General features: G+C 36.6%; 2 protein-coding genes across 2 annotated transcripts in view; both read left to right on the plus strand.

Moving 5' to 3' along the window:
- The first annotated feature begins 1,479 nt into the window (after positions 1 to 1,479).
- Positions 1,480 to 38,054, plus strand: LOC129247029 (cytochrome b5-related protein). The gene is made up of 4 exons (XM_054885890.1): positions 1,480 to 2,345; positions 32,399 to 32,729; positions 32,796 to 33,178; positions 37,060 to 38,054. The coding sequence occupies exons 1-4, from the start codon at positions 2,239 to 2,241 to the stop codon at positions 37,580 to 37,582; spliced, it is 1,344 nt and encodes a 447-aa protein (XP_054741865.1). The 5' UTR covers positions 1,480 to 2,238; the 3' UTR covers positions 37,583 to 38,054.
- A 31,620-nt stretch (positions 38,055 to 69,674) lies between these two features.
- The window catches only part of LOC129249011 (UDP-glucosyltransferase 2-like), an 8,683-nt gene continuing 6,268 nt past the window's right edge, over positions 69,675 to 72,089 (plus strand). Inside the window, exons 1-2 of the mRNA XM_054888621.1 lie at positions 69,675 to 70,497; positions 71,314 to 71,485. Of these exons, the coding sequence (XP_054744596.1) occupies positions 69,785 to 70,497; positions 71,314 to 71,485 (885 nt within the window). The 5' untranslated portion in view covers positions 69,675 to 69,784. The remainder of the gene's footprint in view (positions 70,498 to 71,313; positions 71,486 to 72,089) is intronic.

Genomic DNA, 72,089 nt, shown 5'->3' on the forward strand with positions numbered 1-72,089 from the left:
TCAGGCCCACCGTCACTTGAAATTATAAAAACAGGTTTAACTTTGCCGTCTATATTCTTTATAAATTTGGAAAAAGAATCAATTGTTAAAAGAGTGTCCAAGTCTTGAGCGTGACTAGTTGCAGTTGACGAAGAGTGCTTGCCACTTCGTATTGCTATATAAGTTGGCCCACTATATGAAATTATATAAAAAAAAAAGTATTTTCTTAAAAAAATATATTTAACCTACCTTTTGAAGGAATGCTAAAGTAGACTGAACTTTTCTCTCAGTGGATTCCCAGAGAAGCCGATCAATCTCATGTTTAATGTGATGTATTAACTCTTCTTTCTTCGGGAATTTTTGCTTCGCAGTATTCCATAATTTTATCACATAGTCCTGGCAGGACTTCTTCGCCTTATAGACGTATCTTTTGACGTATGCGTTATAAAAATCGTGATAACTCATTTTAAATTAGTAAGGGCATGAACTGAGTCGAGTAAAACATTTAGAAAAATAAACAAAGAAGGTTGGAACCAGTCCGTGTGTCGCTGCCACTCAGCTCGTACGCTCTTGTTCCTCGAGTCGCGCGTTCGGCTGATAGTGGCGCGAAAACAAAGGACGGGCTACACTGTACCGTAAATTCAGATTAAATTGAGCTATTTGGTGTAAAACAAATATGGTGGTTTGACAGTAGTAATGTATAACGTCGAAGTATGAATGAAATTATTTTCTTTCGAATGAATTAGTGAATGATCTTAATCATACTACGATTACGCTTAAGATTAAATCTTAAGCATGTACAATCTGGATAATGGACCAAAATAGTATAATTTTGTTTTGTTTCAATCAGAAAAAAAATTGCGTGATATTTGCCGAAACCCCCCCTCTCTCCAACAAAAGATTAGATGAGATTTGAGTCCACCTCCTCCCCCCCTTAAACATCTCACGTAATTTATGGACGCCCCCTTACTTACCACACTTGACGCCTTCCGATTATCATTTGTTTGCATCGATGGGCCACGCACTTTTCGCGCAGCGCTTCAATTCTCACGAAGAAGCCAAAAAATGACTCGATGATTGGTTTGCGGCCAAAGACGGCCAATTTTTTTGGCGTGGCATCCACAAATTGCCTGAGAGATGGGAAAAATGTGTCGCTAGCGATGGCTATTATTTTGAACATTCAATTTGTAACCATTTTTTGTTAATAAACGCTTGAAATTGAAAAAAAGTCTCAAATCATTGGTATCTACGAACAGGTAAACAAACAATAAAAAATTGTACATTTAAATGTTTCTATTTTTATGCACGCCACTGTCAATTGCCGGTTCTAAAGGTTACCATTGAGCTCTTAATGTAGCAATTAAAGCAATTATATGCATATGATTTAATACTCTTTATGAATTTATTCAATATACATATGTGCGCACATATAATATAAAAATATACAAAGTATTTCAGAGAACACAACTCAGCCGGCTCAGTTAGTGATTTGCTGTGTATCAGTCAAGGCATAAGCGCATAGCTTAGTGGATTCTCGTACTCAATACTGGTAATCTCTTATGGGACACCCTCAACCTTTTACCCCTTGAATATATGCAATAATGTAAAAATGTAATAAACAAGAAAGCAATAAAGATCGATTTGGAGAGAGTAAAAAGTGTCATTAGTGACTTGCGTTGTTCGAGCCTGAATGTCTGTCTTAGATGGGCTGAAACAAATAAAAAGACGATTCAGGCGTGCGCTGGTGCTTACTCAATAAATAAGAACTCAGCGCGTCGCACAGAGCTGCGAACTTGAACAAAAGTATGCAAAAAGTATTTTGTATTTAACGCTTAATCGCTTTTATTTTGAACGAACAAAGCTACGCTCTGCTACAACTAATCGAATCACCGCAACTAGTTTGCTAACAGTACTGAATTATTATCGCTGCTGCCATCTATCCACTATCCACTATCTGTTTGCGGTCGACCATCGACCGTCGACCTTCGCTAATTTGCAATTCTAATATATTAATAATACTCGCATATGTATATCAGTTTATAGTGTATGTGTGTATGTATGTGTTGGTCTCCAGCGCATTTGTTGGTTGACTTCTTTTTGTTTGTTTTCATTAAGCAAAATTTAAAGTTGCATTCGAGTTTGTGTTTATTACTGTGCGGTTTGCTATAAACAGCAACTTGAGGTGTAGTGAATCGTAAGGATAAAATTACGCTTATTTATTATTGAATGTGAACAAAGTGACGAAAAAACGTTTCAACTATGGCAAAGTGTGATGTGACCGATATGAAGCAGGAAGACTGGAAGGTCTCGAATATATTGCGGAAATATCCAACTTATCGCGATTTACTAGTCAAAACATGTGAAGGGTGAGTTAAGTGATAAATTGAAAAACATAATATATCTACATACAAATTCGTATAGACACTCATATACACTACTTTACAAATTTCTCTAATAAAGGGTGGTTAAGTTTCAAGGGCCGGTGTTGATTTTGAATAAAATACCATTTTTTTAGGAAGTTATTGTCATTTCTCTTTATTATGATAATATCGACCAAATGGCCGCCGCGGCCTTCGCGGCACACCTCCATCCGATGGTCCAAATTTTCGATTACGCTGAGGCGTAATTGAGGTTCTATGCCGTCAATATGTCGAATTATCTCATTCTTTAGCTCTTGAATTGTTGCTGGCTTATCGACTTACACCTTTTCTTTTAAATAACCCCAAAGAAAGAAGTCCAACGGTGTCTTTGACGTTTAGGTGTGATTCACATTCAACATCGGCCCTTGAAATTTAACCACCCTTTATTATTAGATGTGTCACAAGCATAGTGAGTTCCGTATACGCTAAAGTTTTTACCCTATTTAATATTTACATTTTTGAATGAAAATAAAAGTAAAAAGAAAATTGTGTTCTCGTATCAGTTGACAAATCCTGCAGGTCTATTAGAAGGAATTAGACTACTCTGCGTATGAGTGATATTTAGTTCATTAGAACTATTGTATGCCACTTAAAGGGTTAGGTGGGTTTGAAAATTTCAAAAAATCGATTTTTTTTTTATCTTATTAAATAGTATATGTTTAAAATATTCTCCTAAAATTTCAAATTGATCCGAGTAAAATTCTACGAGATAGACCCTTCAGAAGTTCCGCCCATCAGGCCATGTCAGTGCAGCGTTTCGTTTTTAAGCGCGTTTATCTCAAAACTCGATTTTTTAAGTCGGTGGACACGATTTCTCGAAAAGTTATGAAGCGATTTTGTTCAAATTTTGCACACATCTTTGGAATAACATTATCTCGTGCTTGAACGAAGGAATTTTTTTTCTTTCTATTCCAAGTAATTTTTCAAGGGCATGATGGGTGCAAATTCTACTCAAAATAAGGGTTTTTTGTTTTCAACGCCGCCAAAAATGTAATTTTTGTTTTTTTTTTTCCTTCGTCCAAGGACGAGTTTGAAACATCTACTAACAGAAAATTTTTTGTTTTTGAATTTCAGATGAATCTGTCATGAGTTATCCTGACTACGCCGAGAGAACCTTTTTTTTGAGGGGTCATAGGAGACGACGTGTCCACGCCTTAATTTTCAAAATTTTTCAATGAAAATTTCACAAACTACTTATAAAATATGTATCTTTTATGTGTTAAATTGATGGAATGAAATATTCTGTTGATTAAATTAAAAAAAATTCATAAAAATGTACCTATTTTGAGCTTTTGAAACCCACCTAACCCCTTAAGTCACAGTCTCTTAGGCGGGCCACAAACAAATGCAAAGTATACACGCTCCAACCGTTGTATCAACTTGGCATGTTGGACAAACAGTTATATCATGTATAGCGGGGTTGTACACCCAATTTCCATTAAAATGTTTTAATTTTTTGGTGGGCGGAGTTAGCGGTTGTACAATGAGTTGGAACGTGTATATACAGATTGTACAACCAACTTTGTTAAGATTTTTCTTTTTAATTATTTACGCAGAAAACAAATAGAAGCACAAAATATATAAAAAATTTAAAAATAAAAAAAATTAGATTAATTAAGAAATTGAAAACAAAAAATTTTAAAAGAGATAAAACAAATTAAAAATAAAAAAACTAGAAAGAAATATATAAAAAAAACATACAGTGACACACAGCTTATTTGATGCAGCCAAAAAAAAAATTATTGAAATATCAAATATATTTTATGGTATTTCCATAACAGAAAAAAATCTTATATTTTTTATTGTTAAATAACAAAAATAACAAAAGGGAAGATGTGGCAAATTAAAATAATTCAGTTACAGTTTTGAGGTCACAACTGAAATGATGCACTAAATTAAAAGAATTCAAAAAACATAAACACATTAATATTTCGATTTCATGACTACGGGGGGTATCCCTTTTCATTCAGAGCAGCTTTTAATCGGATGCTTTCCATTTCAATTCAACCGGGCTATTCGGGTCATGTTCTTCGATTTCGATGTAACTGAAATATGTTGCTCTCTGGTCAAAATAATGAGAACGTATTTTTTTGTTCACCCGAAAAAAAATTTTTTCAAGAGTTATCGGCAAGTTTGTTTTTCGGCTCAAACTCGATTTTTTATAATTATATAAGAAAAATTTTTTTTAAATGCTCATAACTTAGTCAAAAATGAACCGATTTTAATAATTTTGGGTTCAAAATGATCGTTATTACTTACACGAGCGATTTCATGTAGAAACAGTTGCAAAAAAGTATTTGAAGGTTTTTTATTTTGCAAAAAACAAAAAGTGCGAAACAGGTTTTTTACTCAAAAATTCATTACTCAAAAACAACTCATTTTAGCTACTGGGCATTCAGCTTAATTGAAGTTTGAGGTGTCCTCTTGATTTGGAAAAAGTTATAAAAAAAAATACACTTTTTGAAATATTGAATTTCGAAAAAATCTCAATTTCAATTTTCTTTTTTGCTAAATAAAAAATTTTTAACTACCTTTTTGCAATTTTTTCTACCTGAAGTCGCTCCTGTAAGTAATGACGATCATTTTGAACCCAGAATTATTAAAATCGGTTCATTTTTGACTAAGTTATGGGCATTTAAAAAAAAATTTCCTTATATAATTAAAAAAAATCGAGTTTGAGCCGAAAAATAAAATTGCCGATAACTCTTGAAAAAAATTTTTTTCGGGTGAACAAAAAAATACGTGTCTCATTATTTTGACCAGAGAGCAACATATTTCAGTTACATCGAAATCGAAGAACATGACCCGAATAGTCCGGTTGAATTGAAATGGAAAGCATCATCGGGAATTCATAGATTCTACAAGTTTTGCTAAATAATCGGATCTAATTTTATCCCATTCTTCCTGTAGTGCCCGTTTCAGATCAGAAGCATTAGAAATATTGTGGTTTCTTATTTTATTTTCCAGCACTGACCACAAATTCTCAATAACGTTGAGATCTGGACTCTGTGCAGGTGTCTGTTCTACATGTGGGCAGTTCCAGATAAACCAAGTTCTTACAATACTAGACGTATGCTTGGGATCGTTGTCTTGGTAGAACCTAAACGAATCCCTAATGCCTATTTTATCCGCTTAAATTATCTTTAAGCAGATCCAGATGTATCTCTTTATTCATGTTATTCAATAAATGTTAAAATTTCTGACACCTGAATAGGACTTGCAATCCCCCCGCCGTGTTTAACTGTAGAGCGCAAATTACATGGTTGAAGCGCGGTGTTTGGTTTTCTCCAAACGCAGGACCTCTCATCAGACCTGACAAGGTCAAATTTACTTTTATCCGCAAAAACAAGGGACTTCCAGAACGAAATGTCTTTGTTCAAATGTTGTCTGCAAAATTCTATTACTTTTTTCTATTACGAGCATTAATCAACGGCTTATTTCGGCCTGTACTTCCATGAAAATTTTCTTCGCGTAGAACTTTATGAATAGTTTCAGGGTTACAGATCTTGCCTAAGTAAAGGGTGATTTTTTAAGAGCTATAGAAAAGTTTAAAAAAAAAACACACGTAAAATTCAGAAAACTGCATGAAATTTTTATTTAAATCCATAGTACAGTCCATATAATTTAATGTTTGATGGTTATTTCATGCAAATGTTGACCGCGACTGCGCCTTAAATGGTCCATCCGCTTAGTCAAATTTTGACGTACTCTTTCCAATGTTTCAGCCAGTATCTCACATATAAATGCTTTAATGTTGTCTTCCAATGCGTTAATTGAAGCAGGCTTGTCTGAATAGACATGAGCTTTAACATAGCCTCACAAAAAATAATCTAAAGTTATATCGCACGATCTGGGTGGCCAATTGACAGGTCCCGAACGTGAAATAAAATGTTCACCGAACTCGCCTCTCAACAAGTCCATTATTACTCGTGCTGTGTGGCATGTAGCACCGTCTTGCTGGAACCACATGTCATGTAAGACAAGCCCTTGCATTTTGGGTAAAATAAAGTTGGATATCATTTCACGGTAGCGCTCACCATTCACAGTTCCGTTACGATTCGCCGCATCTTTGAAGAAGTACGGTCCAATGATACCTCGAGCCCATAAACCGCACCAAACTGTGACCTTTTCTGGATACATTGGTAGCTCTTGCAATTCTTCTGGCTGATCTTCACTCCAAAATCGTCAATTCTGCTTATTTACGTACCCATTGATCCAAAAATGAGCTTCGTCGCTGAACACAATTTTTCGATAAAAAAGTGGATCTTAAACCTTCTTAACAGAACACGCATTTTTATAATAAAATTCAATGATTTGCAAGCGTTGTTCGTTTGAGAGACGGACCAAACTGAAGATGTTTGACAGTGAAACAAAACACGAAACGTGCGTCAGCTGTTTAAACCAAGTGTTTAAAAAGATAATAGCTAAAAAGTCACCCTTTATTTTTCGACTTCGTTCGTAAATCGGGTTTTTCAATAACTTTCCGAACAATCCATCCCTTATCTGCATCATTAAATATTTTATTTTGCGCAGATCTGCCCGTATCTTCTATCCTGTTTTCGTGGCGAAACCTTTCTATAATGTGCTGGACAGTTGAGGAACTAATAACAACAATTTCTGAAATCTTTCGTTGGCTTTTGCCCTCTTTATAATGACGAATAACGTCTTCCCTATTTTCAAGTGAGGACCGTTTTCCCATTTAAAAAAATTTAAATTTTTTCAACTTTTAACTCTTTACAAAATTTTTTTGAGTATGACTTATGACGCTAAGCTAAACAGAAAAAAATACATTTCGCCGTAATTGCATTCTCAGAGAAAATATAAAATACACTGCATCATTTAAGCTGTGAGCATATTTTGATGAGAAAATGATTTGTTTCTATATTTTTTCAGCAAGCTTTGTTTTTGTTATTGTTCTTTCTGCAATGGTAAACGGTACATACATCATTACAAGTCGTATACATTTTTTTATTAAATTTAATAAAGATCAAGTAATTTTCTTTTTTGTAAAAAAGTATTACCTGCATCAAAAAAGCTGTAAAACAAATATAACAATAAAAATAAAAAAATAACAAATAATAAGTAATACAATAAGTAACAATAAAATTTCAGCATTTATTACTATTGTACAAATTTCACTGGATTCCTGCATTTGGCAAAATGTTTAACAGCATGAAAATTAGAGAGATTTCGAAGTGTAAACACAAGAGCGGAAAAAGGGAAGGCAACATGGCATACATGACAATTATTTGTACTCTCCGCGTTCCATGTGTGTATGTATACTTGGCGGCAAACAACTTGCAATGAAAATCCTTCACCGATTTCCACCAATTACCATGGTTTGTGGCCTGCTTAAAGCACAGATATTTATGCGGTCAGATGCAAAAAATGAATGATTTAATTTGATGCGGTTTTCGAGTAATATATGCGGAATGATATATAGATTCATTTTTAGCAAGAATAAAAGCACCAACAAAAATTAAATACAATAAGAGTATCATTCAGCTTTCATTCAATAGAAGGTCATTTTTATATATTAGTTTGGGGAAAAAGAAATCTATTTTCTCGGAAGATAGCTTTAGTGATCGGTTTCTCGTAAAGTATCGATCAAATAATTTAAAATTTATACCCCTTGGTAAGGTGACATTTCACATTAAAAAAATTCTTCTGCGTTATTTTGTTTGTTCCATTAAGTTGTGAGTTACAGGGTGTAAACAATGGAAGTCAACAAAGAGAAAATTGGGTAAATTTTACAGTTTTTCTTTGATAAAGGCGAAAATGCAAGCCACACCGTTGAATTTGTGAATGATGCCGATGCAGTAACTGCAAATTAAAAAAAAAAATTTTTAATTATATCAGAAAATATCGATAAAATCAAAGAAATAGTCATAGTTGACCGGCTTGTTAGTAGTCGTAGCATCACCCAGCAAATAAAAATCGGCCATAAAACAGCGCAAAAATTGTGAACAAAAATAATGGATTTCTTTTTCCCCAAACAATTTTTTTTTAATTATTTGTTTTCGTTTCAAATTATTTCGTACGCTATACAGTCTGTAAAGTTGTTAAGCCATTGGCATAATAATTAAATAAAAATATAAATATATAAATATAATAAATAAATAAAAATAAAATTAAAAAAAAATTATTTAAATTTAAATTTAAAATTTAATAAATATTTTTTTAAATAATAATAAAATAAAAAAAATGTAAAAACAAAAAAAAATAAAAACACGTTTCTTGGATTTTTTTAATTTAAAATTTTTAAAATCTTTTATTAAATAAAATTAAAAAAAATTATAAAAAAATAAAAACACGTTACTTCGTTTATTTAAACCATTTTCATAATTCTCGCGATTCAGTCCCTATGAAGGCACCCTGTTCAAACATTTTTGAATATCTCACTTTACATACATACATACATATTTTAAGACGCATGATTTTTTGCAATAATTAAAAAAAAACAACGTCCGAAAAAAGGAAGCTGTTCAAAAGTTATAGACTAAAAAGCACTCAGAGTCACAAAAGAGTACCCTGTGCGTGCGTCGTTATAACAAAAAAAAAAAAAGAAATTACTTAACAGTATTCAAATATCATTGAGCATGCATTTAATATATATATAATAGAGTTCAATATATTATATGTAGTTTGCCCCATGTAAAATAAGCAGCAAAAAACTATGCCAGATGATAAATAGGCAATAAAAACAATAAGTCAGCGACCCACGTATTTTGCAACTTGCATTGATAAGACCAACAAAAAGCGATAAGAAAAAGGAAATATGATAACAACTCATAGCAGCTATTGGAAAAAAGCATAAACAAAAAGGCAGTCTCACTTTTATATTCACTATTTTGATACGTCTCAAACTTCTGTTACTAGACTAGAGAGTACTAGAGACTACTGGAACTAGAGAGTATCTTCAGAGATCAGAGATGGCGTTTTTTTCATGGTGCACAGAATTCAAAAGGTGCAGTCAACATCCGCCCGTTAACTGGTTCGCAGCAAGTCTCAAGGAATGAGTTGAATTGCTGACGTCACGTAGAATGTGACGGCGGTTTGTTTATGACCAAACTGAGATTGTGTGCGGACAGATTTCTACTGCCCAATCTCTGATGGCTTGGTAGCCGAGCTACTTACTTACTTACTCATATGGCCTGATCAAGGATCGCACCCTATTACCGGATTAAGGCCGACTGCAACAAGCCGACTCTCCAGGCGTCTCTGCGTTGCGCGCGCCATCTCCGATGTGTTACACCTAGCGATGATAGGGGTCCTTCGACTTGGTCTCCTTCCATCGGAGGGAGGGTGCTCTCCTACGTCATTGTCTTCTACCTCGTTATCTGAACATTCATACGCTCGACGTGGCTCAGCCAGCGCATAGATACGCTTAACTATGCCCACATCGTCGTAGAACTCATACTGTAGTAGTTATCGCCAACATGATGAGGGCCGACGATTTTGGGAAGTATCTTTCACTCGAATACCCCAAAAGCGGCTGCATCAGTCCGCGACACAATCCATGCTTCAGCGACATAGAGTAGCACGGGTAAGATGAGTGTCTTGTAGAGTGCTAGTTTTTGGGGGAGTTGGGCGAGAGAGGTCTGAGCTACACATTTGCTTATTGAGACCATAGTAACACCTATTAGCAAGCGTGATTCATCCAGGCTGACATCGTTTGTTATTGTGGCGGCAGTGCCCAGATATATAAATTCCTTGACAACTTCAAAAGTTTAGTTGTCCGCTGAAATGCTGGATCCAAAACGCAGTGTATCTTTTCTAGTGAACAGCATTTGCTCCACTGTACCCCTTCCATAAGGAAGTTGAAGAGGTTGCATGATAGTGGATCGCCTTGTCTGAAACCTGAATGTCATTTTGCAAAGCCGAATCAGTTTTGCTGGAATACCGAACTTAGACATCATGGCGTATACGCGATCTCTTATCGGGCTACCAAAAGCAATTTTATTATCGAATAGGAGGCGAAAGATAGGTAGGTAGGTGAAATGGTTGAATTACTACGCTGGCACTCCTCAAGTAGCACTGAAGCGCCATTTTGATGCCATTATGAGACCTCCAACAGGCAGATGTCTGCAGGCAGCCAGAGCTGTTGATACAATGGAGAAGATTGATGGGATTTAGGTTGCCGCACTTCCCCAAGCTGTCATCTAGCTGCCAACCCCAGACATTTACAGAGAAAGTGCTCAACAGTCTCCTTCTCTGAAGGGTCCTCACAGCTAATGTAATGGGGGTTAAATGGTAACCCTAGCTTTTCCACGTATGTGCCGATCGTTCATTAACCGGTAAACAAGTTTTGAAGTTGAATATCGAGGAGTCCCCAGGACTTCCTGAGTCCTTCTGGGGCCAATAGTTTTCGAAATAGTACATGAAGAGCATAATAGCGGTCGCCTCTCGGCAGGCAATGGCAAACCTCTGAGTGTATTTCTGCCATGAAAACTCTCCTCATAAAAATATATGACGTTCAGAGTCGGCTTGAAACTGTAGGTCCCTCCATTTGTGGAACAACATTAAGACGCACACCACAAATAGGAGGAGGAGCTCGGCTAAACACCCAAAAAGGGTGTAAGCGCCCATTATATATGTATATATACTATATATACATGCAGAAATGGAGCTCCATCTTTTCTGCGCTTTCCTGAGAAATAATTTGTACAATTCCCCTTTAACAACTGTCAGGCTGCTGATGACCGGGTAGGAGGTCTTTAAACGAAAGGTTATGTCATTATCTTTGTCATTGGTTTTTTCCAGGATTAGGCGTAGTGTGAAGATCTGGTCGATGGCGGACTTTCCCGGTCTAAGACCACACCGATGAGGTCCAATCAGTGAGCTGCCATATGGTTTTAGTATTTCACACATTGCGCTCGACAGAACCTTATATGAGTGGCCGAAGTTAGTCTCACAATTTTGCTTGAGATGACCAAGTCTTTTAATTTATCAACCTTGGATTTTTTGTCACAAACGTCCTTATTCCCAGTTTCTCTTCGTATTGGTATCAAAACGGATGAATGTGATATCCCGTCATATTGAGGGCTCTATTTAGCAACCGCAAAACCTAACCCACTTTTAGAGAGTATCTTAGTACTGTACCTTGAAAACTACTCCTTTAAGTAGACAATCGTTCGATAATTGGGAAAACTCTACGTATGTGAAGCAGAGATATACAATTCCTGCTAAACGAATGCGGCACCATAACGGGCCAAGTGCCTAAACTGACTGCTTTGATCAAATGAACAGACGCTTATTTCAGCAAAAGTATTATTTTGTCATTCTTATGACCATTCATGAAATTCTTAAGAGCAGGAAGACATTTTCCGATATTCTCATCAGATTTTCTAGACATATTCGCTTGTGCTACGCTCAGCATTTAAAATATTCTTGTGAAACTTTGTCTTGGCTATATCGGTGATTCGATGTTTGGAAGCTCGACGGAAAATTTTGGAGTCTATTCACTGTCACCAGGATAATTCTTATCGTCCATTACACAAATGAATTTGGGAATTTAAAGCAAAACAAATCCTGGGGTAGGGCGCACAGTCTATGTTTAACAAGTAAGGACTGCTTTTCAGAAACTGATGGTAAACTTCAGACTTCACATATCTGTAGTAGATTTTTAATAGTCTTGCTGTCGACAGTTTAGGTGTTTGCGAAACGGTTTTATATTTAATTTTGACGTGATAACGTCTTATAATCCGATTTAGCCGGCTGCACGCACGAAAAAATGTGTCGTTACCTTGCTCATTAGTGTTAACTTCCTCATTTGTCGTTACCTTGCTCATTGCCGTTACCTTGAATGAACTGCAAGCGAAAGCGCGGAACGAACAAAGCAAACGAACGGCAACGTTCGACATCCTACTTAAGTGAGCGTATATATGTATGTATATGCGCATTTGTATATAAATTCACATACTTGTATTTGCATATGCATTCTTCCTGTGTGCATGGTAATGAACCATTTCTCTGTTGAGAATAGGACGATGATAGAAAAAGGAGGAAATGAAAGGGAGTGTTTCGAGTGTAATGTGTCTTGAAAAGGCAAATCGATGATGGTGCCTCTTAGTGTTGTTGACTTATTAACGTCTGTTGCACAATCGAAATTGAACATATCTTTCATGAATTTGATAAGTGTTTCGTCATTTTTCACGTTTGTGTAAATGTAACTTGACCTATTCCATTGCAATTCCATTTACCTCCTTTTCTATACCCATACAAAATATCTATCAAACAAATAAAATTAAAATTTTGTTTTGAAAATTGCAACCACTCCATCAATATTTTCTTATGACGTTGTCACGTTAAACTATCGTCAGTAAACCGACTTTACAGACAACTTCTTTTTTAATTTAGTATGAACTTTGTTGCCTTGTAGAGGGCGTCTCCATCTAAACTACAGTTTTCTTTCACACGAATTTCCATGCTCGCAAGTCTAAGTTATTTTATGCATAAATCTTTTTTTAAAGTGCATCTGAGGAAAAATGGTAAACTGCCTCTTATCTCGCTGGGAATGAATTGTTTTTACAAAATATGGAAATAAATGTTTGACACTGTAGTTCGCTTGATGAAACGAATGCACTTAATATGCGTTTGGGAAAAAAGAAATCTATCATTTTAACGTACAATTTTTGCGCAAATGATTTAAAACCGTTTTATGGTCGATCTTTATGCTACGACTATTAACAAGCCGGTCAACTTCGATTACATACAGGGTGGCTGATGAAAGCCGCTACCAAAAAAAAAATTGAATAACTTTTTTTCTTTTTAAGTTATCTGTTCCATTTTTGTTTTAATTTGCAGATTGATCTTTAAAATTTATTAAAATGGATAACTGGGACACGCAAACAAGAATTTGGATAGTCCGCCGCTAAACGCACTGGAGTCCGTAGTTTTGGTACAGAGAGAGTACAGGCGGATGTTTGGCGGCGATCCCCCGAGCAGATGGACCATAATGAGACTGGTGAATAATTTTGCTGAGCAAGGACCAGTCGCAAGTTCCAGTTCCAGTTCGGACGGAGGAAACGATCGCTGCTGTAGCTGCAGCTATACAAAGCAATCCAAGGGTTTCAACAAGAAGCTTATCTGCTCAACTTGGTGTCAGCCGACAGTCTTTGCAAACAATAATGCACAAAGATTTAGACTTATTTCCCTACAAAATTCAAATGGTTAACAAACTGAATGCAGCAGACTTGCCGATTGGCTTGGAATTTTGCCAGAAGATCCTGCAAATGGTGGAAGAAGACCAAAACATGTTAAACTGCCTTTTCATGTCTGATGAGGCCCATTTCGATTTAAACGGCAATGTGAACAAACAAAATTGTCGAATATGGAGTACTTCTAACCCACAGATACTCCACGAGACGGAATTGCATCCTCTTCGCGTGACAGTGTGGTGTGCGGTTTCTTCACGCTGTATTGTCGGGCCTTATTTTTTTGAAGAAAATGGTCACACCGTTACGGTTACTGGAGACCGTTATTTGAAAATGCTGAAAGAATTTTTCTATCCAAAACTACGCCGAAAGAGAATTCCTTTCAACTCTGTGTGGTTTCAACAAGATGGGGCAACGTCCCACATAGCCCAGACTGTTATGACAGAGTTGCGACGAAAATTTCCCAATAAACTGATTTCAAGAAACTCCGAATTTCGTTGGCCCCCCAGGTCGCCTGACCTTACTGCACCTGACTTTTTCTTGTGGGGTTTATGTAAACAAGAAGTTTATAAAACAAAGCCAACAAATTTGGATGAACTAAAACAATCCATTCGGGCAACAATTGCGGCTATTCCTGTCGCAACTCTCAAAGCAGCAATGAACAACTTTTTACTAAGATGATAAATTCAATAATTTTTAAAACTAGTTAAGCTACATTTAATAAAATTTAATGACCTTCAACTTGAAAAAAAAATAAATGAATTCCATACACTAAAAAAAAAGTTATTTGAGTTTCTTAATGTAGCAAAATTCATCAGCCCCCCTGTATTTCTGTGATTTCATCGACATTATGGACATTTTCTTTAACATCAAAAATGCCTGCACGAAATCGGCGAAACCAAAATTGCACGTAATTTGCTGTTACAGTATCGGCATCATAAACACCATTCACAATTTCAGTGGCCTGTCTTGCATTTTCGCCTTTGTCAAAGAAAAACTGTAAAATGTACTGAATTTTCTCTTTGTTGACTTCCATTGCCCCGTAATTCACAACTGAATGGAACAAACAAAATACGGCAAAAGAAGTTGTTCAGTGTGAAATGTCACCTTGACGACGAGCATAAACTTTAAATTGTTTGATCGATACTTTACGAGATATCGAACACTACAGCCATCTACCGAGAAAATAATAGATTTCCTTTTACCCAAACTGATATTAAAAATATTTAAAATAAAAACTATTCAAGAGAGAAATAACTGCCTTTGGCAGAGAAAAATCAAGCGATACAGAATTATGGGCAGGGCATTAATTTCCATTTGTGTGGAACAAGACGCACACCACAAATAGGAGGAGGAACTCGGCCAAACACCCAACAGAAGTGTACGCTCCATTTATTTATTTTATTTATTTTTTAATTTTTTTTAATAAATTCTCCAATGGTACAATAAATGGGAGCATTACTGGCATATTTTGTTGTCGCCTTTCTACAATAAAATCGAAAAATTTACGAAGAAATCGCTTGGTGACATTAAATCTAATCCATTCTAACAAAGTAATAACTTTCAACAACACTGTTAATAACGTCTAATAACCGATCTACGGCTATCAAAAGACTTAAGATTTACGAGTATTAGCCGATAAGAATACGGCGATAATGGAACTAAAAAATTCAAAGAGCAAAGTGCGAGTTTGAGGAAAATTTTCTACCCAAATTATTACCACCTAAGACTGAATGCAATGCTAGTTTGCACTAACAGGTTCGAAATTACATTAATTGTATTGATATTTCGGAGCAGTTTAGAAATAGCAATTTAAGATTTTTTTTTTTGTTGATAAATAATTATTTCTTAGCAAATTAGCTATTCACTCATAAGCGGCTGCTACACTACAATTTTAATCAAAATCAACTGCGCCGGTAATCCCGTTTAACGCCGCCCTTCAGTCTAGGCTACAATTCAGCTTGCATATCTCAATTAGGTCTCTTCTTTTTGCCAAGCCTTAGCAAGTGGCGAATAGATGAAACAACTAAATAGTATAAATGAACATGAACGGAAAGAGAACTGCCTTAAACTATGTATTTGTGTTGGTAAGACTGTGCGGCCTAATGAGCTATAGCCATACCCGTTAGCGGCGAATCTTACTCGAGAGCTTTGTTGTTGCTTTCGCATGGAATTTTTTCGTCAAGTTAATGGAGCATAGAGATAGCAAGCGGGGAAGGGGCGAATAGATGAGGCCCATTATATTTTCCCGTACACTTTTTTGCACTACATTCATGCATCTCGTATGTGTCGAAGAAAACCAAAATTGCGTACGCAAAATTGTTCTCGTTTTTGAAAGGCCAATTGCAACACTTTCTGCATTTTTGCCATTGTTTTTTTTTATCAAATAATTCGCCTCTTCTGTTTCACTTTGAGCTTAATTCCCCAAATTTGATCAACAAATGCACTAATAGCGAGCGTTGCCGCAATGCTACCCTGCCAATTATTATTCTTTTCAATATTTATAAATTAAAGAAAATATAGGAGAAAAATTACCAAAGAATTTCAGTAAATATATTCAACAAACGCATAATCCCAATTTATACATATTTTTTTCCTCAAAAAAGTATTTTGAAACTTAAAACTAATTAAAAAAAATTAACTGGTTTAGAATATATGAGTGGAAAAAAAAGTAATGGTTAATGGTTAATGGTAGTAAAGGGTTAAGGTATGGGCCTTTAGCACTGAAACCATATTGATCTATTGTGCACCCTATGCTGTCTATTGACTGTTAAGTATGCTTATGAATTGTACCAGCTCCTTCTGGGGGAGTGATTGTAGGTCTTCATCTATAAGCATGAACTTGTTTAAACACTTTTTCCTTCTATACGTCAACCCCGGACATTCGATGATGAGATGTTCTACGAGGGGTGCCTTTTATATGTCGGGATTAGAGAACAAAAACAAATTTTAATCATTGAAAATCACTTTATTGTTTTTCAAAATATTCTCCATGAAGATCTATACACTTTTGCATGCGTTTGAACCAATTGTCGAAGTACTTTTGCCACTCTGAATGAGGTACCTCCAAAACATGCATTCTGAATGCCGCAACCGCTGCTTCAGGTGTCGAAAAACGTTGACCTCTCAGTTTGTTTTTTACGTACGGGAATAAAAAGAAGTAATTCGTTCCCAAATCAGGACTATACGGCGGATGACCCATTAATTCGATGTTTTGGGTGCTCAAAAATGCAGTTGTTTGAGCCGATGTGTGAGAGCTCGCATTGTCCTGGTGAAGAGTGATCCGTCTTTGGCGATTGGTTTTCCTCGTTTCTTGGAAGACAACTGGCAAACAAATGGCTGTGTACCACTCTGAATTTACTGTTCTGCGTTGTTCTAGTGGTACGGTTGCGACATGTCCAGTTTTTCCGAAAAAACAGGCGACCATTTGCTTGGAAGTGCTTCGTGCGCGAACAACTTTTGTTGGATTTGGCTCATCTTGAAACACCCATACAGTCGACTGCTGTTTACTTTCGGGCTCATACGCGTAAATCCATGATTCATCACCTGTCACGATGTCATAGACGTGTTTCGGAGCCACGCGATCGTATTTTTTGAGCATTTCCTTCGACAAATAGACACGAGCCTTTTTTGAGCGATTGACAAACTGTGTGGGATCCAATGCGAAGAAATTTTTTTGGCACTCAAATTTTTGTGCAATATTGAATGTATGCTGGTCCCACTAATGCCTAAGATTGTCTCAATCTTACGATAGGTCACATGACGATCTTGCAATATCAGTTCGCGCACAGCATCAATGGTTTTCGGAACAACAACTGATTTTGGACGACCTTCACGAAATTCGTCTTGGAGTGAACTACGACCACGATTGAATTCACCATACCATCGATAAACACTGGTCCTTGATGGAGCTTCCATCGCCAAAAAATGAATTAAGTTCATCCATGCAATGTTGCTGAGTTAATCCACTTCGAAAGTTGTAAAAAATAATCGCACGAAAATGTTCACGATTTAATTCCATTTTTGGACCGAGATGAATCTTTTAAGTTACTGTAAACCACACATATAGTGCTGGTATTTCAAAACGTTCTGATTACGTAAAAGCCAAAAAATGTCAAACTTTGTGATACAGCTGTCAGTTGCCAGATTGCAACACCAGGATTGCCAAATCCCGACATATAAAAGGCACCCCTCGTATAGACTCCTCATCTTCGCAGTAAAATCTGCGGGTGCTGGTGTTAGTTATGCCTAATTTATGTAAGTATTTGTTGCAGGTGAAGTGACCCGTGAGGGCGCCTGTGAGAGTCCGAATGCTCTTTTTGTTTAACGTGAGGGCCATGTTAGCTCTTTTAGCATTGAATATTTAGAACTTTTTGAAGTGTCTAATACCCTCTACGTTGTTCCAATGCTGATTTATTCGAGTTTTGGCCCAGTATAGTCCCAAACATGGGACTAGGTCCGATGGAATTTACATCTGCCCCTTCTTTGGCTTGAAAGTCTGCCTTTTCGTTGCCGTCATATCCCTCATGTCCTGGTACCCAAATTAATGAGACCCATAGTCACTTATGCATCCTTAGCATGGTGGCCCAAGGTTAAGCAAAGAAAGGCAGCAAACGAATTAAACAAACTGCATCGCCTGATATGTGTTGGTATTACAGTGGCCATGAAAACATGTCCCACGGATGCATTGGGTGTGCTCCTGAACATACCACCGCTTCCAATTCTAATTGAAAGGGAAGCTCGCTCGAGTGCCTTAAGACTAAAAGGTATATCTGAACTTAAAAGTGGGGATATGAAAGGACATTTAAAGATCTTAGAAGACTTCCTACATAGTCCCATTCTTCATAGGGATGATATACTATCACCCAAACCAATACTCTTCAGGAACTTCCAAGTTATAATCAATGAACGAACAGACTGGAGAACTAACTCTATCACTGTAACGAGACCTCTGACTCCTTAGCTAAGATGGGCTCTGAAGCCAACTTCTTTGGCCCAGAGCCCGCTTTGCCACTCCCCTCTGCGGCCATCACGGCCACGGTTAGCAGATGGGTAACTACTACCCACAAGTCATATTCCAGATAGTTGGAAACTAGTCAAGGTCGTCTTCATTCCAAAAATAGGCAGGAGGGGACATGAATCAGCGAAGGACTATAGGCCAATCAGTCTTTCGTCTTTCCTGTTAAAAACCTTTGAAAGACTTTTGGATATATATCTTAGAAGCTCTTTGGAGAGCTCTGGTATATCTACTGCACAACACGCTTACCTTAAAGGCAAATCGACGGAGACAGCGCTTCACGAGGTAATCGGAACAATAGAGGGCTCTCTAGAGAACAAACATTATACCATGGCGGCATTCTTGGACATAGAAGGCGCCTTTAACAATGTTAGTACAGATGCGATCCAACGGGCGTTGATAGACTTAGAGGTGGACAATTGTATCAGTAATTGGGTCATCTCTATGCTAAAAACCAGGATCATCAAAGCTAATATGGGTAATATCAGTATAACCAAGAAGGTCCACAGAGGCACCCCACAGGGGGGAGTACTGTCTCCACTTCTCTGGTTATGCGTTATTAGCAAAATCTTAATAAAACTTAATAGAGGTGGGGTAAAAGCGGTGGCGTACGCTGATGATGTGGTGTTAATGGCGTCAGGACTGTGTCCTAATACGATCAGTGGGATCATCCAGAGGGCATTAGGCGAGCTTAACTCTTGGGCCACAGGCTGTGGCCTAGGTTTAAACCCACGTAAAACAGAGCTTATGCTTTTCACCACCAGATATAAGGTACCACATTTTACCTTACCAAATATTAATGGACAAACTCTCTCACTATCACCCAGCGCAAAGTACTTAGGGGTAATTCTGGACTCCAAACTAAGCTGGAAATCAAATGTTGAAGAATGGGTAAGGAAGGCAGAAATTGCTTTATATGCCTGTAAACGTATGCTTGGAAGAAGATGGGGTCTTCAGCCTAAGCATACATTATGGCTGTATAAGACGGTTATACGACCTATTCTATCGTATGGTTCGGTAGTTTGGTGGAAGGCTCTAGGGAGAGAGTACAATACCAAACTACTCGGCAGAATACAAAGATCAGCATGTGCAATAACGGTCGGTGCAATCAGATCATGTCCTAGAGAGGCTCTCAATGTACTGACACACGTTATTCCAATAGACCTACATATTAAGAAGACGGCAACCATGAGTGCATTTAGGTTAAACGAAGCGGGTCGCTGGAGAGAAAAAACTTATGGTCATGCTAGTCTATTATTGCGACAAACTCAGTTAATCTCGGTGAGAACTGACTACATCGTCCCGACGGTAACTTTCAACAGGAATTTTGCCACTCTCTTTCCAACTAAGGAAGAATGGAATAAGGGATTCTCTCTAAACAACTTCGACACTACAGTCTATACGGATGGAAGTAAAATGAGCTGCGGTGTTGGAGCTGGTATATATTCTTACAGACTTAAAATTGAGAAATCTGTGCGGCTCCCTAATACCAGCAGTGTCTTCCAGGCGGAAGTACTGGCGATTGGGGAAGCTTGTAGGCTACTAATCGCAGATTTCTCTTTTAAGGGTAATATCGCTATTCTCTCGGATAGCCAAGCTGCAATCCAGGCACTGGGTTCGGCCACAACAACCTCCAAAGTGGTGGAACAAAGTAGGAATAGCCTCACCATCTTGAGTGAAAACCATAAAGTTACCTTAATCTGGGTCCCGGGACATCGGAACATTGAAGGTAACGAAAAAGCAGATGAACTGGCAAGAGGGGGATCTGCCATGAATAACGCTCTTGCAGAATTGGTACTCACACCATTAGGTGCAGTCAAGAGCACAATTTCCCAAAAATACCTCCGAATCGCTGACTGTAGGTGGAAAGTCCAGACGAAATGCAATATTAGCAGAACGTTATGGCCCACCTACAACCTCAAGCAATCGTCGGCATTAATAAGAATGAAACGACGGGATGCCTGGAGACTAACGGCGGTCATAACTGGCTTTTGGTCTATCGGAGAACAAGCAGCCAAAATGGGTATCCCTCACAATACATACTGTCACAGTTGCAAACAACCGGAGAAAAAGGAGACAATCTTCCATTTCCTCTGTGAATGCCCTGCCCTATGGAAGGACAGACTGTTAACCCTGGGCCAACCGCTGTTCGAGAATCTCGAGCAACTATCTGGCCTCGACGTTAACAACCTAATAAGGTTCCTTAACCGCACAGACTGGATATAGTTATGCTGTAAAAAAACCGTTAAACAAGTTGGCAACGAGGATGTGGCAACAAAATGGCGCGAAAGCGCTAGTTGGATTCTGGAAGAATCACCACTTTAACCAACCAACCAACCCACAAGCGAGCTTGGCAGGCTGAGAGAGGCTGCAGATGGACAAAACTGATGTTACCTGTCATGTCCGATCAACTGTCGCAAACCTTTCTGTCATTAAGCAGAGGGGAGTGCAGACGGCTGGTTGGACTAATGACGGGCCACTTTCTGTGGGCAAAGCACATGGAAAGGTTGGGCATCTCAGACAGTGTACTCTGCCCAGCTTGTGAAGAGGAGGATGAGACGGCGGACCACTTCCTGTGTGTCTGCCCCGCCTTCGCTCGAATCAGGTTTGAGGTCTTTGGCACTGATGTGTTAAGAAGCGACCATCTTGGCTCCTTGGCACCACAAGATCTACTCAGATTTCTTCGGAGATCGGGTAGATTTAAAGAAAATTAAAAGGGAATCCAAGTGTAGTACAATGGACTCAATTAATGTCTGAGTGCTGCACTTGCTAGTTGTCCCGACAAAAAAAAAAAAAAAAAAAAAAAAAAAAAAAAAAAAAAAAAAAAAAAAAAAAAAAAAAAAAAAAAAAAAAAAACTCTATCACTTTCAAACCTGGCTCCCAGCTATGGTTTACTGATGGGTCCCAATTGGAAGATGGTAGAACAGGGGCAGGAATCTATGGGCCTAAATTCAAAAAATCGATTCCGATGGGATTCTACCCAACAATATTCCAGGCAGAAATACATGCCATCGAAATATGTGTGAGAGAATGCCTTAGCAGGAAAATGAGAGGTACTCACATCTACTTACTTTCAGATAGCCAAGCGGCTCTAAAAGCCTTTCTATCAACAACTATTACCTCCAAATTAGTAAATGATTGCCTAAACCTTCTCAACACGTTAGGGAACCTCAACATAGTAACACTAGTCTGGATTCCGGCTGATGGCTGATGACCTTGCAAAACAAGGAGCAAATATGCAACTTACTGGTCCTGAGCCTTTCTATGGACTCACAACAGGCCACATTAATGAATTAGGAATGGGAAAACCTTGCCGCACACTGGCTAAACTGTGCCGGGCAGCGTCAAGCCAAACTATTCCTAAGTCCCAACAAAGGAATATCTGACAAACTTCTCTCACTAAACAGAGTAGATCTGCGTCTTTTAACATGATATCTTACAGGTCACTGCAGCCTGAGGTATCAACTAAATAATATTGGTCTATCTGAGACCAATGTCAGCCGCTTTTGCGAAATGGACATAGAAAGCTCAGAACATGTGCTTTGTGAATGTCCTGCGTTGGGCAGACAAAGACTTCATCACCTTGGTGGTATCGTAGTATCTCCATGCAATCTTTGGAACAACAAACCCAAAATTGTGCTCAAATTTTCAAAAAGCCTAAAACTCTAGGGGTAAAAAATAGGCCTTTCACAATAGATCAGCTCTGGTCGCAGTACGTAATGGCCTTCTAATAATAATAATAATAATTAGATATTGTTTTTGGATGCCAGCTTATTGAGTGCCTTGTGGCATTCTAAAAGAGTTTTTGAGTTGTAGGTATAGCTATCTAAAGCTTTTAGAACTGATTGGCTGTCCGAGAGTATTATAATCTTTACTCTCTTGTGGTTTCTACGTTGCTTGATGTTTACTGCTTCCATTATTGCATACAATTCCGCTTAGGAGATGGTGGTGTCCCTGGTGAGAGTGAATGATTTGTGGATTCTGGGCCCCACTACTCCATACACCATAAAATGTTTTTGTTCCATCAGTGTACCATTTTTGTGAATCATCATTCATCCATTTTGGGTTTGTTTTCCACTCGTTTCTCTCAGGAAAGGTAACTGTGTATCCTTTTGTGAACAAAAGAAAAGAAAACTCGCATGCGAACACAACAGAAAGCTAAAGTTAAGGTGGCCCCTACCAGCGCTTAGTATAGATAACTCATGAAAATTCGCACAGCAGACAGAGATTTCTGAGCTTCTGGCTGAGAGATTACATCGATTTAGCCATATGCAGTCTGTGTCAAAAGAAAAGAACCGGTTTTTTCTTGTAACTACAAAATATGTCGAAAAGATAGTGCACGATTTAAAGCAACTTGCGCGTCAAGTTCACAAAATCTAGTCCTCTTTGTCAACGAGCTACGCAGAAAAGCTTCAAAGCATGCCAAGAAGATGTCAGCACAGCTTTTTGAGTAATTGCGGCTCGTGCTTTTGTACATACTTTTATGTAAAAAAAATTGTAAATATATATATTGTATACTTCACGAATAATCGCGGTTCTTTTTTTCTGACACAGACTGTAATAGAGACCTGAAATCAAGTGATGATCACTTTTTCAAGCATTTGCACAATTTTCTTGATGGCACAGGAATGGTCTCAAGCGGCGATTGGAAACATTAGCTGGACAAGTTTTTTTACCAAAAAGACGAGGGCTTCTTCGATGGTGCGAATTACGAAATTTTAATGAAAGTGAAAAAATATTATTATATTCTAAATTATATAAGCCTAAATGTGTTAATTTCTTTTTTTTTTTTGAAATAAAACGAGAAAATATACCCACTTTTTACTTGTCATAAGATTTGCAAATTAATAAAGCCAAAATATGGTAAACAAAATTTTAATTTGAGCAGCAAAGCAAAAAAAAACTTCCCAAAACAACCCAAATGATTTGTATTACCAATAAAATTAATGGATGCATAAAAACGAGAATTAATTTCAAATTCATTGCAATAATATATTTTTATTAGAAATGCATTTATTTTCTTGTTTGTAATAGAATTAATGCAAAGATTTACAGATAATATCAGAAAGTGAACTGGTTTTCTAAAAATGAACCGTTATATCTTCTACATTATATTAAAAACAACTGCGCACTTTTTGAAAAGTCTATCGGGTTTGAATTATTACAATATACTTATATAATATACAATTACGATAGAGGACATTTTTCTTTTTTTTTTAACAGCTAAAGCATCTAAAGCACAATAAGAATTTCATATTAAAATAGCGGTATTTTCTTAATTGTACTAAATTAAATATCGAATAGTATTTGAGCGGGAGAAAATTGATCTACCAATGGACCAATGGAATGCCTTAACAAGTGCGATAAATTGTCTTCATCAAATGTGCGTAAGTAAAAAAATAAAAATAAAAAAACAAAAAAAAACTGTAAAATAAACAAATACAAAAGTATGCGCCTTGTCGTTGCATCTCGTTACTTGTGATGCTCGTGCTCTGTCAACACCGTTTGTGTTCTCGTTCTTCTCAATGTTGTTGCTGACTGTAGACTTAACACTAACAATTGCAAGATCTTTGTACACAACAGGAACATCAAAAGACAATTCGCGAAGTTGAAACAACAAAAGTCTTCCTTTATGAACGCAGTCGAATGAAACTCTCTTGAAAGAGAGTTGGCAACATTGGAAATATGTAATTACTCACTATTTTTATGAGTTACTTAACAGTTTTAAGAGGTATGCTTGTATGACCATATCCGCTAGTGGCAAATCTTACTTGATAACTTTGTTGTTGCTTTCACATGCTAATATTTCGTCAAGTAAGCAGAGCGCATAGATAGGAAACAGAGAATAAAGCAATTCGAAGTTGCCTATAGTCATATATTAAGGTCTGGATATTGAAGATATTTATTGCTTACATTATTTCAATATTGAATACAATAAAAAAACCCAAAATACAGGGTGGCGCACGAATCGTGCTACAAAAACAAAACGTAATCACTTTTTTTCTAATCAATGTAATATATTTAACTTTTTGTTTTTTTATTGTATAGGTAATTCAATTTTATTTTATGTAACTAATTAGTTTTGAAAATAATAGAACGTAAATGACCTCCATGCTCATTCACGCATATGCGACACCTGATGAGAAAATTGTTCATTGCGCACTGAAGGGTTGAAGTCGGTCGGTCTGGCTATATGTGCAGTTGCTCCATCTTGCTGGAACCAAATGCTGTTAAAAGGGATACGTCTTCGCCGCAGTTCTGGATAAAAAAACTCCTTCAACATGTTTAAATAACGGTCCCCATTTACAGTCGCTGTTACACCGTTTTCTTCGAAGAAGTATGGCCCGACAATGCACCTTGATGAAACTGCGCACCACACTGTGACTCGTCCTGGGTGCAGTTCCATCTCATGGAGTATTTGCGGATTTGATTGACTCCATATACGGCAATTTTGCTTGTTTACATTGCCGTTTAGATCAAAATGGGCCTCATCAGACATAAACAAGCAATTTATGAAGTTGTTGTCTTCTTTGGCCATTTCAATAATTTTTTGGCAAAATTCCAGGCGAATAGGCAAATCCAGAGGGTTTAATTTGCTTGTGATTTGAACTTTGTACGGAAACAAGTTTAAGTCATCATGAACTATCCGCTGCAATGACCGTCTGCTAACTCCAATTTGCGCCGACAAGTTACGAGTCGAAACTCTTGGATTTGCCTGAATTGACGATGCTACAGCCGCGATTGTGGCTTCGACCCGAACATGGGGATCTCGATGGTACGGTCTGCGATGCTTCCAGATTCAGCAAACATGTTCACCAGCCTCATAATGGTCCATCTGCTCGGGGGAGTGCCGCCAAACTCCCGCCTAAATTCCCTTTGGACGGAAATGATGGACTGCAAAGCATGGTACCGCTGCACTATCCAAATCCTCTTTTCGGTATCCCAAACCTCCATTTTTTGTAAATCTAAATACTAATCTGCAAAATAAAAAAAAAGCCGATTACTCACACAGAAAAAAAGTTATTACGTTTTGTTTTTGTAGCACGATTCGTGCGCCACCCTGTATGTGCACCCGCATCAAAACGATGGCACATCCAATTTTTACCTTTGTTCCTTGTTGTATAAAAGTTGTATATCTTTACTTTTATACTTATTAAAGTATTATTTCATTACTTTTATACTTCATTATTTTTGTATAAAAGTATAGCTCATTGTCTAACGAAATCCATACATTGGGTATTAAGCTGCATGGGAACTATCGATGTGGATAACTATGGTTTGACAGCTGAGAATGGCCAACTGTGTTGGCATTGCTGGTCACTAAGTTTTGGCAAGTCATCATGAATCGTTTAACGACAGAACACCGCTTCCAAATTGTGGAGATATAATTAGGAAAAAAAAAATCTCTGCGAAATTCATAGAACACTGGCAGCATCATGGGTCCTTATTTCTTTCGAACTGAGGAAGTAGCTGCCGTTACGGTGAATGGCCAGCGCTTTCAAGCCATGCTGATTGAATTTCGTTTCCAAAAAATGTATCAGCTAAACATCGATGGCATTTGGTTACAATAATACGACGCAACTTGTCATACAGCGCGTCTAATAATCGCTTTATTGTAATATTCAAGTCACTAGTGGCGTCATACGGCCAGATTTGTTGGAAAAAGTAGTCAAAAAGTGTAGTGATCGAATGGATCATGTCACTCGTAGCCGCGGTGGTCAAATGCCGAATATCGTATTCAAAAAATAAATTCCATGATTGTAATAAAAAATTCACTCCGAACATTTTTTTCTTTTATATTATCATTTTAAGTTGTCAAGCTCTTAAAACAACACCCGAAGTCCAATTTTAAAATTTTAGACAAAAAAATTATAAAATTTCCAACCATACGGTTTTTAAATAGCATTTCTAAAAAGATTTTTTGATATGCAATTTTATAGTTTATTAAATTTTAGTATAATAAAGTGCAAGTTTGAAACTTCTCACAAATCCCGTTGATTTATTATTTTATATTTTTTTTACGGTTTTAGGCATTTTCTCCACATAAAAAATATTTCCATAAATTAAATATTTATTTGTCCGCACTAATCGTATTTATCAATCATTTCCTACTGCTGTTCGTAATTTTTAACAGTAATTTTTTTTTTTAAATGCTGCTCGCTCTGTGCTAAACTCCACTAAGCTGATTTAGTAGTATGTCGCTCACTCTACTCTTTCGCATATAAATACTTTGCCTTAATGGGACGGCTGCATATGCCGGATGTTTGCTAGCACGAATATTAAATAAAAAGCCACTCATCAGATGATTTGTGCTTTGTAAAGATTTAATTGCTTATTTATAAAATTTACTGTTTGAAAAGTTAAAATGCAATTTTGCAATACGAGGGTTGCCATTTATTTTTGCGAACAATTGTGAAAACACAGTAAAATAATAATGAAAATGGCTTTAATTTATTTTATTATTTATTTACATCAAGAACTAATTATAAATAATTGATCCACTGAAAATATCTGCTGGCTACAAGGGTTTTCAACAATAAAAAAAACCATAAAATGGCTTCATTGTTTTTCAAAATATTCGAAGTTAATACACTTTTGCCTTCATTTGAACCAATCGCCAAGCACTTTTACCACTCAAACGTAGATACCGCCAAAACGAGCTGTTTAAAGGCTTCAACAGCTTATTTAGTCACTAAAGAAACGTTGATCTCAAATTTTATTTTTGATGTTCGAGAACAAAAAGAAATAATTAATTCGATCTTTTGAGTGCTCAAAAACTCTTGGTGAGCTGATACGTGAGAGCTCGCATTGGCTTGATGAAGAATGACTCATCTTCGACTGTTAATTTTGCTTAGATCTCCGAAAACTTTTCGTAAACAGATAGTTTTGTACCACTCGGAATTGACTATTTTAAGTTAAGTAGTAGAGATGCGATATGACTAGATTTTCCGTTCAGACAGGCAGTGATGTGCTTTGAGGTGCTTCTTCCATGAAAAAGTTTCATTGGATTAAACTCGTCTTGGAACACCCATACTGTCGGTTGCAGTTTGGTTTCCATCTCATATGCATAGATTCAGAATTTTCAATTGTTACGCTAATCGACACGAGTCCTTTTTGGCCACGAGAACAAATCTTCTTGACGACCACATGTATATGCAATATTGAATGTATGCTGATCCCTCAAGGATACCTTTATATTGCTATATATCGCATGACGATCTTACGTTTTCAATTGACGCTCATCATCGATTGTTTCTGGCATAACGACCTTTTTTAAATGGCCTTCACGAAATTTATCCTAGAAGAATCGACGGCCACTTTGGAACTCGTTGTACCTGAGCTGAGATCACCTTATTCAGAAACCTCAGATCATCTTATTAGAAAATCGAATCAAAAAGTCTAAAATACATTCTGTCAAAAAAGTACCGAGAATTGTTCAATAAAACGCAAAATAATTGTTTAATCATTAAAATTTATTTTATCGCCTTCAAAATAGGCTCCATTCGAAGCAATACGCAAATGCCAACGATTAGTTCAGTCATCGAAGCACCTTTTATACGCGTTTGAACAGATCTTCTTCAGCTCCTTCAGATAATTGCCTCTATCGAATCAAAGATGCGTCCGCGGAGTGGCAATTCAAGTCTTGGGTAAAGAAAAAAGTTACAGGGGGCTAAATCCGGTGAATACGGTGGTTGTTCGATGATGTTTGTCGAGTTTTTTGGTAAAAAAAGTGTTCACAGTATGAGCCTCGTGAGACGGTGCGTTATCATAGTGCAAGATCCATGAGTTTTTCTTCCACAAATTGGGCCGATTCCTACACACATTCTCTCTCAAACGTCGCATTACTTCCAAATAATATTTTTTATTTACCTTGGAACTATTTGGAACAAATCCCGAGTGCACAACACCATGATAATCAAAGAAAACGAGTAGCATGACTTTCACTTTTGGCCGACTTTGACGTAGTTTTTTGGGTTTCGGTTCGTGTGGATAGCGCCATTGAGCCGCCTGTTGACTGGTATGCATGTCAAACTCATATACACACGCCTTTTCACCTGTTATGATGCGCTGGATAAACGTTGCGTCCGAATTCACTTGCTCAAGCGTGTCTTCAGCCAGCTTCTTTCGTTGAAATTTTTTAAAAGAAATTCAATTCTCTTGGAACGAGTCGAGCAGCCACGCAACCCATGCCCAATTGATGGTGTAAAATGTTGCGAGGTGATTCGTGAGACACTTTAAGGTCCCGAACTACCTCCCTCAAACTTAAATGATGGTTTTTCAGCACCGTTTCCTTGACTTTGTCGACGTTTTCATCATCTGTTGAAGACATTGATGGGCGACGAGATCGGGGCAAATCTTTCACAACTTCTCGGCCCTCTGCAAAAGTCTTATACTACTCGTAGACCCGTGTTTTTGATAAAACACAGTCGCCATAGGCTTCCTACAACATTCTCAACGATTCGTCACACGAAATCCCGTGCAAAACACAAAATTGAAGACAAATTCTTTGTTCGATATTTTTATCCGTAGTGAAACTCGCAGATCCCACCTGCGGTTGACTGATATTATAAAATGCCAAAAGCAAGCTTATTGATAGATCACGCTCAAATTCTGCAATTCCCGATATTTTTTTGACAGAATATATTTCGTACAAATGTAGATATTTCTCAATAAAAAGGCATTACTTTAGCTAAGAAATATATCACAAAATTTTGTTATTGTAAATTTTCAAAGTCAGAGTTATTATTTTGTATATTATTTTTCTTTTTTTTTTGATATTCTATGGATTTTAATGTTACCATAATGGTTTGGTTCCAGGCGTTCATAATAAACAATACCGGCCATATCCCACCAAATAGACAGGAGAATCTTCTTGGAGTGAAGGCCTTCTCTAGGGGTCGGTTCTGGTGTTCTGTCTTTATCTAACCATTGGCCTTTGCGAACAGGATTATTGTAAAGGACCCATTTTTCATCACCAGTAACGATAGGGCTCAAAAAACTTTCATTTTCAAGCCGTTGCAGCAGCTGAGAACACACATTCACTCTCTTCTGAGGGTTGGCGACGGAAAGTCTATGCGGAACCCATTTTCCCAGCTTTGAAACCTTTCCCAACTGAACCAGGTGCCTGTGAACTGTTCCATGCGATGAATTTAACCTCTGAGCTATCATATCGACTGTCAAATTTGGCTCAGCTTCCACAAGTTCGAGCAAGGCGTCGGAGTTAAAGACTTCAGGACGACCAGTACGCGGGGCATCCTCCACTTCGCAATTACCACTTCGGAATTTTGAAAATCACTTTTTCGCAGTCCTTACACTCACGGTAATCCCTCCGTGAACAGTGTTTATTTCTGCAGCAGCAGCTGTTGCATTTTTACCACTTTTATAAAAAAAATACGAAATATGCCTCTTATACTCGTTCGAAGTTTCCATTTTATTTTTTAACAACACGTGCTTCTATCCGCGATTGAAATCACTTGTTGAATGCACAATATATCAAAGAAAATATAAATAGTTCCGTTATATTCCGCGAATAATATCTTATATGCAAAAATCGTACAAAAGTGAAATTATGGGTAAAATACGCACGAACTTATGAACTCACCTGATATTTAGAGCGTGGCATAGTTTACATGTTGATTGACAGTTTTGGCGAAAAACAGTGGTTTCACTATATATAGGGTTTTTTAATAGGTGCGCTTCAACTTTTTTCCGATAGGGAGGGCGAACGACGCAATATTTTTTATTTTTCGCTTGTCATTTGTAAACTTCATTAGTATACATTTCATCATGGAACGCTACACACTTGAGCAATGGTTGCTGCTACTTTAAGAGCATTACGGCCATTTTACGGTCCATTTAACAAGCTGTCCCGTTTTGGGGTTAGGTGAAGTCATTGGTCTACAGTAACAAGCCGGCGACGATTTGTGAGCTCAGAGCCAATATTGAACGCGAAATTGCTGGAAATTCGGCCGATTTATGCAAAAGAGTGGTCGAAAATTGGGTTCAACGATTGGACTTCGTAAAACGTGCACGCGGTGGTCATGCAAAAGAAATCGAATTTCATACTTAAATGTATATGTTCAAACTCGATAATAAAAAAAAATTAGTTAAAAAAGTCAAACCGTTTGTGTTTTATTCAAAAAAGTTCAAAAGTTGAAGCGCTCTTACTGAAAAACCCTTTACAATAAATTACTTGGGTTTATGAAGAGGATGCGTCTAAAGTCATAACCTACTTTCACCTACCAGCTCTATTTTAGAAGAATAAGTATTTTGGAAATTTTGCCTGGTCATCATAGAAGTGATTTTTTTTTTTTTAATTTTTAAATTCAAGTATATCACACAATACAGGTGTGCTTCCACTTTCGTAATCGCAAAAAAATTACGATTTACTCTTTTACTCAAGATGCTTTCCTTTTCAATTCAACCGGGCTATTCGGGTCATGTTCTTCGATTTCGATGTAACTGAAATATGTTGCTCTCTGGTCAAAATAATGAGACACGTATTTTTTTGTTCGCCCGAAAAAATTTTTTTTCAAGAGTTATCAGCAATTTTGTTTTTCGGCTCAAACTCGATTTTTTTTCATTATATAAGAAAATTTTTTTTTTAAATGCCCATAACTTAGTCAAAAATGAACCGATTTTAATAATTCTGGGTTCAAAATGATCGTAATTACTTACACGAGCGACTTCATGTAGAAACAATTGCAAAAAAGTAGTTAAAAATTTTTTATTTAGCAAAAAAAAAAAAAATTGAAATTTTTTCGAAATTCAATATTTCAAAAAGTGTATTTTTGTTTTTTTTATAACTTTTTCCAAATCAAGAGGACACCTCAAACTTCAATTAAGCTGAATGCCCAGTAGCTAAAATGAGTTGTTTTTGAGTAATGAATTTTTGAGTAAAAAACCTGTTTCGCACTTTTTGTTTTTTGCAAAATAAAAAATTTGCAACTACTTTTTTGCAACTGTTTCTACATGAAATCGCTCGTGTAAGTAATGACGATCCTTTTGAACCCAAAATTATTAAAATCGGTTCATTTTTGACTAAGTTATGAGCATTTAAAAAAAAAAATTTCTTATATAATTAAAAAAAATCGAGTTTGAGCCGAAAAACAAAATTGCTGATAACTCTTGAAAAAAATTTTTTTCGGGCGAACAAAAAAATACGTGTCTCATTATTTTGACCAGAGAGCAACATATTTCAGTTACATCGAAATCGAAGAACATGACCCGAATAGCCCGGTTGAATTGAAATGGAAAGCATCTCAAGCAAACGGACTTATTCTTTTATTCTGTTATTCATAAATCGTAAAATATTCACGATTTCAAACCGGCTGCTTTTGTGGCGGTGGAAGGAAAATTAAAAGGCAATATTCGTATAAAAAAGTCATTTAAAAAACTTGAATTTATTTTTTATTTATTTCCATGACATTGGAATACTTGAAATTTAAATGTATTTTTATTTAACTTTTTTTTTAAATCTTTATGGACCATACCTCAAATTTCCAGAAGAAAATTTGCCTTCTGTGACTTACCAAGATAGGCGATTTGTAATTTCAAGCACGCCTTAGTAGCTAATTTACGTTGTCAGAAACAAAATGCAAAAGAGAACAAGTTGATAATAAAATATTAATATAAGAAGAAAATAGAAAGAAGCACAACCGAAATTGCAAAATTCAAATTACAATCAAATTACAAATCACAAAAGTTAGTACAAATGAGCTGGTGGTACTTAATTGGATAATGAGAAATCGACCCTAAAAATGTTTCATTTTGATCTTAAATTAAAAAAAAATCATAATTTAAAGTTCCGTATTCTTCCTTTACAGCTGGATTGCCGCCAAACAACAAGAGGATGAAGCTGAAGGCCTCTGGCGCATTAAGGATGAGCTCTATGATCTAACGGATTTTATACCTCGTCATCCGGGCGGAACTTTCTGGATAAAATGGACAAAGGGCACTGACATTACCGAAGCATTCGAATCGCATCACATTTCAACGAAACCAGAAGAGATGTTGCACAAATTTCATGTACGCGCTGCAGCCAAGCCACGCAATTACAAATTCACGCTGCACGAAAACGGCTTCTACAGGGTGCTCAAGTCACGTGTGCGTGACAAATTGAAAGAAGTGGATTACAGTCCAGCTCGGCGCACAGATGTATACGATTTTTTTCGATTATTGTTTTTTTTCTTATTTATTTAATACTTCCTTCTTTCCTTGCAGCTCATGCACTTCGGTCTCTTGCTTTCTACTTTCGCATTCAGCTTCGCTTGCGCCTACACCGGCTACATAATATTCGAACTCTTCGCCGCTCTATCGCTTACATGGCTCACCGTTGCTACGCATAACTACTTGCATCAAAAGGACAATTGGCAGATGTACACTTTTAATTTTTCACTCATGAACTTTTGCAATTGGCGCGTTATGCATGTCATGTCTCATCATGTTTACACGAACTCGTTGCACGATCTCGAGATGTCACTCTTTGAGCCGTATCTTTGTTGGTGGCCAAATTCTCGCAAACACACAAAATGGATTCGTCTTTTCTCTTTCACCATACAACCAATCGTTTACGCGCTCATATTCCCGTATCAGATTATAATGAGGTTAGGCACTGTATATATGTATGTATGTATGCACATGTGTGGACTTTGAAAAAAAAACTTTTATCGAACTAGTATTTTTTAACTCTCGAGCACTTACTTGCTGAGTGCAATATTTAAACTAAATATTAATCATTCATAGGAGTCTAATTTAAGGTTAAATTCGAGGTGCCAGATCATAAAGCCTTAACCTTAACCGTGATCTTAACCGTAACAATATTTACTGTTATTTGTTATTGGTATCAAAGCCATAAACAGCTGATTTTACGTACATTGCGATTTATTTGTTCATTTTGAAAGTGCAGAAACTAAAGAAAAAATGTGAACTTGAACATTGACGAGGAAATCACGAATAAATTATTAATATACAAGGTGAAGCCCAAAATAAACAAGACTGAGCTAAAATAGATACGGGAGGAGCTTTGCTCTGATAACTTCGAGTTTATTTATTCAAAATAGTCCTCTCTGGCCTCGATACACTATTTTGCGCGATGTAAAAGCTTTTCGAAAGAGGTTTTCAGGTCATTGACCGGAATGTCCTTCAGGATGTCGGTAAAAATATCTTGGATGGTCTCTACGGGCGCAAAACATTTTCCGTTCATTGCCAAATGCAATGTTCCGAATAGGTAGAAGTCACAGGGAGCCATATCAGGTGAATACGGGGAGTGATTAATGGTTAAAATGCGATTTAGAGTCAAAAAATCAGTCACAAGAGTGGATCGATGAGATGGTGCGTTATCATGCAATAAGCGCCAGCTTCCTCCTTCGCGGTATTCAGGGCGAATTCGACGAATACTATGCAACAAACTCTTAAAAACGCCAAGATAGAAATTTGCTTTGACGGTTTGGCCCAACTCCTTATGGGCAATTCTCTTGGAATCGTAAAGATAAATGAGCGTCCAATTGATTTTTGACTTCTCGAAACGCGATTTTTTGGGTAATAGCTCGTCTCCGGCCTTCTATTCGGCGCTTTGACGCTTAGTTTCAGGTTTATGTTGTAAACACCACATTTCATCATCAGTTACAATGTTGTAAAGGAAGTTCTCGTGTTTTTTCGCCTCTTTAATGAAGTCTTTCGAATGTTGAATTCAGAGCAATTTTTAGTCCTCAGTTAACTTGTGCGGAACGAAACGTGCATAGACCTTTCGTAAGTCCAAATGATCAGTTAAAATGCGATAAATCGATGTTTTACAGATATTAAACTCCGATTCCATGAATTTCAATTTTGTATTACGAACACAAACGTGGCCAGATTTACGTGGCCTCAAATTAGCCACAGAGAAGAAAACGGAGCTAACAAAGAAGCATATCTTGTTAGAAGTTTGTATGCAAATTTATTCAAATACACTAACCCCAAAAAGGTTCTAAAGTACCTAGGCATAAAACTGAACTCAATACTAACTTTCTGGGCTCAAATAAAACATGCAGCAGAGAAAGCCGCTCAAACGGCATTCCTCCTCAGTAGACTGATGGCAAACATAGGGGGTCCACCCTCCGCGCTCTCCGTTCTCTTAAACGGAACTGACCGCCTACCCACACAGTATCAGGGCCAGCTGTTCAAGTAATAAGCGGTTCAATACCGATAGACTTACTAGCTTTTAAGAAGAAAAAGTTGTGGGCATTGAGAAAGAGGGAATGGAAGAAAGAGCTAGCAAGCCTGCAGCGTGCAAAATAATCTATGAAGTGCTATAGCAAGACCGCTGGATTTACGAAACACGCGGCAAATGGACAGCTAGGCTAATGAAAGGCTTCGCCACATGGTACAGCAGGAACTTCACTGAAGAAATTTTTTATATAACCGAAATGCTTTCGGGGTACGGGTATTTCCAGAAATACCTGATCAAAATAAGAAAAAATGTTAGCTTTATAAATATATTCATATACGGGGATTCCGCTGAATACACATTCTTCCAATGCATGCGTTGGGAACAAGAACGTCAAACGCTGGAGAATGTTGTCGGTCATATAACCACTGAAAATGTAATCGACAAGATGCTAAGCAGCGAGGAAGCGTGGGAGTTCATCAGTGGATGCGCGGAAAAAATTCTCCGGATAAAAAAACGGGACCTGGACGTAGGCACATAGGCATAGACCTTTTTAATGAGGAAGATGGAACGTCAATCTAAAGTAATGCGAAAGCGGTTCCAATGGGTGCGACGGTTCCAAACGAGAGGGAGTGTTTTTGTCTGTATATGCCCTTTAAATATTATGTTTAGTTTTAAAGTTACTTAAGAGGTAACACCACTGTACACGCGTAAAATAAACACGATTTTTAAAGAATTTTTTTGTATAGAAGGAAAGGGAAAACAATCACTCTGATTTGGGAAGTTATTACTTATATACTAAAATACAAAACTACAAAGTTTGATCGAAAAATTTTACAAAATGGCGGCATTGGAGACATTTTTGTAATGTGGTTTCTCTTGAAGGAGCTCTGCGGCACGCAGCACAGAGGGTGCAAATTTTAATCTGGAACAAAGAAACATTTTTTTTCTTAATCTAGATAAGAATAGCTAGAGAAACACGTAGGGGATTTAAAAAATATTTATTTTTGTGGAATTAGCAAGCATTTGAAGGAAAAAACTCTATTTTGGACTAAAAAAAACGGCACTTAAATAATTATAACAATCGTTTAAATTAATCTATCGAAAATCCCCTACGCTCTTCTCTTAAGAAGATTATTATACAGACGTAGTGAAAAACCTGATTAAAAATATTTAAAATTGTTTGAGTTATGCTGCGTGCCAATTTCAGAAAACGTGTTTTGAGAAAAACGCGTTTAAAGTTTGGAAATTTGGAGAAGTGGTTAGGTAGCAGTCACTAACGCTTGGTTAAAAGCTTAAAATATTTATGAAATAAACTTCGGTAACGTATAAAACTTTTTGTTCTGTATTTTAAAAGGTTCAAAGAATTTTTTAAGCTTATAAAAAAAAATCAATTTTTTGAAATTTCTACAGTGGTGTTACCCCTTAAGTGAATAAAAATAATAAAAGAACATTTTAAAGTTAGGAATAGTTGATTGGTTCGCTTAGTAGAGCTAATTTTATTGGTTGGATGAGAAAATGGCCCTTAATAAAAATTTAGTAAAAATATTATATTTTTCTTTAACTCTCCGTTGGGCACCCAGGTCTGACCAGAATTTTTCGAATTTGGATGTGAATTTCACATATTTCTATTATAGCTAACGACTTGAGCTTCCAGGTAAAGGGGTTTCCAATAAGAGGTGTTATTTTGATATTCAAAGGAAAATGCTATTTTTTATATAAATGATCGGATGTTTATTTCATTATAAAGAGGAAGGTATACCGTTAATAGTGAAAAATAGCATCAGGCAAATGACCACCACGACCACACTTACAGGACTATATCCTTTTCATGAAATTTTCCATAACGGAATTGCAAAGTGGCTGCCCTATGTCTCGATAGCCTCACGAATTCCATCTTTGAGGTCTTGAATCGACCCTGGGCTGTTGGGGTGGACCTTCTCTTTCGCGTGGCCCCAAAGAAAAAAGTCACAAGGTGTTAAATCACAATCACAAGATCTCGGTGGCCAATTGTGATCACCTCTTCGAGAGATAATACGGTCCCTTCAGCTTCCAAAAATTTAATTTCTATCGATTTATGTATAGAACCTTTTAAAAAGGATCCTCGAACGGGACGAAAAAAGCCAGCCCTGGGTGCTCAACCGAAGGTTTTGAAAACGGTGTCCAACGGAGGGTGAAATAAACCTTCTAATAGCAAAACCTACTAAAGGCTAATAAGTTTTTTTGTCAAAAAAGTCAAAGATATCAAGCAAAAAAAATTTAGTTTTTGTATAATATTTTTGTAAAAAAATTGTAAATTTATACTCAATTTTTTATTTTTATTTTTTTATTTATTTATAGAATTACGGTTTCTCTTCTACAAAAGAACATTTTATTTTGGCACGACATCATCGGCTTTACACTTCCGCTCTTCATGCTACTTGTAGCACAAGTACCCATACTAACAGTGCTTCGGCAATGGGTGGTTATCGTTGGTTTGGCGAGCTTTATTTTTGGTATTATCGGATTGAATGCAGCTCATCATGATCCGAAAATTTTCCATGACGGTGATGCCACTCGTGAAGATCGGGATTGGGGACTCTATCAATTGGACACGGTTATGGATCGTAGCGACATCAAAGGCTCGCAGTTTTTGGTATTGACACATTTCGGTGAACATTTCTTGCATCATCTCTTCCCCACATTGGATCATGGCATTTTGCCACAACTATATCCGACACTTTACGAAACAATGGACGAGTATAAGGCACAATTGCGTGAATGTAGTCACTTGCAGCATATAATTGGGCAGAGTAAACAGTTACTGCGTACAAAACCAAACCCGATACCGCCGGGTGAGGTCAATAAAACTAAACGAGGTTAAAAAAAAAAACAAAAAATGAATCTGCGAGAATAGCTTTCTACGTAGCATTCTAAGTGGAGTGTGTTTGAAAATGATTTTCTCAACAACTTTTGTTTCGCTTTTTGTATCCTTTTACAAGAAATCCTACGAAATTATACCTAACAGTTATGTGGCTTTTAAGTCAGTTTAAAGAAGACTTTTAGAAAAAAAGGAAAATTTATATTTACGTAACTACTTTCTAATTGTAATGACTAGGCCGTCATGAATTCCATCAAAAAGATTCTCAACAACTTCACTCACGTGAAAGCTCCAACACAACCCGAAAAACTCGTCAGAAAAAAGTTGGTGATATGTAACAACAAAATGTGAAAAACTAGTTAGAAAAAAGTACTTAAGCTATGACAGTTATCAAATAAATACGAAATAATAAATTCAGAAAATTCCGTAGTGGTGAACAAAAAGTTTGAATAAAATGAGTTCAAAAATTGAAAAAGTAGTTTTATTCATCACTAGCAAACCCGGCCCCCTTCGCTGGGCACACTAAAATAGAATAGATATGGTTTAGAACAGAAAATATATGGTTTTCATATTATTTATTTCTTTATTCTTTATTCAAGCGCTTTGGCATAAACAATATTTTTTGTTTTTCTATTTGTTTTTGAGTAAATATAAAATATAAATTGAAAATCAGGAAAAAAGAAGATTGTTTTTAAATTTCAAATCAACGCACATGAATAAACAATCGTCTTTTTTCCTGATCATCCATGAATTTTTCGTTTCAATTTATATGTTTTATTAAGCATTGGAGCTTTTTTAACCATTATCCATTTATATTTTTCAAAAAAAAAAATGAAAAAAATTGTTTTTTCCACGAACACATAATTTCATTCGGATTTCACATTAAATTCTCAAATTTCGTAAGAAATTATTCACTGTTCCAAAATCCACTCCAAAAAAATTCACAAACAATTTTTACATGTTGCACTTACGTTTTTTCCTTATGGCATCCAAATCAGAAAGAAATATTGACACATTGTAACTCACACTGTCAATTTGACAGTTCAGTTCCGCCCCAAGCGTTAAAAAAGTAAGCGACATTATGGCTGGCTCAAAAGAACGCTGTACCCGTTGCCAGTGCTCCGAATTACAACCAAACTTTACGAAACCCATTTTCAATACTTACTTAACAATGTGTGTAAGTTTGGTTTAATTCGGTGCAAAGACACGGCGGGTCCACGTTTTGGCATATATTTCGAGATCCTAGTCATCAATAGGTATGAAAATTACCCCGTATTAAAGCACTTATCAACAGCTTTCATTTGATACCCATATTGTACATGCACAACCAAAGGTTACCCGGGTCCACGTTTTGACCTATATCTCGAGACCCCAGTCACGGAGTGGCACGAAAAATACTCTGTACTAAAGCATTCACCAAAAGCTTCCATTTGATACCCATATTGTACATACACGTCCGAAGGTTACCCGTTTTGACCTATATCTCGAGACCTTATCTACCAATAGGTATTCAAACTATACGGAAACCATCTTCAATACCTACTTAACAATGTGCGTAAGTTTGGTTTAATTCGGTTCAAAGACACGGCGGGTCCACGTTTTGGCATATATTTCGAGACTCTAGTCATCAATAGGTATGAAAATTAACCCGTATTAGAGCACTTATCCACAGCTTTCATTTGATATCCATATTGTACAAACACATTCTAGGGTCCACGTTTTGGTCTCTATCTCGAGACCCTAGTCACGGAGCGGAAGGAAATACTCTGAACTAAAGCATTCACCAACAGCTTCCATTTGATACCCGTATTGTACATACTCGTCCGAAGGTTACCCATTTTGACCTATATCTCGAGACCCTATCTACCAATAGGTATTCAAACTTTACGAAACCCATTTTCAATACTTACTTAACAATGTGCGTAAGTTTGGTTTAATTCGGTTCAAAGACACGGCGGGTCCACGTTTTGGCATATATTTCCAGACCCTAGTCATCAATAGGTATGAAAATTACACCGTATTAAAGCACTTATCAACAGCTTTCATTTGATATCCATATTGTACAAACACATTCTAGGGTCCACGTTTTGGTCTCTATCTCGAGACCCTAGTCACGGAGCGGAAGAAAATACTCTGAACTAAAGCATTCACCAACAGCTTCCATTTGATACCCATATTGTACATACACATCCGAAGGTTACCCGGGTCCACGTTTTGACCTATATCTCGAGACCCTATCTACCAATAGGTATCCAAACTATACGGAAACCATCTTCAATACCTCCTTAACAATGTGTGTAAGTTTGGTTTAATTCGGTGCAAAGACACGGCGGGTCAACGTTTTGGCATATATTTCAAGACCCTAGTCATCAATAGGTATGAAAATTACCCCGTATTAAAGCACTTATCAACAGCTTCCATTTGATACCCATATTGTACATACACAACCAAAGGTTACCCGGGTCCACTCTTTGACCTATATCTCGAGACCCCAGTTACGGAGCGGCATGAAAAATTCTCTGTACTAAAGCTTTCACCAACAGCTTCAATTTGATGTCCATATTGTACAAACTCATCCTAGGGTCCACGTTTTGGTCTCTACCTCGAGACCCTAGTCACGGAGCGGCATGAAAAATACTCTGAACTAAAGCATTCACCAACAGCTTCCATTTGATACCCATATTGTACATACACGTCCGAAGGTTACCCGGGTCCACGTTTTGACCTATATCTCGAGCCCTATTTCCAAAATAAAATATAATCCATTTTACTCGTGGATAATGTAGCTTTCGAATGGTGAAAGAATTTTTAAAATCGGTCCAGTAGTTTTTGAGCCTATTCATTACAAACAAACAAACAAACAAAGTTTTCCTCTTTATAATATTAGTATAGATTAACATCATCCTCTTGGCATTACAGTTCGGGGTGTACCATTGCCTCCTCCACAATACGCCTCCATTCTTCTTGACAGTTCGCTTTCGCTCAATGTTTGAGATTTTCATCTTTCGTATATCTTCTTCTACGTCTTCAACCATCGTCTCCTTGGCCAGTCTCTCCTTCTTGCTCCTCCCAGGTTTGCTTCAAATATTTTTTTGGTTGTTCTTTCGCTGCTCAATCTTAAAACGTGTCTATACCACCGTAATCTTTGGGACTTTATAAATCGTTACATTTCCTACCGCGATTAAAACACGGTTATATCGTATACGGTATGTAACGACTTCTAATCGTATAGGGCCGAATATTATTCTAAGAATTTTTCTTTCAAATCGCATCAGTAAATTCACTTCATTAACTTTAAGGACCCATGTTTCACAGCCGTCGATGAGAACCGGTCGTATTATAGTTTTGTACATCTGGAGTTTTTGTTCCTTTGATATCAATGAAGACTTCATAAGTTTGATATAGCCAACGTATCCTCTGTTAGCTGCCTGAATACGGTCTTGTATAGATAAGGACATATCCTTATTTATGCTGAGTACTATGCCTAAGTATTTAAACTCTTGCACGAATTCAAAAACATAACTTCCGATTCTGATGTGACTATCATGAACGGATCGTGCCATGTACTTCGTCTTTTCTTCATTTATATTGAGGCCCGCATGTAGCTTGCACTAAGCGAGGGAGGCTTTTCTTGTTTCAATCTTTGCGTTATTCAGCTCCCTACATTCTGCGTCATACCATTCGTTGGTAATAACAGCTTTTTGGCCAATGGTTTCATTTGCAGCGCTAAGAATTGCTTCTTTAAGACTTTAGCATTTTGATGTTATATTATATTTGCTTCTATTAAAAATTCTTTGATATCTTTGATGTGTTCTTATCCGAGGCAATATTGTTGGATTCGTGGCAATATGATTTATGACTGATAAAAGGTCGCCAGCCTCAAACCAGGTTTTTCTCACATCATTTCTATTGTTTCCTTTCGTTCCACTGAAGGTTCTCTCTTTGAGAAGTATTCAGTTAGGCGAAATGAGGAGATTGGAAATTAAATTGCGTATCTCTTTTCTTTTGATGGATTTATTTAATAACTTAAAAATCAAATCACAAAGACAAGGAGATCGAGAATTTGATATGAGCTTAGTTCATGTAAAAATTATCCAGTAACTTGCCAGTAACTTAATTTCCGAGAATTCGCTCTCAAAGTGAAAAATATCAAAAAAAAAGTACATGAACGAAAAACCAGTAGGTAGCAATTTGTAGGTTCTACAAACAGCTGATTAAATTGATGGCGGGAGAAATCACAAAACTTTAAACAAATGTTCAATTGAGGTACCTCGTATTAAATTTGAAAAAAAATAATGAGCTTAGCATCACTTGATTTTATTTTTCCCACACTAATTTATGCCATTTCATCATCGCTGTCGGAACAACGTTCCAATCACAGCTCTCTCCATATTTTTCTTGCCTCCGTATATGTATGTCTTTAGGGGTATATATTGCCAAGATACCTTCAATGGTTCCAATTTGTATTTCGGAAACTGCCGCAACGGTGACTGGTGACTAGGGTACAGAAGTACAGACCTCTATATATCGATGCCTAGTTCATATACGAGGTGTGTTCAAAAAGTATAGCGAATTTTGAATTTTCGCAGGTTACGTATATTCGAAATTCGATTTTTTTTGTGACGATATGTTGGTACTCATGTCTCTCACTCATGCCGACGAGTTCGGCCATTTTGAATGTTCAGTTAATTGTTGACAGCTGCCTTGCTTTCACGTGTTTCGGCTCGTCTTGGATTTTTACCTATTCAAAAAGAAGGATCAAAGAACCTGTATAAATTGTGTGTGAAAACTGGAATTAAGTGCGCGGTTGCATTCCGAATGTTGACTGTGTCATACGGAGAAACTACTTTGGACCAAAGTAACGTTTATCGGTGGTACAAAATGTTCTCAGAAGGCCGAAAAGATGTGAACGACGAAGAGCGTGCCGGACGCCCGAACACTTCAACAACAGACGAAAAAACTGATGAAGTGAAGAAAATGGTATCGGCCGTTAGAGAAGTTGCTGAGGACCTAGACATATCGATTGGCTCGTGCCATTCGAGTTTTTTCAATGATTTGGCCTGAGACGGGTCGCCGCAAAATTCGTACCAAAACTGCTCAATTTCGACCAAAAGCAGCGTCGCATGAACATTGCTAATGAGATATTGGACTCTGCCCGCGACGACCCAAAGTTCCTCCAGAGGGTCTTACGAAATGGTGACGAATCGTGGGTTTATGATTATGACGTGGAAGCTAAAGCTTAATCATCTCAATGGTAGCTGCCGCACGTACCAAGACCGAAAAAAGCGCACCCAGTTCGGTCGAATGAAAAAGTTTTGCTTACCGTTTTCTTCGATTGCAGGGGCGTTGTGCATCATAAGTTCTTGCCACAAGGTAAAACGGTCAATAAGGAATATTACCTGCAAGTTATGCGCAATTTGCGCGAAGCAATCCGCCAGAAACGCCCGAATTTGTGGAAGAACAAAAATTGGCTCTTGCATCACCATAACGCCCGTGCTCGTTATCGTTGCTTGTGCGCGACTTTTTCGCCAAAAACAACATACTAATGATGCCACAGCCACCCTATTTCCCAGATCTGGCCCCCTGTGACTTTTTCTTGTACCCGAAACTGAAGAGGCCCATGAAAGGACGACGCTACGCTACGATTGACGAGATGAAGACGGCATCGAAGTAGGAGCTGAACAAGATAAAAAAATGATTTTTTGAAGTGCTTCGAAGATTGGAAAAAACGTTAGCACAAGTGCATAATATCTCATGGGGACTACTTTAAAGGAGACAAAATAGATATTAATGAATAAATAAATAATTTTTGAAAAAAACACAAAATTCGCGATACTTTTTGAACACAACTCGTATGACTTCAAATAGACTTTATAAATTTTATCTCAAATATATTTACTTGCATTCTCCATTTTAACCATAATTTTTATTTAAATTTAGAACTTTGACTCAACTCACAAATTTTAATTCGTATTTATTTTTACTTTGCGATCAGCTGTTTTTCTTCCTTGCAAATTCGTACAAATAAAAATGTATCCAGTAAAAACTTGCAACTTCCCCTCAACATGATATGTTATTTTGCTCTCTCACTTTCCCCTGCTTTGCAAGTTTTTTGATTACATGAACACCAAAACTTCATAGTTTGCTTCATGGACAGACCTATTGACTTGTATTTACTTAAATGTGGTATAATTCTTGCTGTTTAAAAACTCAAATAAAATGAATAACAAATTCAATCTCTAGTAAGGCTACAGCAGAATGACCGTTAATTTCATGTATGCATGTATTTCCTTTAGTTTTTCATATCGAACGATTGGCATAAACTTTATTGTTTCCTTATTCGCTCCGGCAGTTCCGCATGTTCCGAATACACGCATGTTCTGAATGCTTTGAATATCAGCAAGCTTTCTAATCTGCCTTAGGCACGGAATACACACTTTTCATTCAGTTAAGGTACGTTCATATGTGCACATACATGTTTTTGTACGAAAATAATGACGCTACCTGATGGTATCGTTGCATAATACTAATTCCAGTGTCCAACGCTGAACTGTTGGATGGAAAGCTGCGATTGCGATTAGTTAAAACTTAACTTAAGGGGTTATATACCTTGTGGTCCGGTGAAATTAGCGAAAGTTGGGTTTTTTTTTTAAGATATGTAGCAATAATTTTATTGTATAAAAGTTTTTATTATTGGATATTACAATGTTTAAAGAAAAAAAAAGGCTTTGTTTGTGTAAAAATATTTAAAAATGGCGGAGTTATGGCGTTTTCCCCCAAGACCCTTTTTTTGGAAGAGGCTTGCGGTGGACGCGATTCAAGTCCACCAAGTCAACTGAAATCAAAAAATCGAAAAGATTTCATTAGTATAGGGCTATATCTTCTTAGTGAACGATCAATATATTAAATATTTTGATTTTTGTGAAAATAGGAACATGTTTTTAAAAAACTCCACTTCTACAGTCCTAAAATTGGCATTAAAAAATTCATATCTGCAAAATAAAAATTTATACATAAAAAGTTGATCGTTCACTAAGAGGCGACATCAATTACGAACAATTTAAAAAAAAAATTATAAAAATCGGTTGAATACTTTTTTTGCAATCGCGTCCACCGCAAAAGCATTTTTGGAAAAACACGTTTTTGAGATAATCGCGTTTAAAGTTTCAAGCGCCGCATGAGGCCGTACGCTCAGGACGTGACGACGCACAATTTAAAACGCTGTAACTTTCGATCTATTGCTCAGATCTCTATGAAATTTTTGGAAAATGTTCTCAAGGGATTGTACTTTACGATAAAGAAATAAAATTTATTTTGATTTTTTTGAAAAACACAAGGTATATAACCCCTTAAATTAAGAAGCTGTCGATTTTGGGTACTTAAATTTGTAAATTGAGGGAAGTAGACTTGCCGTATCTTCGATTTTATAATTCTAAGAAGTAATATTTTATTGAGAAATTATTTTTGAAAAGAATTAATTTGAGTTGGCATTATAAGGGGCGAACTGTTAAACAGGTCCAAAAAGTATTAAAGTGTTGAGTAATCATTGTCAATTTCTTAAATCAAGTTAAGTCGTGACCAACCTAACCTAACCTAAGTCGTGACCATTGTACTGATCCATAACTAAAAACACTCTCAGCTGGTCGTCAAAAAATACCCACAGCTGAGATCACCTGATTCCAAAACGCTCTTTTAAGTAACATGGTTGCATACAAAATTATTAAATTTCATAAAAAATCGTTTCAAAAAGTCTAAAAAATGTCGTAAAAATTCAGATTTTATGAATAAAAAGGTAAGAAATAAAAAGAAAGAAAAATTATAGCTAAGAGATATATTAAAAATATTTGTTATTGTAAATTTTTAAAGTGGAAGATATTATTTCCTTTTTCTGTTTTTTCTCGATAATCTATTGTGTTTAATGTTAACGTAAAAATACTAATTTGGCATAGCAAACTCTCCAAAACGCTTAAGGGGGGGTAGGGTCACAAAATCGAAATTTTTTTCTTCACTCATCTTATAGTAAATCATTTCAAGAATGTTGTGTCAAAATTTTAAGTGGATCGGAGCAGAACTCTCAAAGTAATAGCCTTTGTAGGCACTCTACCTCGAATGCGGAGCATCGATAATTTGGGGTGCATTACGTTATACTTTAACTGAAAAATTCGACTTTTTTAGTTTCAGATGATTCTACGATGAATGCCGATTGGCACCGCAGAGCACCTCTCGAAAAACATATCTCCAAAAAAACTCTGTCATGGGCTTATTTGTCAATATTTTATTATTAATATTTTTTAAAAACTTATTGAAAAGATGTACAATAACATGCAACTGATTTTATTAAAGTATCTTAAGCCATATTTCTGTAAAAAATTCAAAAAAAAAGTGTTTTTTTTTAGCGCTAAACCCTACCACCCCCTTAAGCAAAAAAACCAAGCACTCACACCATCATGGAAAGAATAATGAGATGGCGCCTATCGTTGTACCATTACTTTGCTCTCAGCAAATTTGACAATGAGTGACGTCGTATTAGCACCAGTATGGCCAGATTACCTTTTTTTTTTGTTATCTAGTCTCGGAGCCTTAGTTCTTTCATCATGACATTTTTCTAACCTGTTCTAATTAAAATGTAATATTTATAATTTTGTAAAATATACATTTTTTAAAAATTATTTCAGTAATTCACTCAGTTTTATTTAGCTTTACTTTTTTTAACATCAGGTCGCATTGCCCGCAATTCCTGTTATTGTTCATGTTCTTCGCCTTTTAGCAGTCAAATCTCTCTCTCTCGCTACTGCAGTCTTGCCTAGCATTAGATGTAAACACGCATTAAAATGCCCATTTAAAGAAAATAAAATACCAAATTTGTATGCGCGACAAAATGTCTTTAAAATGTGCGTGTTTTTAAATAAATGTGTTATGGTTATGTACAATTTAATTGATGAGTTTTTTGTTAAGAGAAAGTGTTTTGTTAAGAAAACGACTTTTTTGCTATATTTGAGGTTATGTCACAAGATAAGGTACTCTTTTTGTAAAAAGGTCGTTATGGTTTCTTCAGTATTTGCTGCTATTTGGTTGCCTATTTTTACCATGAATACACCTCTTTATGCGCTTTGTTCCACTAAGGATTGAGGACCGGAAGAAACGATTGCGCCACTATTGTTTTAATTCGAATTCAGTATATTCAAAGGCTTTTTAAAATGGGTATGGTTCCATGTGTAGAAGTCCACGCAAGTGGGGAAAGTTACTGATCGCCATTCACTTGGGAGTGGCCAGGACGATTCTTCTACATATGGTTCAAGCAGCTCACAACGTCCGGGATTAGCCCACGTATCCTCTGGTTAGCTTCCGAACACCCGTTCGGGAGTGAGCTAACGTGAGAAGGCGAAACATTCCAGGATAGCTGGTTGTGCGCTGGGTTTGGGACCCGCCACTTAAAAATCCCCCCCAATGAAAAGATTAAAAAAGCCTCGGATGAGAACTGCCTTTACTGATGACGACCCCTGCAAACGAAATAAGGAATATGATTTGAGGGCATGCACCTGGAATGTCCGGTCCCTTAATGGGGAAGGTGCCTCTGCCCGGCTGGTTGATGTCCTCGTGAGAGTAAAGGCTGACATCACTGCCATCCAAGAGATGCGATGGACGGGGCAAGGAAAGAAAACCATAGGACCTTGCGACGTCTACTACAGCTGCCATGTAAAGGAGCGCAAATTCGGTGTCGGATTTGTTGTGGGAGAGAGACTTCGTCGCCAAGTACTGTCGTTCACTCCGGTGGACGAGCGTCTCGCAACAATCCGCATCAAAGCCAGATTTTTCAACATATCGCTAATTTGCGCCCACGCCCCGACGGAAGAGAAGGACGATGCGACCAAAGATTCCTTCTATGAGCGCCTGGAACGTTCCTATGAGCGCTGCCCCCGCCACGACATAAAAATCGTGCTTGGTGACTTCAACGCCAGGGTGGGCAAGGAGGGAATTTTTGGTCCCACAGTCGGAAAATTCAGCCTGCACAACGAAACATCCGGTAACGGACAGAGGCTGATCGACTTCGCCGGGGCCCGAAACATGGTAGTCTGCAGCACCAGATTCCAGCATAAAAAGATCCACCAAGCTACCTGGCTGTCCCCTGATCGAAAAACGCGAAACCAGATCGATCATGTTGTGATAGATGGAAGACACGCTTCTAGTGTATTAGATGTACGTACGATCCGAGGACCCAACATCGACTCGGATCATTACCTTGTTGCAGCCAAACTGCGCACCCGCCTCTGTGCAGCAAAAAACGTGCATCTACCTACGCAAAGAATGTTCGACATCGAAAAGCTGCAATCACAACAGACAGCCAGAAGATTCGCCACTCGACTCTCACTCCTGCTCTCCGAAAGCACTGCCCAACAAATCGGCATACGCGAGCAATGGAGCAACATTTCTCGTTCCCTACGTACCGCCGCCGAAGAAGAAATCGGATTCCGGCGAGCCCGAAAAAACAATTGGTACGACGAGGAGTGTCATGCTGCCGCAGAAAGAAAAGATGCCGCCTATAGAGCCACGCTGCGATCGGGCGCAACGCGAGCCATGTGGGATCGCTACAGAGAGCTGAAAAAGGAAGAGAGACGTATTATCCGACAGAAGAAACGAGAGGCCGAAATACGTGAGTGCGAGGAGCTTGAGATGCTGGCCAATAGGAACAACGCCCGAAAATTCTACCAGAAAGTTCGGCGGCTTACAGAAGGTTTTAAGACCGGGGCGTTTTCCTGTAAGAACAAAGACGGCGATCTGGTGACTGACGTACAGAGCAATCTTAAATTATGGAGGGAACACTTCTCGAACCTGTTAAACAGTGACAGCTGCGCATGTCATAGAGAATGTGAAGATCCCGATACCCCAATCGCTGACGACGGAATTGTAGTTCCGTTACCCGATCATGACGAGGTGAGAATAGCGATAACGCGACTAAAGAACAACAAAGCCGCGGGCGCCGACGGACTCCCGGCTGAGCTATTCAAACATGGCGGCGAGGAGCTGGTAAGGTGCATGCATCAGCTCCTATGCAAAATATGGTCGGATGAAAGCATGCCTGCCGATTGGAATTTAAGTGTGCTCTGCCCAATCCATAAGAAGGGCGATCCTGCAATTTGTGCCAACTACCGCGGGATTAGTCTTCTAAATATCGCCTATAAGGTTCTAGCGAGCGTATTGTGTGAAAGGCTGAAGCCCACCGTCAACCAACTGATTGGACTTTATCAGTGTGGCTTCAGACCTGGAAAGTCTACCATCGACCAAATATTCTCAATACGCCAAATCTTGGAAAAGACCCACGAAAGGAAAATCGACACACACCATCTTTTCGTCGACTTCAAAGCTGCATTCGACAGTACAGAAAGGAGTTACCTGTATGCCGCTATGTCTGAATTTGGTATCCCCGCAAAACTAATACGGCTATGTAAGATGACGTTGCTCAACACCAGCAGCGCCGTCAGAATTGGGAAGGACCTCTCCGAGCCGTTTGATACCAAACGAGGTTTCAGACAGGGTGACTCACTGTCGTGTGACTTCTTTAACCTAATGTTGGAGAGCATCGTACGAGCCGCAGAACTTAATCGCTCAGGTACAACAATCGCGCTGTTAGTTCTGCCTTCTACAAACTGGATAAAGAGGCAAAGCGAATGGGTCTGGTGGTGAACGAGGACAAAACGAAGTACCTCCTGTCTTCAAACAAACAGTCGGCGCACTCGCGTATCGGCACCCACGTCACTGTAGACAGTTATAATTTTGAGGTTGTAAAAGACTTCGTGTATTTGGGAACCAGCATTAACACCTATAACAATGTCAGCCTTGAAATCCAACGTAGAATCTCTCTTGCCAACAAGTGCTACTTTGGACTAAGTAGGCAACTGAGCAGTAAAGTCCTCTCTCGACGAACAAAACTAACACTCTACAAGACTCTCATCATGCCCGTCCTGACGTATGGCGCAGAAGCTTGGACGATGACAACATCCCATGAAGCGACGCTTGGAGTGTTCGAGAGAAAGATTCTGCGTAAGATTTTTGGACCTTTGCACGTTGGCAACGGCGAATATCGCAGACGATGGAACGATGAGCTGTATGAGCTTTACGACGACATAGACATAGCGCAGCGAATAAAGATCCAGCGGCTACGTTGGCTGGGTCATGTCGTCCGAATGCATACAAACGCTCCGGCTTTGAAAGTATTCGATGCGGTACCAGCTGGTGGTAGCAGAGGAAGAGGAAGGCCTCCTCTGCGTTGGAAAGATCAGGTGGAGAAGGACTTGGCTTCACTTGGTGTGTCCAATTGGCGCCGGTTAGCACGAGAAAGAAACGACTGGCGCGCTTTATTAAGCTCGGCCAAAATCGCGTAAGCGGTTATCGCGCCAATTAAGAAGAGAAAAAGGTTTTCAAAATTAAGAATAGTTGAGAGAAGAAGATTTAATATTCTTGCATAGCCTTAAAAGGAGCAAAAAATTAAATTTTCACTTTCAAAATATCAAATTTTATAAGAACCAACAAATTTTCATAACACTAAAATCTTCTCAGAGTGAACTTTTTTATCATTCTTTGGTTAATAATATAGTTTTTTTTATCTTACAGTTTCGGAAGCTTTAAATTAAAAAAAAAGAAACAAACACCAAACTTACAAATTTTCGCATTTTGGGTATAAAGCACCAAATTTATTGCGAAGAGCAAACGGTTGGCAACACTGCACAACTCAGATAATGCGACGTCACGCACACGCTGATGGGCGCAATCTTATTTCTATCATTCTTGCCATCACACAATTGGCTGCCCGTCAGACTCGCACCAGCGTGCCGTAAAAAAATAAGCAGGAGAATGTTTTTACTTGTACTTTTGTACCTATCGTTGGTAGTGCTGCAAAGTGCTCAACCTAATTCCTGAGCGCTCTCATATGAAATGAGACAGCTTCGCATCTAGTCATCTATGCCGCTATTTCGCTCTCAGTGAATTTGACAGAATTGCTGGTGGAATTACTTTGTGTATGATGGCGGGCAAGGCACGTCTATTCAAGGTGATAGCATTCGAGCAACAACAACATTTTTTATATTCGAACTGTGAAGGGGAAGAGAATAGAATAGAATGAATGACAAATAGATAAAATTATATTAGTTCTCTGCACATTTCTCTCATGTATGTATGTATGCATGCACATAACTTGTTCAATTCATTTATTGCCCGAAATCATTTTAACATAGGAGTTTACAAAGTTATGATAAAATTAGATTATTTAGCATTATCCTAAGATACATTTGTATTTATCTAGGAGTTTAAAACTTATTTTTCTTTTAATTATACAATAGGTTATCATTATTATTTGGAATGTCTTTGGCATAATTTTAAAACTTATTTATATTCTCCCAAAAAGGGCTTAAAAAGGAGATAACGTATATTAAACTTCTATAATTTATTTGGCTATAAATTGATCAATGTTATAAACTAAATTTTCATCGTTGAAGTTGTAAGTATTGTATCGCCTATGATAATATATTGCTTTACTATTTTTATGTAACATATTATTATTTTTTAGTACTTTGAAATATATTGGTGATAAATGTTTTTCTGTTAGAGGCAGTGCCGGATTTACACAAAATGCCGCCCTGTGCACCATGAAGAATGCCGCCCTAATTTTTTTAAATTTGTGTGTGCGTGTTTGTATTGTAGTACAGAAAATCGTCGACTACACAATAAACAGGTGTAACAAACAAATTTATTGTTGAGCAAAATTTTTATTGTTTAATTATAAATTAAGTGCTAAGAAAATGTAATAAATAGCATAAAATATAGTAGCACATCTTGAAAAATAGAATCCAATTGAACCTCCATAAACGTTTTCCCAGAGCAGCATACTTACCTAAACATATTATCAATCTTTATTAGATGAGCAAAAAAAGGAATGATTGCTTTTATGAGATGAAGTTTTTACACATCACCTTAAATGCGATCACGTCTGACTTTTCGTACTTGAGGATCGTCATATTTTTTATGTGATTTTTCGAATTCCCATGCTCTGCTAAACGAGCTCCTCCATGCCTCCAATCTGCATCAAACAGAAGACAGGTAACGCAATAAACAGACTTCTTACTTGCTGAATAACTAAGCCAAGGGCGTTGGACTTTTTCACCATTGAGCAGTTTTCTCTCGAATAATGTTTCCGTCAACTTGCGAGCCTTTCCATCGCTATAAACTCTTTCTGTGATAGAAAAATCGAGGTTTTTGTTCTGACTGCATCCATTTTCCGCTACGTAATCTCTGATAAAGTCACTAATTATCCAGGTTCCTGGATCATCATTCATCATTTTCTCGTTCGACTTGATATCTGTTGTTTCGTCGCTCGTAGCTAGATTTTTAATTTCTTCTTTCTCTTTTGTAGAAGCTAGAAAACAAGAAGTCGTACTGAGAACATCGACATCATTATTCGTTGTCGGAAGTGAGCCCATACCATCAGGTTGAAATAGTGATATGTTACTTAAAAATTTAACAGTCACATCGTTGTCATCTGCAAACGAAGAATTAAAGCAATCATTCAACAGCTGTACTCACTGTACGCGAGTTGTGAAAATACATATTTTCCTCTAGACATGCAATTAATATTAATCCTTATGAGACGTATCTTTGTTCTCTAAGACTAAACAATCTTTTTCCGGACCAGCTTTCTCTTCTGTACCATGTTTTTTCGTGAGACAATTATGTAATTTTGGAGTCTTGTTCAAAACTTCCTTCTCCTTATTATTTTTCTCGAGAGCACGCTTAGCCTTTGACGCCCGTCACTCATATTTTCCGTACATATATATAGAATTATTATCTCCGGAAGAATCAAAAACAATCCAGATTAATTGGAAAAACGTTAAATATATCAAGATAGTATGTTGACTTAAAAGCGAATAAACCGAACAGCTGATCACAGCTGACAGTAGCTTGCTATAGAATGAGAGGGCGTTGCAAACTGCGTTTGAATTGAATTGAAACTTTAGGGCCGGACCTAATTTAAAACTGAGCGTAACTATGTTTAAAAATGAATCAGTTTATTTTAGCTAACATAAGTTAGCTGCGGTTCAATATTAAACCTCGTTCACATTTTACAACATCTCGTTCAGAGGAGATAATTTTATCATATGTTGTGACATGAACAGTTAGAAACTAATCCGAGATCAGCTTCTTATTTTCTCCATAAACGTTTTCCCTGAGGTGGCCCCTAATACCCGCCGCTCCTCGAGTATATTTTTTTTTGTTTTGTTTTTTTTTTCTTCTCCAAATTTTGCCGCCCTTGTAGAATCTGCCGCCCTGTGCGCAGGCACCGTTGGCACTTAGTGTAAATCCGCCACTGGTTTGAGGTAATGATATTTCCCTTGCCTTTGACAGATACATATTTGTTTATCAGTTCATTTTCTATGAATGTCAGTTTATCCACAAATCTCACTGACGATTTCATTAAGAAAAAGTCTATGCGTAATATTTTACATTTTTCATATAAACTTTTATTAGAAACTCTTTTCCGAAAAGTACCACTTCTGTAAGGTTGGCGGTTAAGACCGCTACAAATTCTTAAAACATATCGTTCACATCGTCTGAGTCTCTCCATTTGGCTCGACGAAATGTTGAACCATATCGGATGAGCATAAGATATGATTGGTCTAATTATTTGTTTGTAAATATTTATTTTAATACACTTCGATAGTCCACCCTGCCTTCTTAATAAATTACAATAGCTAAAGAATATTTTTTTTGCTTTTGTCAAAATGAAATCTATATGTCTTACAAAGGTGAATTTGCTATCCAAAATTATGCCCAAGTATTTGATTTGTTCTTTGTATTTTATGTTGAATCCATTTATTTTAATTTGAGGCTCATATTTACGAGCATTTTGGATATAAGTTTTTACGTATTCCTTTAACAATAGTTGTTTCGCTTTTATTGAAGTTTAGTTTTAGCTTCCATTTGTGAAAGTATGTATTTAATTCATTTAGGTATGAGTTAACGGCTTCATTAGCTTTGGTTATGCGTTGGTGAGATCCCAATATAATTATATCAGCTGCGTATATGAGCACTTGAATATCGCAATTATTAATTTCGGCACTTAATGGTGGGCCAGGGAAATCAGCTAAGAAGATGTTATAGAGAATTGGCCCCAACAAAGAACCATGTGGCACACCTGAGCTAACGTCTCTTGTCAAAGAATTAAATATACCTTCATTAACATAAAATGATCGCTCTTTTTAATAACTATACAACATTATGCAAAGATTTTTTTCGAAGTTGAACTTCCTGTACATCTTCTTCTATCTTCTATATATATAAAAATGAAATGATGTTCGTTTGTACGCATTTTTTTGGGCCGATACGAGGCCAATTTTGTTCGTTCTTTTTTCATATTATAGGGATCCACTAGGGGAAGGTTTTTAGCAAAAAAAAAATTTTTTTTAATATTTTCTTCATATAAAAAAAAGAAAAAATCAAAATATTGTACAAAACAAAACTTGCTCGATTCTTAGATTAAAGTAAGTTTCGAATCGACATTCATTTTATGTGTACAACTTATTTTGAATTTTTCGTTATTGTATACAGAAATTTCAAATGATTCGAATGAAATTTTTTTTTTTTTTATTTCTTCCATAAAATATTACACCTGTCGTTAGACAATAAGTAATTTGATTTACAAAAAGATGGAATGAGAGTGATATTGAAGGGCCAATGCCCCCAAGCTCATTTAGAAGAAATATATACATATTATTTAAAAACAAGTGGTTAACAAACAATGACATATACGATTAGTTGACAATTAATTACAAGGATTTTGCAAGATCTGTTGGTGTTTGACGGTTAAGCCAACTTTGGGTAGATTTTTCTTTATTTGGTGGTCTTCTCATCATAGGATTTGTATGTGTTAATAGTCTATTTATGTGTCTTCTGCTAGCGCTTTGTATTATTTCATCAATAGTATCGATGTCAAGGTCGCGATGAATATCTGCGTTAGGTATGTACCAAGGTGCATTAGTTAAGGTCCTAAGTATTTATGAAAATAATGTTTCAATTCAATTGAGCAATGCTTTCTTTGACCAATTCTATATGGAAATGAATGCGTTTGCAAACGATGTTTTCGGCTATGAACAAATGTTGGAATCGAATGAAAAAGGAAAGAAACGCGAAATGATAAAAAAAATCCTTGGAAAATTTAAAATGAATGGTGCTTCATTGGAAAAATTCAAAGGTAATAAGAACATACACAAGATAAAGTTAGAGTTCGAATTTTTAGATTTATTTTGTTTATTTCTCATTTTTTCAGAAGTACACCACACAACAACTCATTCCAACTCTGATTTTGAAATCCTGTTGGAATTGGTGATCGATAATTTTGTCACTATAATGGTCAATGGAAATTTGCGTGTATCAGACCCTGCATATTATTTACCATATCAACTTTTTATGGAACATATGGACCAAATGAACACAAAAAAATAATTTAGTTTTGTTTTGATTTTTTGCAACATTTTGGTTTTCAGTTAATACAATAAAAACAATACTGTTTTTTCGTGAACACAAAATTCTAAATTTATTACGTTGTTTGTTTAGAATTTTTTAGAAAAAAAGTAAATTTTTTGGTTTTGAGGAAATTTGTTTATTGTTGCTATTTGTGAAAGCGTAGATATTTGTAAGTATTTGACTATAATCCTAAAAGTTAATGGAATACCACTATGACACATAGAAAACATTTTTTCAAAGGGGTGTTTTTCGAAAATTATAAAAAAAATTGTTTTCAAAAATTTTGAAGAAATAAAGTAAAATAAAAAAATTTCGAAAGCATGAAATTCTTTCAAAACCAAATTTTCCTCAAAAAGATAAAAGAAATTTCTTCGAAGAGGTGTTTTTCTAAAATTACAAAAAAAAAAATTTCAAAAATTTTAAACAAATAAAATAAAATATAACTTTTTCAAGGGTATGAAATTTTTTCAAAACAAAATTTTCTGAAAACCAAACAAAATTAAAAAAAAATGGTGTTTTCAAAGCATTTCATATTCCACTATTAATAGAGAATACATTTTTTCGAGGGAGTGTTTTTCAAAGCGGAAAAAAATCTTTTTTAACAAATCAATTTAAACTTTTCCAAAGGTATGAAATTTTTTCAAGAACAAAATTTTCTCAAAAACGTTAAATTAAAAAAAAAATAGTTTTTTCAAAATATTTAATTTTCAGCAATTAACTGAGAAGAAATTGGTTAGAGCGAAGTGTTTTTCAAAACTTCAAAAAACACTTTTTAACCAAAAAAATTAAACTTTTTTTTCAAAAACAACAGGAATGATAACATTGCCTAACAATTTCTGCACTTTTGCACAGTCTAAAGAGGCATTGATACAGAGTGTATTTCCAAACATAGTTCAACATTACAAAAACCATGATTGACTCAGCGAAAGAGCAATTTTAGCTGGGAAAAATAAGGACGTCAATGATATAAATCCAGCTATTTTAGATCAAATACCTGGTGACATAGTTGCGTATAAGTCAATGGACACTATTACTGATCAAGATGAGGTCGTAAATTATCCAACTGAATTCTTAAACTCCCTCGATTTGCCAGGCTTACCACCTCATAATTTACGATTAAAAATTGGAGCACCGATTATTATGCTGCGCAATAGTAATGTGCCCCGACTTTGCAACGGTACCAGACTCGCTGTGAAGAAGCTAATGGGTAACGTTATCGAAGCAACAATTTTGAAAGGGAAGTACAAAGGAGAAGACATTTTGATACCCTGAATTCCACTGATTCCGGCGGATTTACCATTCGATTTCAAACGTTTGCAGTTCCCTATTCGCCTTGCCTTCGCTATGAGAATTAATAAGGCGCAAGGACAGTCTCTACAAATGTGCGGTATTAAATAATTTAGAATACCCAATTTTTTCTCATGGACAATTGTATGTAGCTTGCTCACGAGTTGGCAAACCATCGTCATTATTCACGCGAAAGATGAAAAAACCAAAAACGTTGTCTACCAAAAAGTGTTACAATAAAGCTCGAATGAAATTGTATCAAAGAATTTGCTTTGTTTCGTATTAATTTTATTCTCTTTCAGCAAATCATTGAATTTATCGTCTAGCGAAGCGGGCGAGGGTACGCTAGTTTTAAATAAGATTCCTTCCACCCAAGCAGTATCGAATGCTTTTTCCAAATCTAGACTGACTAATATCGTCGCCTGTCGTAGATTTAAATTACTACAAATAAAATCAGAGAGTAAAGTTAGAGCGTGGCATGTTGAATGATATGGCCGGAACCCAAATTGATAGTCTTTTAAGACATGTCGCTCTTCAATATGTTGTTTTATTTTTTCAAGCAAAAAATCTTCCAATAATTTACTAATATTTGAAAGAAGAGATATTGGGCGGTAATTAACAAGAGAACTAAGGTCAGTGTTTGGTTTCGGAATGCATTTTATTTTTGCTGTTTTCCATTCCAGTGGGAAATGGCCTATATTAAGTGAGTGATTAAAGATAATTGCTATGAATCTCAAGAAAGTGTTTGTTGTTTTCTTTAGCAAAAAGTTTGAGATACCGTCTTCCCCACAGCTCTTTTTATTATTTTTTAATCGTAAGATTATGTCAATTTTCTCCGCGTTTATAAAAGTGTATTGAGATTCAACTGTAGTTTGTTCACCATCAGCTGTTATGCTGTTCGTAAAATGTACAATTGGCTCAGCTGTGTTAGCTAATTCTAACACACTACTTTCAACATGAGCTGTAAAATTTGTATCTTCGAGTTGCTGGTTCTGGCGATGTATTTGTTCAAACTTATAGGCTAATGCATTTATTTTATGTAAGTTTTCTGTAAGAACAATGTTGTCACTACTATTGTTACCAGCCGGATTTGCATAAGGGAAGTCAATATCAATATCGTCTTTATTAATTACAAGGTCTGGTATCTTTAACACTTTTTTTAATCCACATAATCCCTTAATTTTATTGTATGTTTTGTTATTCATGCGTATATTGGAAAAGTAATTTGTCCAGTATTTTTCTTCGTGTATACAAATACGCTCTTCTATAATCTTACTAATATTACGCACTATAGCTGTCAAAGTGTTTTTCCTCTGAGGATTAACACATCTTGACGCAATGCGACGTAATCGCGTCTTTTCGGAAATTAAATGTAGTATATCACTAGGTAGGTTTATAAGCCCACGATTGCGCACTTCTACTTTAGGAACAGCTCCTGAGTTAAGAGCTGTGTCGATGGCTTTATTTAAATTTATAATGCAGTTATCAATTTCATTTCGTGTTACGTTACGATTGATTGGTAAATAGTTTGCACTAAGATTGCTTAACAGTATATCATTAAAATGTTTTACATCAGTTTTATCATAATTGAAAAACTCAGTTAACGGACAACTAAGGTGTTTTTTTAGAGGTTAGGTTTTCAAGTTGGCACTACTTTTTTCGTAGATGGTCTTTTTGACACCTGTCACTTGATTTATGCTCAGTTTGGTTTGCCATTTCATAATGAATAGACTTACACCTGAACAACGTTTGCAAATCGTGCAAATTTATTACGAAAATAATAGCGATGAAGCTCACTTTTGGTTGAATGGGTATGTCAATAAGCAAAATTGTCGCATTTGGAGTGAACATAATCCACAAACCATTGCTGAGACGCCGTTACATCCTCAAAAAGTCACTGTTTGGTGTGCTCTATGGGCAGAGGGAATCATTGGTCTATATTTCTTTAAAAATGAAGCCGGCCATAATGTTACAGTCAATGGAGAGCGCTATAGAGCCATGATTAATGACTTTTTCGTGCCTGAATTGGACGATGTTGATGTGGACGACCTTTGGTTCCAACAAGACGGCGCTACATGCCATACAGCCAACGCAACAATCGATTTATTGAAGGAAACTTTTGGTGAGCGCATTATCTCGCGCCGTGGACCTGTGGCGTGGCCTCCAAGATCGTGCGATATAACACCGCTGGACTATTTCTTGTGGGGCTATGTGAAGTCGCTTGTCTACGCAGATAAGCCCGAGACGATTGACGTCTTGGAAGAGAATATTCGGCGCGTTATTGCTGACATACGGCCCCAATTGCTGCAAAAAGTGGTCGAAAATTGGGCCTCTCGGCTGGAATTTATTCGAGCCAGCCGCGGCGGCCACTTGCCCGAAATCATTTTTAAAACATAATGGCAAACCCTTATCTTTATAATAAAGCTAAATTCTTGGCCATAACATTAAATTATATACGTTTTATTTCATCTTGAAAACCTAACCTCTAAAAAAACACCCTTTACATTATGATCTGATTTTATGATCAATTCTACTCCACTATGATCCGATTCGTATTCATGAGTGTTTAAGCAATTAATATATCCATTTACTTCATTAAATTGTATTCCAACAAACGGTGACACTAAAAATATATCTAAGTATGAAGCTGAATGCCTAGATACCCTAGTGGGATGCTTTGTTGGTATCAAGTTTAATGTGGGACAGTGTTGAAACCAATTATTTAGTATACGCCCATTATTATTTATAACGGAGGCTCCCCAATTGGTATGCCTAGCATTGAGATCTCCTCCAATTACTATTTTATTTGAATTAAGAGAGTCTAGAATTAAATTAAGATCATTTACATGTAATAAATCAGATGGGCGATTATATAATGATACAAATGAGATTTCTTCCCCATTTGTACAGAAAATTTTTAAAGCTATTTTCTCCAAAAGAACGGTGTCTGGAACTTTTATAAGTTCGTATTTATATTCTTCTCTTATGCAAATAGCAGTAGCCGCATCACTCGTGTTTTGCCTATTATGTACCTGTTTAGCGCTGTCGGTCTGTTTGATAAAGTTATAACCTTTGAAACTAATGTTGTGTCTTGGATTGAGGCGATGTTCGGCTATAAGTACTATATCCGGTTTGTGTTTTTTCAAAAACAGGTTAAAGTAGTGCCTTTTGTACTTTGATATCAAAGAGTTTACGTTTATGAGTATGCATTTGATATTTTTGTTAATCATTATTGATTCTTAATTCTGTTAGTCACCCAAACAGGGCAATTGATTTTTCGTCATCATTACGTAACTGTTTATATGCTTTTGAAAAGCTTACAAATTTTTTCATGCAGTCAGAAATATTACTACCAAATAATCTAATACATTCACTATTAACAGTAACAAATGGCTTAGTCACTGTTAAATTTTTTGTTTTACTCGTATACCCATGTTAACATTACTTGTTATTGCTGTATTTGCTGGAATTTTATTTGAGCCGTGAGACTTGCGTGCGTTCATTCGTTTTACTATTGTATTTCTAAGCGTTTGGGACAATTTAGATAGTTGGCAGTGTAACCTTCCTTATTGCAATTATTACAACTTACTTACACTATCAGTATAAACATATTCCTTGTGATTATTTTCCTTAAGAGGTATTTTACATTTCCCAGGGCCATGATTATCTAGGCATTTAATACACCGGTAGGGCAAATAACAATTACTTGCCACATGTGTATAACGTTGACAGTTTTTACATTGTGAGGGTATCATTGGTTTTAATTTTTCAAAATTAACCTTACAATTAAGAATATATCTAATATTATAGAACTCCGACAAGTTAGATTTATGGCTAAGTTGAATTAGCCAATTATTATTTTTGAATTTTGATAATTTTACAATTTCAATATCAAGTTTTAAGTCATTAAGATAACTAACTATTTCATCGTGTTCGTAAATATATATTTGATAGTTTCTTAATAATTATTGAATAGGGTTTTTCTTCATTGGTGGTGTACTACTGTGGGCTAAAAGTAAGGTCAATTTATTTGTCTAAGCTCGCGGGATTAAAATTTCGCTCTAGTTATTTTTTTCATGAGTTGACAGCACTGTTAATAGCATCTGGGCCAACTTTCATGTGAATGTCATTATCAGTAATATATTTACGCTTGTGTTTACCAAACGACCAAGAGTGCATTTTTCGATTTTTACAATGCGTGATTTGATTGAGCAGAGAAATGCCATCAAATTTTGTTTGCGGAATGAAATTTCGGCTGCGGAAACGTTTAGCATGTTGCAGAAGGCGTTTGGTGATTCGGCCATGTCGCAGAAAAATGTTTATAAGTGGTACAAAGACTTCAAAGAGGGTCGAGAACGTGTTGATGACTTGGAGCGCTCCGGGCGACCATCGACGTCAACAGATGACCAACACGTCAATAAAATGAAGGAGTTAGTACTCAAAAATCGTCGGTTGACTGTTAAAGCCCTTACTGATATGATCGGAATATCAGAAGGATCTGTGAAAACCATTTTGAAAGACCATTTGGGCCCACGAAAAGTCAAATCTCGTTTGGTACCGAAAACTCTCAATTTCTTGGAAAAAAGTCGTCGCGTTGATGTGTTTGAAACAATGCTTTCAGACTATCAGGACAAGCTCAAATGCATCATTACGGAAGATGAGACTTGGATTTATTCTTACGACCCTGAAATAACCGACCAATCAAGCGAATATCGTGCTAAAGGCGAGGCCAGACCGAAAAGAGCACATCAAAGTCGTTCAAAAATAAAGGTCATTATGACAGTTTTTTCGATTTTCGTGGTGTGGTGCACTATGAATTCCTTCCACCTGGCCAAACTGTTAATAAGGAATATTATTTGAGCGCTATGCGTCGTTTACTTGAAGCAATTCGTCTAAAAAGACCAGAATTATGGGCCAACAACTCTTGGTTTTTGCATCACAATAATGCACCGTCTCACACTGCACTCGTTCTTCGTGACCATTTCGCCAAAAATTCCACGCATATCGTTCCGCAACCACCGTATTCGCCTGATTTGGCTCCGTGTGACTTCTGGCTATTCACAAAACTCAAGAGACCACTCCGGGGAACGCGTTTCGAGTCGATTGAGGAGATAAAAGCTGAATCGAAGAAGGTGCTGATGGCTATACCGGAGATGGACTATTTGGCATGTTTCGGGGATTGGAAAAATCGTAGGCATAAGGGTATTTCATCGAGAGGGGATTATTTTGAAGGGGATGAAATTGATTTACAAGAATAAATAAAAAATTTTCATTTTACAACCAAATTCACCTTACTTTTTGCCCACAGTAGTAAGTATAAAAATTTACTTTACTATCTATTAAATAAGTTTTAATAATTTTGTAGTCATTTATGACACATGAACTTATGTGTGTTACATTTTTGTTGATAATATTAAACAAAAAGTTTTTGTGTTTTAATATTATAACTGCTGTAGGTTATTTGTCATTTCTTTTTGATTGATATTATAGCAAATAAACACAGGCGGGTTCTCTTTCTTTTTTTAATTTCAGGTTTTGGTAGTATGGATTTTGTCAACTTAAGCGTTGTTTTTGGACAACTTTCCATTGTCTGTATGCGGCTCTCTACCATGGGAAGAGAAGGAAAATTGTGCTCTCTTTCATTTTGATTGCTTACTTCTTCTGACATAGTAATATCTGTACCATCTCTGCTTTGATTGACGTTTGCGTATATTTTTAATTGTTCGTTTTCCTCTTTGAGAGAGGCTTTCTCAGAGTTAAGATTCACTATTATGCTTTTTAGTTCAGCGACCTGTGCAACAAAGATTTTTTGTTTTGAATTTCATCATTACCTTCTTCAACATCGTGCCGTTCCTTGGTTTGCCCGTCTCTTTGCTCTTTTCTTCTTTTTATTGTTTGTTTTACATTGTTTTTAGAGCGAGAGTTATCACTAGCATTAGTGTTGTGGATTGTGTTTTGTAAGTTAAGGTCAGCTTGTGGTTCATTTTGCTTTAAATAAGTAATATTTTTACACATTTCTTGTTCTGTATTCTGGACCGAATTGCTTTTATTTATGGGAAAACAATATTCATTTGAATCACTTTCCAATAATCCATACGGATTGTTGCTATTATCTTTATCACTCATAGTGTTTTTGATTGATTTTTTTGTTTTAGTCAGTAAGGTTTTTATTTTATTTATTTATTTTCTTCACTTAAGTACACGCCGCGTCTCGTCAAGTTGCGCGCTTCCTCATGAATACTCACAAATGGAAGTAACTCCTGAACGAACCCTTGGAATTAGTGCACGAATTGCTAATTTCCTTTTTTTGTTTTTAAATTCAATTTCAATTTTTATATATTTTCTCACATAACTTGTTTATAAAACTTCTGCCGAAATAAATAACACTAACAGTTTCTAACAATTCAGTTCACTTTTATTTTAACGAAATCATATTCACATATTCTAAGCATAAATTTAAACGCAAGCTAAATCCAAGCAGCCGTTTTTTAGTTTTCTAATTAGCGCCGTAGCCGAATGGGTTGGTGCGTGACTACCATTCGCAATTTACAGAGAGCACGTCGGTTCGAATCTCGGCGAAATACCAAAATTAACATATTGCTAATAGCGGTCGCCCCTCGGCAGGCAACATCAAGACACACACTACAAATAGGAGGAGGAGCTCGGCCAAACACCCAAAAAGGGTGTACGCGCCAATTATATAAAGGGTGTTTTTTTAGAGGTTAGGTTTTCAAGATGAAATAAAACGTATATAATTTAATGTTATGGCCAAGAATTTAGCTTTATTATAAAGATAAGGGTTTGCCATTATGTTTTAAAAATGATTTCGGGCAAGTGGCCGCCGCGGCTGGCTCGAATAAATTCCAGCCGAGAGGCCCAATTTTCGACCACTTTTTGCAGCAATTGGGGCCGTATGTCAGCAATAACGCGCCGAATATTCTCTTCCAAGACGTCAATCGTCTCGGGCTTATCTGCGTAGACAAGCGACTTCACATAGCCCCACAAGAATAGTTCAGCGGTGTTATATCGCACGATCTTGGAGGCCACGCCACAGGTCCACGGCGCGAGATAATGCGCTCACCAAAAGTTTCCTTCAATAAATCGATTGTTGCGTTGGCTGTATGGCATGTAGCGCCGTCTTGTTGGAACCAAAGGTCGTCCACATCAACATCGTCCAATTCAGGCACGAAAAAGTCATTAATCATGGCTCTATAGCGCTCTCCATTGACTGTAACATTATGGCCGGCTTCATTTTTAAAGAAATATGGACCAATGATTTCCTCTGCCCATAGAGCACACCAAACAGTGACTTTTTGAGGATGTAACGGCGTCTCAGCAATGGCTTGTGGATTATGTTCACTCCAAATGCGACAATTTTGCTTATTGACATACCCATTCAACCAAAAGTGAGCTTCATCGCTGAACAAAATTTTCTTCGATGCGTCGCGCGAACCGAACCATTATTTTCGTAATAAATTTGCACGATTTGCAAACGTTGTTCAGGTGTAAGTCTATTCATTATGAAATGGCAAACCAAACTGAGCATAAATCAAGTGACAGGTGTCAAAAAGACCATCTACGAAAAAAGTAGTGCCAACTTGAAAACCTAACCTTTAAAAAAAACACCCTTTATATATATATATAAAATTTGTATGTATGTATGCAATACATTTCCATATGGATGTAATAAAAATATTCACATGATTAATTGGAGCTCATTTAAAATATGTAAATATTTCAAGCTTACATTTGTTTTTGCAACAAAGTTAATTGTTCAGCTTCGCCGTTCACTTCGCCCTCATAGCTATGAATTAAAACATATTCGCCATTGCTGGGATGCTGGTACGATAGTTTGACCGCAGAATCATTGGTAAATGAATAAGCGCTTGCTTTTGTTATGTCGTTCATTGTGGTCGGTATAGACGCGTTCGGTACTCTACTTATCGCTTGATTTTACACGTGGGAGCGTATTTTCCCTACAGCGTTTGTTATTGCTTCTGCACTTCTGGCGTCAATTTTTTGCTGATACACGGCACATCACATGGCCGCAACAGATGCTTTCCATTTCAATTCAACCGGGCTATTCGGGACATGTTCTTCGATTTCGATGTAACTCAACTTTTGCAAAATAAAAAATTGTCAACTACTTTTTTGCTATTGTTTGTACATGAAGTCGCTTATGCAAATAATGACGATCATTTTGAACCCAGAATCTTTAAAATCTGTTCATTTTTGACTAAGTTATGAGCAATTAAAAAAAAAAATTCTTATAAAATGTGGTTAAATTTAAAGGGCCGGTATTGATTTTGAATAAAATACAAGTTTTTTAAGAAATTATTGTAATTTCTCTTTATTATGATAATATTGGTATGGCCCAATTACGTATGGAACAAAATGTCGGCCAAATAGCCGCCGCAGCCTCGGCGGCACACCTACATCCGATGGTCCAAATTTTCGATGACGCTGAGGCATAATTGAGGTTCTATGCCGTTAATGTGCCGAATTGTGTCATTCTTTAGCTCTTGAATTGTTGCTGGCTTATCGACGTACACCTTTTCTTTCAAATAACCCCAAAGAAAGAAGTCCAACGGTGTCGTTGACGTTTAGGTGTGATTCACAGTTAACATCGGCCCTTGCAACATATTTAAGTTACATCGAAATCGAAGAACATGCCCCGAATAGACCGGTTGAATTGAAATGGAAAGCATCAACAGCCTTTTCGTTTTTAATCCTTAATGCCACATACATACATATATACACGTAAATATTTACATTTGAAAGCTAAAATTGCTACCCTTATCATCATTATCCATTTCAAAAACCAATCCTCCTACGATGTCTTCTGGTTTAAAATGTTCCATATAAATTCTCCATGTTTTTGTTTTTAAGATAGCAGATCGCCAAGAAAATTGCAACCACTTTTTTGCGTTCGTTCTTAACTTTTGGAAAGAGAAAAAAACTAATATAATATTAGAAGTTTTATAGCGGCGATCATTTACACAATTCCACACAGCGCACTTCATTTCAATTTTATTATTTATTTATAGCGATTTTCACTCACATAAATGCGTAAATTCAACGTAGAGCAAATTGGCTCGCTCCCAAATATTGGCACACTCACACCGTGTGACAAAAAAACGCAAATGCAAATAACAATTCAAGGGAGCGTGTCATTATTCTGTATTACAAAATTCTGGGTGACAAAATTCTGTAAATTGCAAAAAAATTCTGCTTTTTAAAATTCAGCTTTTTTAAAATTCTGCTTTTTAAAATTCTGCTTTCCAAAATTCTGCGTTTTCAAAATTCTGCATGTTTAATGCGAAAAATTCTGCTTTATTCAAGTTTTGTGATTTTCGTCATACAAGAAGTAACAAAATAAACATTTATTCCATAAATATACATATGTATATGTTTAAGCGATAACAATATTTTAGTTTAGCCAATTACAATATTTTTTGGAATTCTTTTTACATATGTAGTGTGACTTAATTAATTTCTTTTCTTAATAATTCTTCGCAGCTGTTCGTTTTTTTAGAAGAATTCTACGCAAAAATACTGTGGATTGCGTAGCCGGAGTTGGACTGATGAGGGTTATTTTTTTGAAGCGCGGCCGAAGGCCCCCCACGCGAAAGGAAATTCTACGCAAAAATACTGTGGATTCTATCGAAACTGAAGAAAAAATTATTATTATTATTATTTTTTATTTAATATCTCGAATAATAATAAAAAATAATAATGATAATAAATTAAATAAGTATATTACATTACCTCTTTAACATTGTTAACATTATATTTTAATACAGAATTTTGCAATACAGAATTTTGAAAGCAGAATTTTAGAAAGCAGAATTTTAAAAAAGCAGAATTTAAAAAAAGCAGAATTTTGTTTTTAGAATTTTGTAAATACAGAATTTCGACACCAACCCCAATTCAATATTCAATACAAATTATAAGGAGCTCGGAAAATCGGAATTTATCACATTTTGACGGGACACTGAAATATCGCAGGTTTTAACATTATTTTGGTTATTTCAAATTGGTACCTGATTAGTATTTTATTGAGTATCCATTATTTTTTAAAACTGCTTCGCACGCGCGAGTTAAACTTTCCCTTAACTTTTGGCATCTGATCTGCAATTTTTTCTTTTGAAATCCAATTTTCAACACTTTCGCTGTATGCTTGGCTTCCAAGAAAATTGCTTCTGAACTTTCAAGTAATACCCACCGTACTTTACGTTCTTTGTTGTGTACCGGGGAATGAACTCTTGGTTTTTCATGATGAACAAAATCTTATTAGTTTCTATCTACATATCTATAGTATCTATCTAGTTTCGTCCGCAAAAAGTATTTTTCCCAGAATCTTATGTCAAACAAACATGCCTGACAAACGTGCCTTGATATTTTTTTTCGACAGTAGCAGATTTTTCTGCTTACAAACAATAACGATTTTAAAGAAACCCATTATATTTGCAATTCCAACAATTAAACATTTACCAAAAAATTAGCTTGAAAAATTACCTATGAATATCAGTTAAACTTCTAAGAAATAACCATTATAAGTGCGCTATTTTTCTATCCATAGCTGCAAGAGGGTGGTTTGAAAAGTCTGTACAAAAATAAAAACCACTTAATTGTTTGGGGTAAACTTTTTTAATTTTTCGACATAGTCTCCTTTTAGGCTTATATATCATACTTGGTCCAACGCTATCTTATTTTGATCCTTTTATTTCGATCGCTTCCGAATAATGGGATTTGTCTAAGTATGAGAAATAGCCATTCGTTTCTGCAATCACCTCCGCGTTTGAATAAAATCTTTTTCTCTCCAACTATTTCTTCACAATGGGGAACAAATAGTAGTCCGGGGGATCCTACGGAACCAAGTCTGGAGGAAGAATAGGGGGGGATATGAATCGAGTTGGAATTCTATTTCCATTAAATTTGCGATCACAACTGCTGAGACGTGAGCCGATGCGTTGTCGTGATAATTAGAAAAGAAATCTCGAGAAACTCGAGTTCCTCGATTGAAACGAGTACCAAACACAAATAAATATACTGATTTGACTGAAACCTTGTAAGAGATTCTACTCAAACATAAACGCACCCTAATACTTCTGGTCCAGGCAGTATGCAAGTTAAGCAGTATGTACTTGTAAAGGGTGATCAAGTTAGAGGTATCAGATTTTAAATTGAAATAAAACAATGAAAATTCAAATTGATTGGGCAATATTTATTATTTTTGTGTAGAAGCAATCATGGCATTTACTTTTGAAGATACTCGTAATCCCTTTCAAATATCGCCCGCAACTGCGCCGTAATTCAGTCATCCATAAACACCAATTTTGAATCACTCACTGGAGGACTTCGGTCAGTATCTCGTGAATAACTTTTGTAATGTACAAAGGTGTGATATCACACGATCTTGGGGGTCAATCCACTACTCCGAGAGGAGAGAATAATTGCTCACCGAAACGACAATGCACTAAATCCATTGTTTCACAGGCTGTATGGCAAAGGCTTGTTGGAACCAAATATTGTGCAGATCAAGGACTTCAATTTCCGACATCAAAACGTCGTTTATCATTGCGCGATAGCGTTCGCCATTTACTATTACATTGGCGCCATTGTAATGGATGTTCTTAAATGGCTGCTCTTCAGCCTAAATATGGCAATTTCGCTTATTAACATAGCCATTAAGCCAAAAATGGGCCGCATTGCTCATCATCATAAGTTGGCCTGAGCGCGCGATAAACACTTTTCACAGAGCGTCGATTTTCGTAACGCAATTTTACGATTTGTAAACGTTGTTGAGGCGTAAGTAACCCTTTCCATGATGAAATGTCAATGAATACTGAAACAACGTATGTATTTAGTTTATTAGTAGTCACACGTGATCTGTCAAAGGAACCCTATTGGAAAAAGTACCTCCAATCTGATCACCCTTTATATACGTTGTCACGCGCAAAATCATTTATATTACTTTTATTTAATTTCTTTGTTAATAAATAAATGTAAAATATGTAAAGTCAAACCAGACTGTATGTCAGCAAAAATTAAACAAAGTATGCCGGATTCATTTAGCAATAAGTTCAAAGGGTTCAATAAATTACATTAGAAGCTTTATCTGCTACATAAGCAGTTAAAGTAAGTTTAATTATAAGTAAAATAAATTGTAAAGTTCAGTTCTATTTTGATAATAATGAAAGGAAGAGTTAAGCTTAGAGCTTATTTTTTTTAATATAAATAAAATTAAAATAATAATTTATTAACTTACACATATGTACATATCACCGCCTAGATTGAAAAGGATCATTTTTTATTTATATTTCCACTATTGGTTTAAACTGTTTTAAAAAATGTATTCATAAATATAATTTCTATTTCTTTTTCTAAATACAAATAAAAATATAACTCCCAAATTGATCATAATCTCCTCCCTTCGCTACAAATGGTTTGTTACTCGTATCATCACTGTTTGCTATCAAAATATAAGCGTTTACTCTCTGCGCTCTCTCAACATTTTGAAAAAGCAGAATTTTTTGTTGGTAAGTTTAGTTTTATAAATGAAAATAAAACTCACAAATTTATCAGAATCTCCTCCCTTCGATACAAATGGTTTGTTACTCGTATCATCACTGTTTGCTATCAAAATATAAGCGTTTACTCTCTGCGCTTTCTCAACATTTTGGAAAAGCAGAATTTTTTGTTGGTAAGTTTAGTTTTATAAATGAAAATAAAACTCACAAATTCATCATAATCTCCTCCCTTCAATACAAATGGTTTGTTACTCGTATCATCACTGTTCACTGTGTTGTTCTCGGGCAAGAGTCTTGGTCTCAGTTGGCATACGCACAGGTAAACGAAAATAAATCACCAAATTTTACTCGATATTGCTATCAAAATATAAGCGTTTACTCTCTGCGCTCTCTCAACATTTTGAAAAAGCAGAATTTTTTGTTGGTAAGTTTAGTTTTATAAATGAAAATAAAACTCACAAATTTATCATAATCTCCTCCCTTCAATACAAATGGTTTGTTACTCGTATCATCACTGTTCACTGTGTTGTTCTCGCGCAAGAGTCTTGGTCTCAGTTGGCATACGCACAGGTAAACGAAAATAAATCACCAAATTTTACTCGATATTGTGAGACTGCAAAGCAGTTTATTATTATATTTTATTTACATACATACATACAGATATTCTCGAACTTGATTGATAAGTTAAGTTTATATCTGTATCCATACATACATAGCATGAACTTAGTACACTACTTATACTTATCCGAATACATGGCACCAACAAAATATCTTATCTTCAAGGCCACTTAAGTTTTATGCTTATTTATGCTTAGCTTAAAACACTGGCTGGTCATCGTGACTATTTCAGTTTGTTTTGTAGAATCAACGGAAGATGAAGTATTATTGTTATACGATGGGTGATCGTTCGAAATTGATCGTTGTCGCGTTAATGGCTTTAATTGCCATTACGACGAGTGTGCAACCAGTGCAAAGTGCAAATATATTGGGTGTTTTCCTCAGTCCCAGCCCCTCTCACATAATTGTGCACATGTCAATTATGAAGACATTGGCGGAGCAAGGCCACAATGTGACAGTTGTTTCCGGAGAAAAGCTAAAAGTAACTCATGAGAATATACACAATATAATTATTGAACCATCAGAGGAGCATAAACGCGAATTGGAACAGGAATTATCCGCTATGGGTGGGAAAAAACAAAATGATTTTGAACTGATGCTGAAATTTGTAACGGGCAATCATGTTATGACCAAAATACAATATGATGCACTCAGAAATGAACGTTTCCAGTCGATCTATGAATCCAAATTTGATTTGGTCATATTGGGTTACTTTGTTAACAGCTTTCAATTTATCGTACCGGCAAAACTGAATTGTCCGGTGATAATCAGTTGGACGGGTCCACCGATGGAGACGGTTAATCGGTTCGTGGGCGTGCCGCCCGAAATAACTTACGTACCGTCTACATTTACGCCATACAAAAATGGCGAATCGTTGAGCTTTGGCTTCCGTATGCTTAATGCGTTCATGAGCTATACACTACATTTATTTGACGCGATCATGGACAACAGCTTTCATTCATATTATAAGTACGACAAATACGGGGTGTCCCATTAAGATCGACTTGTTTGCAATTTGAAAGAGAGAACTATAATGTTTTTAATGCAGCAAAATGGTTATATTTGGTGCGCAATAGGCACATAATAATTTTTGTTTCTTTTTTTTCTATTGCACTCTTAAATATTTTTTATGACCTACCAAAGTCATTTCACATTCGACATTTTTATCATGACGAAGTTCATGGACGAACAGCGTTTGGAAATACAAAGCCGGTGGTTGCATTTTCAAGTCGGTCCAAATAATCGATCCACCAAACAGGCTGTGCGAGCTATAGTGGACGACTGAATGCTCAAATCATGGTGAAAAGATTTTTAATAAATAATCTGCTCAAATGTGTCAGTGCGCCAAAGCCAAGGTTAAATTACAGAACTGTGGTATTTTCTGAATAAGCCAAATCAGTGGATTTTACGCCGTTCATAGGAAATGAGAATTGGCAACAAAGTGAATTTCACGTACAAATCTTTCGAGCACAACCTTACAAGATCAATGTCGCCTTTCAGCTCAATACTCGTTCTTCATTTATTGGCGTGCTATTCTCCTTCCATAAAACAAACTCACACAGAAATCGACGGCGTCAAAGCGCTTAATTGCGGCCATATCGACGCGACGCGCATTAACGACATTTTCGAATTTTACAATTTCTCTGCAAGTCTGGATGACTAAACCTCAAAGTTCACACAAGGCGCGGTCTTAATGGGATGCACTTTCCATTTATACCTACATAATATTATATGTATGCATGCATGTATTTATGTATTTACATTTCAACTTTCATCAAAATATAGGACATTGGCTGAGGGTGATCCGACAATCCGTTCATATTCACAGATGTTGGCAAATGTTTCGCTTGTATTTTGCAACAGTCATTTTAGTGAAGGACCTATACGGCCATTGGTACCAGGATTGGTAGAGATCGGTGGCATACAAATCAAGGAGAAGCCCGATCCTTTGCCAAAGGTAAGACATTTCACTTTCAATTCTTTATTCATTACCGATTTCTTTATTTTCTACACATGTTTTGATATGGCCACTTGCAATGTGTGCGCTGTATTTGTTTCAGTTGTATTGAGTGATTTTTAGATAGTTCGCCTATTTGCAATCAATCAGTCAATCGAATAGGAGTCTCTAATATTTTTATAAAACAATTGTCAAATTGCGAAAAAGTCTAACGGGATGGGGTACGAAAGATCGATCGATAATCTTCGTCACCGTTGGCTCAAATGCCAATGACGAGAGTCGTAGCAAGGCAAGTTAGATTAGATTAGGTTTAGATGGTTATACGAAAAAGTGTGCACAAAAACTAGTCCATCCCCTTACAACCGGTTTGGATAATAGAGAATAAGTATACTGAAGGTTGAAAGAAAATGAAACAAATTTGTGCAACTGCACAAGAACCTGATAACCTCCTCAGATAAATACTCAAGAGAGTTGGCATCATAGTCTCTCAAAAGTAGAGTAGCTAAGGAGATAATTACTATAAATAATTCGACCTCATCTCCCTACAAATAGCTATCATGAAATGAATTTAAATTTTGTCTGCCCGCATCGACCACAGACTCAC

Source organism: Anastrepha obliqua, chromosome 5 (assembly GCF_027943255.1).
Source record: "Anastrepha obliqua isolate idAnaObli1 chromosome 5, idAnaObli1_1.0, whole genome shotgun sequence".
NCBI classification, from domain to species: Eukaryota; Metazoa; Arthropoda; class Insecta; order Diptera; family Tephritidae; genus Anastrepha; species Anastrepha obliqua.

What these genes read in the sequence shown, in the direction of transcription:
- LOC129247029 (XM_054885890.1), top strand. Translation starts at nt 2,239, where the DNA reads ATGGCAAAGTGTGATGTGACCGATATGAAGCAGGAAGACTGGAAGGTC. An exon ending in GTCCAGCTCGGCGCACAGAT is followed by an intron (nt 32,730 to 32,795) that starts GTATACGATTTT and finishes CTTTCCTTGCAG; the next exon opens with CTCATGCACTTCGGTCTCTT. An exon ending in CCGTATCAGATTATAATGAG is followed by an intron (nt 33,179 to 37,059) that starts GTTAGGCACTGT and finishes ATTTATTTATAG; the next exon opens with AATTACGGTTTCTCTTCTAC.